Here is a 72,089-nt window from a genome sequence, read left to right as displayed (position 1 = left end):
CTTACAGCTAAATCCTAAAATGAGGACCAAGGCAAGGGTATTGACTCCCATTTTTCTCTTCAACATCATACTAGGAGTCCTAGTAAATGTAATAAGGCAAGAAAAACAAATAAAAAGCTTACAGATTTGAAAAGAAGAAATACAATTTTCTCTATTCACAGAGGATATGATTTTCTAGATGAAAAATCTTAAAGAATCTGCAAGAAAGCTTCTAAGAACTCATAATTGAGTTTAGCAAAGTCACAGGATACAAGGTAAGTATACAAATATCAACTGTATCATTATAGACCAGTAAAATATAATTTGAATCAAAATTGTATAAACAGTACCACCTAGAGCAGCACCAAAAATATGAAATATTTAGGATTAAATCTAAAAAAATGTGATGTATCTCTATGGTAAAAACAATATGCTCTAATGAAAGAAATTGAGAAAATCAAAATAAACAGATAAACTATATTCATGAATCAGAAGACTCAATTTTGTTAAGCTATTAAATGTCTCTAAATAGATTGATAGATTCAACACCAGCATAACCTAAATCACAGCAGGGTTTCTTACATAAATTGTCAAGCCCATTCTCAACGTTGTATGAACAGAGGAAGGAACTGGAATAATCAAAGCGATTAAAAAAAAAAAAAAAGCTGGAGGACTTAATTTCAAGACTTGCTCTAAAGCAACAATAATTTAGATAGTGCTCTAATGGTGAAAGGATAGAAATGTATATCAGTGGAATAGATTAGAGAGTCCAGAGAAATACCCACAAAAAATATGTTCAATTGATTTTTATCCAAGATGCAAAGGCAAATTAATGAAGAAAATATAATCTTTTTAACTAATGGAGCTATTAGAATTGTATATCCATATGCAAAACCAAAAAAAGTCTTTGACCTGTACTACACACTTCATACAAATGTCAACTCAAAATGTATCATAGATCTAAATATAAAAAGTAAAATTGTAAAATTTTTAGAGTAAAGCATAGGAGAATATCTTTGTGACACTGGTTTAAGCAAAGAGATCTTAGATTTGAGAACAAATTAATAATATATGGTCAATAAAAGAAAAAAATGATAAATTGTACTTAAAATTAAATATTACACTCTGCAAAAGACACTTCTCAAAAGAATGAAAAGACAAGTTGCAGATTGGAAGAAAATATATGCTAATCACCTCTCTGACAAAGGACTTATATCTAAAATATATAAAGAACTCTCAAACAACATTAAGAAACTAAAAAAAAAAAAAAAGTGGGCAGAAGATGTAAAAATACCAACGTGTGTTTGGGTGTGTGTGTGTGTGTGTGTGTGTGTGTGTGTATGTATATATATATATATATATATGAAACATGAAAAGATGTACAGCATCATTAGATATCAAAAGAATGCAAACTTAACCTACAACGAAATACCAGGGCACACCTATTAGGACAGCAAAAGCAAAGACATATACAAAACACCCAACAATACAATATCTTGGTGAGTATACCAAGCCCCTGGAATTTTCATAAATTGCTGGTTGGGATGCTAAATCATACTGCTACTTTGGAAACAGTTTGGCAATTCCTTATAAATTTCAGTACATAGGTACCCTCTGATCCAAGATTCTCACTCTTAGGTATTGGCCCAAGTGAAATGATAACCTATATTCGCACAAAAATTTGTGTGTGAACTTTTACAGCAACTTTATTCATAATCACAAAATATTTGGAAATAACTCATATGTCCCTTAACTGAGAAATTATAAACAAACTGCAGTATATCCATAAAATGTCATACTACTAAGCAACAAAAAAGAAGAAACCCAACAATATGGATGAATCTCAAATTTGCTATGCTAAGGGAAAGAAGACAGGGTCAAAAGACTGTAAATGGAATGATTTCAATTATATAACACTCCAAAACAAGCAAAATTATAGTGACAGAGAAAAGATTAGTATTTCCCAGGGATTAAGAGTGGGAGGGGAAGTTGATTGGAAAGGAATAACATGAGGAAATTGTTTTTATTTTGGATGATAAAATTGTATCTTCATTGTGGTAGTGGTTACACAACTCTATTCATTTCTCAAAACTCAAATAATTGTATGGCAAAAAGAGTGATAAAATAAGTAAGTGGACTGATCAATGCAGTTAAAAGTCATGGATCATCTGATCCATGCCATGTACCTACCATGCCCAAAGATAATCAGTCACATGCTATTGACACACCTAAAGCAAAAGGATACAGCAATGTTGTTGAAAGTAGCAGGGTGAACTATCTTTTATATATTGTATTAGGAATATATTACCAAGGAAAGCCAATGCAAATATAATAGTAATATAAGCAAGAGATGTTAAACTAAAAACATTCCCAATGCTAAAGAGCATCACAAGATAAGTATGAAAAATACAACCTGGGATATTAAATTCAATTAATGCAAGAATCAACTTAAAGGTAGAGAAAGAAAAGCACAACTAACCCAAAGGAGAAGTAAGTCAGGAATAATAATGTAAAAGCAGAAAAATGTCAAATATACAATAGAAAGACTCAAAAGCTAAAAATTTGTCCTTCTACTAGATAAATAAATGGGCAATCTGCTGGAAAGTTTTTTGGGTTTTTTTTTTTTGGTTTTTTTTTTTTAAGAAAAAGAGAAATAGAGAGAGGAGGCCCAAGTTAGTTAACCTCCAGAAAAAGTGATGAGAAAAGAGGAGTAGAGGGATATGAAGGGAGAGAGAGAGAACAGAGAAAGAGAAAACACAAAGAAATGAGAAGTTAAAAATGGAATGTTTCAGATACAGCAGAAATTAAAACCATCATTTTACTTGACAATGAAGGAATCTGACTTTATGCCTATAAATTTTAAGACACAAAATATGGATGAATATAACTTGCCAAAATAATTCAAAAACAAAATAAAGTTATATTTGCCCATTTTTTGTCTTGAAATTTATTGGCATAGAGTTGCGACTGTATTAAAGCAACATAGCATGTTGGATAAAAAAGCACATAAAACTACAGTCATACTGCTTATGTTAAAATCTTGGCTTCACTCCTTAATAACTATTTAACACTGGACACTTCACATAAACTTTCTAGTGTCTCCGTATGCTCATTTGTAAAATGGGAATAATAATAGTATCTACTACATAGAGTTCTTGTTGTTGTGAAGGTTTCTGCAAGAAAGAATTAGAAAAGGCAATTTTCTAGTATTATTTAAAATAGCACCAACAATTCAAAGACCCTGGGAATAAAACTTGTGCAACACTTGTACAAAAAAAATTACAAGTTCATTTAAGAACACTAAAAAAATATGAATCAATGAAAAGTTATACAAAAGTTTGATAGACTCTGAATATCAAAAAAATGCCAAATCTTCCCAAGTTAATCTAGAGACAAAATCTCAACATTCTAAAATGAAACTTGACAAGATAATTTTAAAATTCATGTAAGAGTTAAATATCAAGATATTCCTGCACACCAGAAGAAAAACAATGTATAGGCTCTTACTGGATACCCAAACTTATTGTAAAACTATTAATTTAGATAGTGTAAGGATATATGAATAGATCAATGACAGAAGAGAAATTTCAGTCACAGACCCATGCATTAAGGTACAATTGACATTTGACAAAGGATGATTTTGATAAATGATGCTGGGACAATGGTTATACATACTGAAAAAAATTCAATAGGATACCTAACTCATGAGTAACACAAAAAAATTTAGGCACATTAATGAATTAAACATGAATGCCAAAATTGTTTCTCTGGGAAAATTAGGAAATGCTTTCTTAAAGCCATAAAATTTAATCATAAGAGAACTGATTATTTTTAACAACATTAAAATTGGAAAGTTTGTTTATCAAAGGACACTATCAATAAAGTGAAAATCTAGCCTGAAAGTGAAAAGACAATTTCCAGACTTGGAGAAGATTTTGAAATACAAATAATTAACATAGGTTTCATTTCCAGAATATTCAAACAGTTCCTAAAATTTACTAGGAAAAAAAGATATAGCCCAATAGAAATTTAGGTTAAAAATATGAACAGGCATTTCACAAAAAATGAAACACTATTTCCCATAAATATATAAAAAGCTGCTGTTTCATTAGTAACTGTATCCTTGTAAATGAAAAATTAAAGCTATAATGAGGTATGATTTTATGCCCAACTAAACTAGTCTGTGAAAGAATTTAAAAGTTCAACAATTCCAGATGTCAGTAAGGAATTGGAGCACCAGAACTTCTTCTTAATACTGGTAGAAGTGTAAATGGGTATACACTGTTGAGATGTACTATTTTATTATGTATCACATGCTACATATAAAATAGAAAAAAGCACCCACATCCCTCAGGAGATATAATTTTTAAGTAACAGTATAAAAATTAAGATAACAATGACTAGTTCATGGGTTTAGCAAATACTTATTTAGTATCTACTATGTGATAGACATGGATCTACACACTGGGGATTCAACATTCTGGGGTAGAGGAGACACTAAACAATAAAGAACAAATAAGTGGAATATATAGTATGTATGAGATGGTGGGTAATTGCTAGGAAAAATAAAGCAAGGAAAAAGAGAGTGGCTAGGTGTGGTACATAGTTGTTTGTTTTGAAGACAGTTAAATAAACCATTATTTAAAAAGAAATAATGAGAGGGAGGGGATAAAATGAATTCACTGTGTAGGGACAAAGCTATTCATTTTTGTATATGTCACTTTGCTACATACTTTACTACATACATATTTTTCCTAGCAGCTTTTCAGTTGGTTTTCTTGGGAGAATATTAGCTCACCAGAAAATAATATATGTCATAATTATTGTTTAGTAGGTCAAAGTGAGACAAAAACCAGATTTTTGTGAGCTATTACCAAAGAAGCAGGAATCATTCATTTAACAAATGTTTATTGGTTATATGCCAGGTCCCGTGATAAGCACTGGAGACAAAGTGACCAGTGAAAATAGCAGTCTCTGACCTCAAGAAACTTACGATCAACTGGTGGAGTAAGACATTAAATTAACAATCATAACCATAGCAATTGGCTTCACTAGGTAGGAAAGTGAAGTAAGGCTTTCCTATGGAAGGGACACAAAACTGAGGTGAAGACAGAGTAGGCAGATGAAGAGGGTATATCTGACCAAGGAAGACTAAGAGCAAGGAACTGTATGAAAATCCTTTTCACTGAAGGAATGGAGTTCATGGGCAAGCTGGGTTCCATATGATTCACACATGACCTCCATGAGCACAAGAACCTTAACTGATTTCTTACCACTGTATCTCCAGCACCCAGAACAGTGTCTGTTTGCAAACAGGCACTCCATAAATATTTATCAAATAAATGGGGGGGCCACGCAGAACTTTGTGAATAAATATTTTTCCCTATTATTTAAAAAGCAACTGGAAGTGATAGAGGGGTTGTAGGCAGGGAAGTGATATGATCAGAGTTGCTTTTCTCAAAGATTACACTGATGCCATATGGAGAACAAATTAAAGAGGGGCCAAAGTGCACAGATCTTCACTCTTTCAGAGGTGATAATCCAAGTCAAGACTAGAGTCAAGACGGTAGTACTATGGTGGTGAGTGTCTTAGTCTGCCAGGGCTGCTATGACAAATACCACACAATGGGCTGGTTTAAACAACAGAAATTTATCATCTTGTGGTTTTGGAGGCTGGAGCCCAACATCAGGGTACTGGCAGGGCTGGCTTTCTCCCAGAATCTGTAGTGCTCCAGCAATCCCCCTTCACAGGACCATCTCTCACTCTCCTTGTGTCTGCCCCTCTGGTTTCTGCTGAACTTCTGTCTTCTACTTCCAAGTTCAATTTCCTTTGCTTCTAAGGACTCCAGCCATATTGGATTAAGACCCACCCTCATCCAGTTTGGTCACGTCTTAATGAATAATAACATCATCAAAGGTTCTGCTTGCAAATAAGTTAATAGGAATGCAATTTAGGACTTGAACACGTCTATTGTGAGTTGCAGGATTCAATCTACCACCATGGTATAGTGGAGAGAAGTGCACAGATACAAAAGACACTTAGAAGGTAAAACTGCCAGAATTTAGTGATGAATTTGTGCTAATCATCAATCATAAAATCAAGTAATTAACAGAAGAAGGACCTTATTTCAGAAATAGCAAATATCTTATTAGAACAATAAAAGAGAAAGTCAAAGTTAACATACAAAAAAAAAAAGAAAAGAAAAGAAGAAATCAAGGTAGTATAAAATTGCAATTTTAAAGAATGCTGCATAGTCTTACAAGTCTTGCTGAGGCAGAACTCTTTCTAGTATATATTGAACAGGCACCTTCCATCTAGATAGCTAATCAATCACCAGAATTTATGCCACTGTCTTATGGGATAGTGTCTTCCTTTCTACCACACAGCAAATAACCAGAAGATGTTAATTACTCCACTTGGGTGAGCATTCAACATCTGTAGCGTCTTTCACTTGTCCTGACTTGTAGACTCAGTCTAATGCAGTAGATGATCCCTTGAGAATGAAAGAACACTTACTTTTTCAGTCTAGGTGACAAGATTAGCACTCTAAAATCTATGCAAAACCAAGAATCGTCCAATTATAGCATTAGATAATACACATATGATTCACTAGTGGACAAAACAGAAATATTTAGCAAAAGAGTGCAAAGCCCTGATTTTTCATATCTTGCCCCAGCACCAACACATAAATTCTAGTACAAATCTAATAATTGTCACCCAGAGGCTGACAATATAGCTTACTGTGTTAACAAATAAATAGCAGACGTAGTCCACATACTGTAAAATCTCTGCTGCAAAGCAAACAGGGCTATGAAAATACTGAGTAAAATAAAATAGTGCCTAAGGATTTATCTAGACAGAGGCAACTACTTGCACAAATCTGTAAAAAGCCTTAGGAAGTAGAAGTCCAAAGTTACTTCTTTGGGGTCGGGTATCTTGGGTGATTAGAGATAAAATGTTTACACCTGCAGATTTTCTAGCTTAAATCAACTGGGAGCATAAATGCCTTAAAATATCAGAAAACAGATTGTGCTATCTTAATACTTAGATTAAGTCATTATGTACCTGGGAAAGCATGATTGTTACTCTGTATCATACAAATTTCAAAGTGAGTGCCCATTAATAAATGAATAGCTATCTGAGTACAACAACTCAGAGAGCTGTTTTTCAATTGAGAACTATTTAAAAACATTGATAATCCTAATTTATTACAACTAAATCTGTGCTTATTGAAACATGGAACTTTCATCTGTGGAAGTTTTCTTTTTATCTTGAAACAAACATAGTATGTAAGTCTTGTCCCCAACAGTAGGTTTTAATTTTCAAGGACTGAAACCCTATCCTCTACCAGTTTTGTAGTTTTTCTTTGTTGTGTTTTTTTTTTTTTCCTTTTTGCACTTAGTGAATAATCCATAAATTGTTGAGGGTTAATTAGCTTTGGTATAACTGCTTTATTTCTTTTTGTGTTTATTCAGAACATTAATGAATAAAAATGACTAGCCTAGTTAGAAAATAATGCAGAAAACCATGCAACAACAAAGAAAAAGCTTAATTACTTCACACTAATTAAGGGGAAACACCAGTTTGAATGAGTAGAAAATACAAATTATGGAATATAGACTGCTAAAAAAGAGTAAAAGGCTGAAAAATTATCAAAGATGGCACTTTATGGTTAGATAGGTACATGCAAACTAGAGCTACTGAGTTTTATTTTGTTAGCATTTGTATAGCAAACTTTAGTTTCTTTTTTATATGAAGATGATAAACACCTGTTTTAACAGCCCTTGGGCTCTTACTGAAATATTTTGATTCTCTAAGAAACATCAATATGCAGATTTTTCACCTGTACTTAGTTTCTCTTTTAAAGTAAAAAAAATAATTGTCTATCCTGTACCTCTTCCTGTAAAATCCAAGTGAAACACACTTCGATGAAAAAAAAGTTCAATTGTTTTCACTCTATTCTCCTCTGCAACCATGACTCAAAATTTAAGTCATGGTTGGCAGGCAAATTAGGAAATAGCACAGCTCCCCACTGAGAAGGAAATGCTCAAGAATTTCCAATAGCAGTCACAGACAACTTCCCTAGTCTACTGTTTTGGACCCTGCCTTACAAGAACAATAGCTATAGACTCACCCGAATAAGGATGTCTAGAATATACAATCATTCATGGAAGACATTTCATGAAATAATTGGTTTGTGGCATATGCCACTGAGTTATGCAAGAACAGCTTAAAATTGTCCTTGGTTATTATTTACCTGAAACCTTCCTCACCCACCATACATGCAAAGAGTGAATAGGAAGAATTTTGGACCCTTAGATTAAGTGACGCCAAAGATTATAAAACTGATGAGTGGCAAACCTCACTTTAGAACCCTGGAAGGCCACCTGGAGTGTCGGGCTCTCCTCCTCCTCCCAGCTTGTGAGAAGTGATTTGGGGCAGGTCCTTGTGAGCTAGGAACAGCATATCACACTCTGGGTGGTTCTCTTCATTTCACTTTGCTATGACCCCAGGCAGATACCATGATTTGGGGATCATTTCGGTTGAGAAAATGTGTACTTTATAAAATAAAGTTAAGTAAGATGGAGGGATCAGAGAAAAGGAGATAAAAAGGAAGGGATTAGGAAAAGAAAATGAAGAGGCAAAAATAAAACAAAAGTAGGGGGTGAGGATTCTAGAGAAAGTGAAAGGGCAAAAAAGGAAAACAGGCAGTAATGGGTTATACCCAGATAAAAACAGCAACCCTGAATGAAGCCATTTTGGTTTTTAGAACTCCTGAGAGCAGATCGCTATTAATTAGGTCAACTCCTGCTGTTGCCAAAGCTCATACATTTTTTTTTCAGTATCCTGGAAATCCATATTTTATTTGTTTGTTACAGTTTAGTAAATAATTACTTGGACTATATTTGATGGAAGTAAACACAAACTGCCTTTCTATTTGTAATTTCTTCTTTTCCATCCTCTCAAATTATTCTCATCCGTGTCACTTTGTGGTTACTTTTTAGATGAATTCCCATCTTTTCACCTCATCCCATGTTAATTCCCTCAGTCTTAGTAAATGGCACCACCATATACTCAGCCACTCAAACCAGAAACCCAGTACTCATCTTCATCTAATCCTTCTACCTAACACTTAATATCTATTGGTTATATCTTCTTCAGTGTCCTCTTCTCACCATTTCCATGTGCCTCCACCCTAGTACAGTATGTATCACCCTCATCTCTGACCCAGATGACAGCAATAACCTCAAATGCAATTTCGCATATTTTGTTCTTCTTCCTCAGTTCTCACCTGCATTCACACTGATTTTGTTGTTGTTGTTAATGCAAATCTGATTATGGCACTCCCAGGTTTAAATCCATCAACAGCTATGCACTGGCTGGGAATTGAAAGTGCTTAATATGATACACAAGGCCTGGCATGAACTTATCCCTGTCAATTTCTCAATACATCCTACCTTTGTTTTTATCTCTTCCAGCCAAACTGAATTAAACTCTTTGAACTTGTTCTGCACTCTTCTTTCTCAAGCCTTTGTAAATGCAAATGGTAAACACTGCCCACTTCACTTTGCCTCATTAACCCTTCTTACATTTCAAGTGTCAGCTTGTCATTCAGCCAGGCAGGAGTTTCTAAATCATGTTGGTCATTTGTGTAACACTCTTTACTTCTTTTGTTCCTTGTATATATGAAACTATTCAGTAGGTTGGCTTTAAATATTTCATGTATAGTCTCACAGCTAGACTGTAAGCTCCTTTAGAGGCAGGTGCCACATCTCTCTTGTTTAACAAAAGAGCCCAGTAACTGAAGCATGATAGGTTTTCAAAAAATATTTCTCTACAAGCTGAGTTGCAACACCTACAAGGTGTGAGAGAAGTATACTTATGAATGTAATAAAATCAATGGATTCAACACATATGGTTTAGTTTAGAAAAATTTTAAAACAACCCTGAGAGCTTAGTGCTGACAGTACATGGCTCCTCAGTTTTTCTGCTTAGAGCTCGTTCTACTAATGGTAATGAGTTTGATCCCCTTGAGAGGTAATACTGTGGCTCAAATTCAGCTTGGGGAATAAAGGTGAAGTATAAACAGAAAAATAAAAGTTGACATTGGGATTCTCCTTGGCTAGAAATTTAATCTCAACTCTATCCATAGAGATTATGATTATCATGTTAATAATCATAAGGAGGAGCAACTGATAAAATATAATTAGATAACATTAAAAATAGCCATTACACCAAAAGTAAAATAATTAATAGTGGGCCATATACATGTTGAATACTGCTCCAATTGACTACTATCAAAAGACATTTATTAAAGACACAATGACGTGTAACTGCTATATTATCCTGTGGTCAATGCATATTAGACTCAAATTTAAGAGTACATTAACATTAGATCTAAATCACTGTATTGAGGAATGGCCTTCTAAATCATACTGTCCAACAAACCCCACTTTACTTCTGAAAGAAAGCTTGGATAATATTTTTCCCTAATCAGGTAAAAGTATACTATATTAATATTAAAACCATCATGATTCACTGCTTTTAGAAAGACAACAAAGGAAACAGTGTCAAATTTAGTTATGTAATATTTGAATGAACAGTTATAAATTTAAACCAGGTGGAAAATTATTGTTTGGAGATAAGGTTTGATTGTGGATATGGATATTGATATAGATATGTAAGTAAATATGAAATCTTGAATGGTTATCCCAGATGCCAGGTTATTCCTGAATGATCAAACATGAGAAATTCCAATAGAAACCTTCAAATCCAATCTCACTCCTAAAAATCCCACAAATTTTAAAAATCCTACAAATAGTCAGAAATAATCATGAAATAAAATTTCTTGCTTTCAAGCCAAAATAAAAAAAAAAGTCATATTATAGAATTCAATTATAAGCATGAATTAATAATCTAAATTGATGAACTAAAGTATGATTTCATGACCAGGGTCAGCATTTTAACATCAAATAGTCCAACTAAGCATGTGTATAATATATTGGGAAAACAAGGGCAGAAAAAATTAATTTGGTATTTATATGAAATATATTTTTTCATCATAATTGTTAGGCTTCAACACCCCACTCTCAGCAATTGATAGAAGATTTACAAAGACATAGAGGAACTGAACAATAACATCAACCAACAAGAAATAATTGACATTCATACAACACTCCACCCAACAATACCATAATATGCATTATTTTCAACTGCCATGGATTATTCACCAAGATAGACAATCCTGGGATCATAAAACAAACCTCAACAAATTTGAAAGAACTGAGATCATACCAAGTGTGTTCTCAAAAACCATAATGAAATAAAAGTAAATAACAGAAAGATAATTGGGAAATCTTTAAACTTGTGGAAATTAAACAGCACATTTTTAAACAACCCATAGAACAAAGAGGAAGTTTTAAAGAAAATACAAAAATACACAGAACTATATGAAACTCAAAATACAATAATTGAAATTTGTGGGATGCCGCTAAACCAGTGGTGATGACAGAAAAATTTGTATCACTAAGCTTACATTAGAAATGAGGAAAGGTCTCAAATAATTAATGTAAGTTCTTACTTCAAAAATGAAGGAAAAAGGAGAGAGAAATAAATTCAAAGCAAATAGAAGGAAGGAAATAACAAAGAGAATAGAAATCAATGAAATTAACAATAAGAAAATCAAAGCAACAAAAAACTGATTCTCTGAAAAAATCAACAAATTGATAAATACTAGCAAGATTAAAAGATAAAAGATAGAGACAAAGATAAAAAGAGAGAAGACAGAAATAATCAATATCAGAAATGAAAGAGTATTTTCTACAGATTCTCCAGCCATTAAAAGGATAATAAAATAATGCTACAACCAACTTTATGTTCATAAATTCAGCAACTCAGAAGAAATGAATCGAATCCTCAAAAGTCACAATCTGCTGAAACTCAATCAAAATTTAAAAAGATAACCTAATTGGTTCTATAGCCATTGAAGAAATCAGTTACAGGTGTGGTCTGTCCTAAGGCATAATTCCCCTCTAGCTGTGGACCTTTTAAACTTAGAATAAGTTATGTACTGCCAATATACAAAGGAAGGACAGTCATTGAATAAACATTCCCATTGCCATGAGGAGAAACAGTAAGGAAAACAGGGTTTAAGGGACCAAAACAGTTCCTAAAACCCACAGGGCAAACTCCATTAGATTTCAAAGTCTGAAAGTCATTTACAGAATGACATTGCATCCTTGGGGTTTGAGAGAGTGGGAGTCTAACCCTTTCCAAAGGCTTTTGTGGTAGCCCTTTACTCTCCAAATGCTGGGGTGAGTGCTCCAACATATCCACACACTGGGGAGACCACCTTTTTCTCAGCCCCACCCTCCTCAAACATCGGGGTGCCACCTGGACTTTGCCTCTCCAGGGCAAAGGATCTCCCCTCTCTGAACAGTGGGGTGCGGCCAGGCTCTCCCCAATCCTGAGGAAATGTGCTCTACCCTCTCTGGGGCCTGGGGTGGCAGCACTTTTCCTGAGCATCTGGGTAGAAGGCCCAGGCTCGACCTCCAGGGCAAACTCACCCTTTCCATGTGCCTGGGTTGCTCTGGTCTTTTTGCCTGAGATTTCTTGACTCCAGACCTAAATTTCCATGATTTTGTCCTTGAAGAAATTTTTCCTTCAATTTGTTCCTTTTCTGTTCCCTGTAGTCCAGAATAGCAGTGGCTCCATCTATACAGATGTTGCAAAAGTCTCCCTGGCTTGGCATGAAGTACACAAGGGTTGAAACCATCAGACAACAGGACTTTCCACAAATCCTTTCTAGATAAATCCATCTCCAATCCTGGCTTGTACTGAAATGGTGGTCAGGTTCCATGTTTGGTTAAATCCTCATGTGGGGCTATAGCTTCTGGGGTGTCATGTTTTGGAAGCCCAGAATTTTTCAAACCATAGTTTCTGGTTTCTTTAAACCCAAGAATTCAGTTCTGAGTTTATCTCTCTCCTCTCAAGTTTCACTATAAGCTGCAAGGAGAAGCCAGGCAACACTTCTGATATTTAATGTAGAAATCTCTTTAACTAAGCATCCCAGCTTGTCGTTTTCAACTTCTGCCTTTTATCCAACAACAGGACTCAATTTTGTCAAATTCTCTGCCACTTTAAAACAAGGATTGCCTTTCTTCCAGATGGCAATGACATATTTATCATCTGGGCCCAAGGCCTCATCAGAAGTATCTTTAGAGTCTGTATTTCCACAAACAGTCTCTTCAAAGTAGTCTGGGCCTTTTCTATCAAGCTCCTCACAATTCTTCCAGAATCTTTCCCTTATCTATTTAAAAAGCCATTCCAACATATTTGGTATTTGCAAACTCAGCAGCAGCAGCACCCCACTTCTGTTACCAAAATCTGTTATGGTTTGCTAATGCTACCATTTTGCAAAACACCAGAAATTGACTGGCTTTTATAAAGGGGGTTTATTTGGTTACACAGTTACAGTCTTAAGGCCAAAAATGTCCGAGATAAGACATCAACAATCAGGTGCCATCACTGGAGAAAGGCCATTGGCATCCAGAAAAACTCTGTTATCTGGGAAGGCGCATGGCTGGTGTCTGCTTGCTCCCAGGTTGCATTTCAAAATGATGCCCTCCAAAATGTCAGTGTCAGCTTCCAATGGCCATCTTCAAAATGTGTCTCTCAGCTGCAGCTAGCAGTGAGCATCTTCTGTCTGAGCTTTTATAGGGCTCTGGTGAACTAATCAAGGCCCACACTGAATGGGTGGGGGCACACCTCTGTGGAAATTATCTAATCAGAGTTATCACCTACAGTTGGTGGATTACATCTCCATGGAAACAACTTAATCCAAAGTTTCCAAAATAATCAACACTAATACGTCTGCCCCCACAATATTGCATTAAAGAATATGGCTCTTTCTGGGGGACATAATATATACAAACCAGCACAAGTAGGATGAAGATTTCCAAATTTGCTTTTACCATCCCATTGCATAAACCAGTCCCATACCTCCCTTTTTAGTTTTACCCCCCCCCCCAGGTTTGAAGTAATGTTCTCTATCAGAGAAGTAGCTGAGATGGATTTTAATGAGATCATGTCTGCACTCTTCAGTTCCCTAACCCAGAATGGGATTTGGAATAGCACACCTGCAGTAGGACAGGATTTGAAACAAGTACTTCCATGAAATCAGTATTCCAATTCGGTTCCCTGCAGGTTAACCCTTCCATATTCATTCTTACTTTCCTTTTAGTCAAGAATCTGACAATAAACACCTAATAGATAAATCAAAAAGATAATTTCAGATGGTGATTAATGCTTTGAAAAGGAAAAACAAATGAACAGGATTGTCTTACTTTTCCAGGCTTCCATGACAAATACCCACAATGGGTTGGTTTAACAACAAGAGTTTATTGGCTCGCTGGTTCAGAGTCTAGAAGGCTTGCTTCCTCCCAGGGTCAATAACATTCTGGCTGGCCATAAATCCTTAGATTCCTTGTTTTCCTGTATCATGACAATGTCCTTTCATCTATTCTGGATTTCCACCAACTTCCTGCTTCCAGCTCCTCCCCATGAATTTTTCTTTTTTAAGTCCTCCAGTAACAGGCTTAAAGACCATGCTGATTCATTTGGCCACACCTTAACTAAAAATAGCGTCTTCAAAAGGTCTTATGTACCATGGGTTCACACCCACAGGAATGGGATTAAGAACACATTTTTGTTCATAGGTACACATTCAATCCACTATACTGATAATGTTATACAGAGTATAAGGTGGGTCAGGGAAAGCCTTGTATGACATTTAACATTTGAATTTGAACTTGAACGTCAAGGAGCCAATCGCAAGAAAATGGTAAGGGAAGTACTAGTAGGGTAGAAAAAGTAGTGCCCCAGTAGATGATACAACAGGTACAAAAACATAGGGTAGGAACAGGGCATTGACTAGGAAGGTGAGGTGACTAAGATGCAAAATTTAAGGAGGCATTCACTCTCAGTAGCTGATTCTGTACTTACATGACCTTGAGAGTGACTGCCTATTAAATTTTGTGCCATAGATGCTTTGATTGCCTCACCCTAGTCCCAGCCCTGGGTAGGAAAAAGCGTTTGGCTTTGAGAAAAAGAAAGAAAGTCAGTGTGCCTGGAAAAAAAAAATTATTGCTGGAAGGGTAGTCAGGAGTAGATTGTGTGTGGAATAATAGACATAAAAAGGAGTTTGTATTTTATTTTAGGTGTGATGTGAAGTCAATGGAAGATTTTAAACAAAGGGATGTCATGATCGAATTTACATTTTAACAAGTTTAAGGGAGAAACTATGGAAACAGAATGACCAGTTAGAAGGCTATTTCTGTGCTCCAGGGAAGAAATAATGATGTGTAGACAAGGATAGCAGCAATGGAAACAGAAAAAGTACAGATTAAAAATAAATTTTGGAATAACAGAAAAACTACCACTTGGTTGAAATGGTTGCAGGTGGAGACAGGGGTGGAGGACTGTGAGATTGCAAATTGTATTTCTATCTCATGAATTGGGATTCAACCACAGTTCAGTGGGTACTAGAGAAAGAACAGACAGGCACACTAAAACCAGTGCAAATGCATATGTATCTGATTTCCCATAAAGATTTCCTTGTGCCATAAGGAAAATTTCTCTGAGATAGAAAAATATGTGAGGATTAGCTATGTTGTGGGGTTATATACATCTTCAACCACATTGAGTACTGAAAAATTTATTTACAAAGAGGTTGTACCAAACTAAATCTCCCAGAAGCAATGTCTATTAGCTTCCCTAAAGAAAGAATTCCAAACACATGGTCTCCAAACTTCAGCTGGGTCATGCTTACTTATAGCACAGCAAATCTAACCATCACTTTGCACACCCCTTCAATGGTTTCTCAATACTCTTACTGCTGTCCTCAAACTTCCAACCCCCTCACTCATATAGCCTGATTAACTTCTTTCCATCCAGTAGACTGAGATTGGATTTGATTTTTTTTTTCCCACTTAATGGCTCTGGAACCTTGAGCAAATTACTTAACCTGGCCAAGTTTCACTTTTTAAAATGGAAAAAAAAATAGCAATACCTGTTTCTGCTTTTAGGTATTAAGATGAAATGTGACGGTGTATGTTAAGCACTTAGAAAATTTCCTAACACATAGTATGTGCTTAATAAATATTAGCTATTATTTTTTCATAGAGAAAATTGAAGCTATTGGATAAGAATTCCTTTTATTGCTGCCTAGAAAGGATCCAAATCATGCCTATTCACACCTCCTCTTCTTTTGTGTAATTGGAATGTGTTGCTTTTCTAACTCCTTCAGCTGTCCTCTGCATCTCAACCTTCTGTCCTCCTTTGGGATTTTGCTTCATCAGTTATTGTCTCCTTTTGTGCATCTTTAATCTCTCTTAATTAGTGTTTCTCCCAGACAAAAAATATGAACATCTAGTCTATGCTGCCTATTCCCAATTTCTCACCCTCTTTAGCTCTGTCTTCCACTGTAATAATTCTATCCTCAGCTGTATCTAATCTGTTATTTTATATAACTACAATTTTTTTTCAATGTTAAAGATTTTACTTTTATTTCTAGATATTATATTTGGCTATTTTTCAAATGTTTATTTTAACTACATAGTATGTTTTCTTTCTTCATGTTCTTATTCTTTCTTTGATATCTTTAATAATTTAAACATAATTTACAGCTCTGAATAGTTTTATTATTTGATATTCTTATAGATATAGTCCTGATGGTTATTGTGTTTGCTGAATCTTTCTCGTGGTTTATTTCTTTATATTTTTCATACCTTCCAATTATAAGCTCATCTTCAGTGGCATTTTGTCTGTGGGATTCCTATTTGACCTGCCTTTTAGAAGAGAGGTTTACTTTTGGCTTCAGGGGTTAGCAGTAGCCCGGGCATAGGTTATTTTTCAGTTTGGGATATTAAGTATAATAAAGGTTGTATAAATCAGAACCAAAGCCACAGGAAGAAAAAGCTTATGGCTACAAACTCTCAGGAAAGGCTTTTTACTCCCCCCACGAGTACACAGAATAAAATGTGCATTTTTTTCCTTTTACTCTGTGCACATGAGAGAATTTTCCCATTGCACATTTTGTCAGATGCCTTGGACTTTCAGTGGTCTTGGCTTTATGTGAGGGTGTTAGCTCTTTCCAACTCTTTTCAATCTGTGTGGGTCCTCTGCCTTATCTCTCACCCTATGTGTCTCTTAGGACCCAGTGACTAGCAAACCTTGTCAGGAGCAGTTGCTTTTGCTTTGGTTTTAGTTCTTTTTTTCATGCTCTCCTTATTCTTTATCTCATACTCTGTGTGGATTTTATTTATTTTCAGCTATGCAATAAGTGGCTTTTTTTAAAAATGCATTTTATCCAGAATTTCCAAGTGTTTCAGCAGGTTATGTTTTGGTTCATCTGGTCTTTGATATTCAAAATCTGGTGCTCATTAGCAGTACTAGCACCCCCTGGTTGCTTGATAGAAATGCACAATCTCAAGCCCTATGCCAACTACTGAATGGGGACCTGCATTTTAACAAAACCCTCAGGTAATTTAAAGTGCAAGAGTTGCATTGCCCAAATGGACATAATACTCTTTTAAATGGTTAAGTCTGATGGTTTCCTACAGAAAATGCAGTTAGCAGTTTGGCCTCTGTAATATGTTATATCTGAAAGCTTTTCCATGCTCTGTCCCTCTACTGCAATCGTGTTCTCCCTTTCTTCTCCTCCCTCAGCCTCTAAGATATAGCACAAGGATTTCCTCCAGGAGTCCTTCCCATTCCTGAGTTAGGTGCCCTCTGATGTTCTCCTACAGTGTCTGGCACAAGCTTCTGTCCTTAAATATCACAGGTGTGATAAATTCTTTTCCTCCTCATTGCACTATAGACCTCTGCAGTACAGAGCCTCACACATTGTAGGCATTTGATGAATATTTGCTAAATGATTAAATGAATGGCCAAAGGGGTGAACTATTTAGTCAGGAAATACTCAGTAAGATCATGAAAAACTAAATAGAAAATAGCCTCAAATTAGTTCATCCTCTATGGCTAGTAGTAGAATACTTTCTCTGTCTGTCCTTTCCTGTCCCACAGGAGATAGAACTTTGCACATAATATGTGCTTAATTAATATTTAGTACAAAAAAAACTATTTTCAGCTTTTTTTCTTTAATATAAATTTGAAAATACTGGTTTGTATATCAATGGGATGAAATAATGCTGCTTTCTTAAATTTAATTCAAGGTGGAGAAAGATGAAGTGTGGAATCTATACACACTAGGGAAGGAGGACCAGAAGTTTTCTGCTCAAAAACACTCACTTCCTCCCCGTATGTCTCCAAGAAAACTGTCTCGTCTCATTTCACAAGTCTCTCTTCTAGCTACATTTCCTTCGAAATGTTCTTAAAGAGTGCTGGCAAAGATTCCTTTTTTTTTTTCCACTCACAGCGTATTCAAACTCCTTCTAAAACCTTTTAGTACTGTTCACTAATTTGGGTTATTGCTTTGCGTCAGGATATTGATTTTGATTTTGACTTTCACTGAAAGTGAAGTTAGACATTCTTAACTGTGAGCTTTTGTCATCTGTGGAGCCCTCAATTACGTTTTAATGACTATTTTGCAATGAAGTAATATTCCTATTTCCCTCCTCTGGGAAAACAAATTCTGTAAGATTTTTAGAAACCAGCTGCCCTAATGGATTCTTTTCTTCTCATTACCCTTAGCCTGTCACCATATTTGCACTCAACTACTCAGTGTTCTAGCTCCTTGTGCCAATGTAAATAAATAATCCTTCAGAATATGCAACAACTCTAGCTTAATAACTGTACAGCCACCAAATTAGAGAGGTGCTATTTACTAGACATAGCAACTCACTTTTTCTCTTCATTCTATAACTTCCTTAAGGTCTTTGGCAGTTCTGTCTGGAAAAGTGAAAGCTCTTTACCCAAAAGACATGTAGTAATTTTAAACCCCCTTTTAGATGCTCTCCAGCAAGGAGTGGAACGTAGATGGGAAGGCTGGTGGGATTCCTATGCCAGCTGTTAGAAGCAATCTTGTCTGAGAGAAGGGCCTCAAATCCAGCCATAGCACACTGGAAAAGTTGAAGCCATCAGTTTCAGCAAAGCAATCCCACAGAAGGCCAAACTCCCGACTACCCAGGCTTCTCATGAACAATTCTCATCGCTGTTTCTCTGTTAGGGGGTTTCCTTCAGCAGGGGCTGAGATTTATACAGCAGAATGTGCTGTCAACAGCAGCTGGATCTGCCTCTTCAAATTTTCTCTCTCCCACCCCAGGTAGAGCCTCATACCCCAAAGCTGGGAACCTTCTGGAAACCCCTGAGACGCAAGCATTTTTATTTGGATTCAGGTGGCTTTCTTTTCTGTTCTTTTTTCTTCACATATGTGCAGGATATTCCTTCTGGAATGCAGATTAGACTTTCAGCCACTCTGACTACAGTAGGCTAAGATACCAGGCCAACCACACAGGTTTTGGGGGAGGTGTCAGGGGAGGTCAGTGTTGTTGCATGTTTTTCCTTGAAGTGTAAATCATTTTCTGGTTTCTTCTGTGCCTGTTGTTGCCCTGCTGGTGAGGGAACCTCTGCCAAGCACTGAGTTATACATTATATTCTGTTGCATTCAGCCACACTTTTTTTTTTCTTTTTTAATCACACAGTGGAGTGTGTTTGGGGATGTAAGGCTTTGGATTTCTGCATTTGGCTTCTTCTGTTAACTGCTTTCTCTCTTACATCTGTGATAACTAGCCTCTCAAGTGGGAGTCTCCCAGGCAAAGAGAAACCAAAGAATCAGAGAAAAGGCTTTTTGTGATCCAGAGCCAATAGGTGTGTCTTGCAGCAGAGATGCACTTCTTCAGCCGAATATTACCACATTCAGAAACAGATATAAAATCTGTTTCTTTCTTCAAGCGTCCAAAAACAGAGCAAATATCCCAGAAGCCTGACTGCATTTTCACCCAACCCAGCTCCAACAGACTGACCGTCCTTCAGATGGCTGAACACTGCAAGGAGACTATTTCCCACTGCATCTCTCCTAACATCCCTGACGTGGGACAGAGCACTCATCCTCCTGAATAGAGGCTGAGGCAAAACAAAACAAAACAAACAAACAAACAAAAAAGTAGAGATGGTACTTTTTCTGGTGGGTTCTGCTGTGACCAAAATATTACCCACTTCAGGAACTTTGGGAAAGCGAGACAGTTGAGCATAGAGGAATAGGATTTATTGAGAACCAATAATTTCTTCATCAAGTATTTATCAGCCATTTGCTATGTGCTGGGCAGTGTGCTTCATGGTATGTTTCAAAGACCATCTGTGATCATTTTATTTAACCTTCAAAATAACTCTGTGTTCTTGTCTTGGGGCAACGGTGAGTATAGACCCATTTTTACAGAGGAGGAAGCCGAGGCTATTCTGGGACACTTAGTGGCAGGGCTGGAATCTGAAGCCGGGCATGTTTTGGCTTCAGAGACTGTGCTGTTTTGGTTCACCATGATGCTCTTATTGCATCATACAAAATGATGTGGAATAATTAAGTTTTTTATTTCACTGCCTTGGAATGCCAGTTAAATATTAAAATGATGATGGTGACATAATCCAAAGGAAAGCTTGTTAGGCTCATGGGCAGTTAGGTTCAGTAACTGGTTTTGGGTATTGATATTAAAGTAAAAGAAAGAAAATGAAAACATGTATTAATAATGCTTGTTGTGCATCTGCCCTGTGCAGAAAGAGCACTGCAGTAACAGGAAGGACCAAGGAAAAATACCCCTCAGGCATAATAACAAAATAGTCTCATCCAAAAAAGGAAAGCCAAATCAACAGCTTGAAATTTCCAGATACGATAAATATACTATCTCTGAATCTACGTGCACTTAATTATGAAATCTTGATATATAATTATATAGCCTTTAAATGAGGAAAGCATAAAATATCCCTTTAATCCACCAAATAGTTCATGAGAATCAACTTCTTATGAGAGACTATGGTTGGCCCTGGAAATACATAAAGATGCTCTTTCTGCCCCTAAGGAGATTACAACTTGCAAAAGACTTAACAGCAAATTTGCTTTCAGTAGTCTTTAACAAATATGTTCCAATTTGGTCTCAGTTTGTCACAAGCAGAGTGACCCTTGGAAAATCAAGGTGGCGTGGCAGAAAGGATGTCAGAGTCAGCAAATTATGGTTGGACCCTTGCGGTCGCGGTTACTGCTTCTGGGGGGAGTGGCGGCCGGCAGCGGAGCCCTCAGCTCTCGGGGCTGCTTAAAGGGTACCGGCGGCGGGGGCTCTTTCCCGGAGGCGAGGGCGAGGCGGAGGACTTGGCCAGGTCCTCGGCGGGAGGCGTGCAAGGTGTGGAGGGCGGCGATAAGGACAAGACACTCTTCATCCAGTAGGAGTATGCGCCAAAGAGATTTATTCAGGGGTGATTACAGGTTATATAGGCTGGTAAGAAGGGCAGGGCTGGAAAAGAGGTGAAGTAGCCTTAAATGGCAATACTGAAGGGAGAGGGGCTAGGATTGGTTCTGAGAGGACGCAGGAGCCGTTGCAGCGGGCGGGGGTTGTTCTGGCCACGGTGCATGCGCTCTGGCGGTGGCAGGAGTTGCCTTGGCACAGGGGAGTGTGCGGGTAAGATAAGGAAGTGGGGAAAGGGCGGTTGGGAGAAAGGCGGTTCCCTCCGGCAAGCCTTCCCTGCCCGTGACATTTTGGGTGAGGAAAAGGGAGCTGCCCTGACTTCGCTCCTCAGGCTCGGGGGGGGCTGCAGAGGGCACTAACGCCCGTACCTACTACCCTCCCCAGGGGGTGATATCAGGTCCCCTGGCCCAGGCCTGGTAAGTCGAGGTACAAGCTCAGTCACCCGCAGACCCTGTTCTCAGTACTTATTAGCATTCAATAAATGACTGTACTTCTCGCTCGTCTTAAGCCTCTTTATGTCTCTGGATCATACTTTTCTCATTTATAAATTGAGAGGTCTGGTTGACAGCCAAGGTCTCTCGTAGTTCTGGTATTTCTAATTCTTTGAGCCTATATTTGAAAAGTGAGGCTCAGCATAGCAGATGTAGGAGACTGTGTGTCACAGTCAGTCACTTCCATTAAGGCCAGAAAAGGAAGTTAAGACAAATTCTTCTATTGTAGCTGCTATTCTACCAAATACAGAATTCATTTCCTCCTCTCTACCCACTGTACCGCCATGTGGCTGTTAACCAGACCTCAATTTGACAGTTTTAAAATTCCATCTCGTTTCTCACTCACCCTTAGCTCAAGTAGTTAATGAGCAAGAAAATGCCCAGAAAATGGGAAAGAGGATAAAAAGCAAAGTACTCAGATGATAGCAAAGAATGTGACAGCTGAGCACCAACTGCAACTTGTTGACCTCGGGAAGCTGCTTGAACAAATCACGTGGTTTAATATTTTTAACAAGGTTTATTTTTTAAGACTCTTCCCCACCAGAATAGGAAAAAATAAGTAAAATGTGATTGTTTTGCTAAAATAGCTTCAGGGATTTGAAATCAGAAGAAAAATATGAAGCATAAAAAAAAAAAAATCTGGGCATTTTCTAAAAAGACAAGGGACAATGAAGGATTGGAAATCTCTACGTTGTAAGGACTTGCTGGCCTGGATTCAATCTTCTGCTCTCTGTGACAGACCTGGTTACAGCTTCCGGGGTAGCTTCTGTCAGTGACACCCTGCAGCCCAACTTGGCTTGTGTTTTCTCCAGTAGAACCTCCCTTTGGTGCAGCTCGCAGTAGCATCCCAGTCACCTATGGCTCTCTACCTCATGGCACCTACTGGCACCTGTTACAACATCCAACATCTGCTTTTCATTCTACTGTCCTTTGGTCACTGTGATAGTTAGTATTAAATGTCAACCTGGCTGGGTCATCATGTCCAGTTGTTTGATCAGACACTGGCCTACTTGTTGCCAGGAGGAATTTTGTAAGGAGATGAGCACCTACAATTGGCTGACTTTACGTAAAAGAGATTCCCCTCCATAATGTGGGTGGGCCTCAGCCAATCAGTTGGAGGTATTAACACCAAGAAATAAGGGTTCCAGAGAGCAGAAGGATTCTGTCTCAAGAGTAAATCCTCTACTCATTCCTGAGTTTCTAGCATGAGGAATTTGGACTCAAGATTTCAATATCACTCTTACTGGAATTTCCAGGCTCCACCCTGCCCTCCAGAATTCAGACTCGCCTGCCCCCACAATCACATTGGCTAATTCCTTATAATAGATCTCTTTTTATCTATCATCTAGCTAGCTATGTATCTATCCTTATATTCTATTGGTTCTATTTCTCTGGAGAACCATGATTGGCAGAATCATCCACATTCTGCACAGTTCAACTCACCCACCACCTACGTCACCTCTATAGGGTCTGTTCCAGTTTGCAAATGCTGCCATTATGCAGAATACCAGAAATAGTTTGGCTTTTATAAAGGGGGTTTATTGGGTTACAAACTTACTGTCCTAAAGCCATAAAAGTGTCCAAATTAAGGCATCAACCAGAGGATACCTTCACTAAAGAGCAGCTGATGGTGTCCAGAACACCTCTGTCAGCTGGGAAGGCACATTTTTGGCATCTGCTGATCTTTTAGCTTCTCCAGAACAAACTCTGGACTTCATCTCTTAGCTTAGCATCTCCAAGCTTCCTTCTGTCTGCATCTCCTAGCGTCTGCAAGCATCAGCAAGCATCTCAGTCAGCTCCTAGCATCTCTGTCGGTGCCCAGTCATCTCTTAAAGGACTCCAGTGATCTAATTAAGACCCACCCTGAATGGGTGGGGCCACACCTTCATGGAAATATCTAATCAAAATGTTTCACCTACAGTTGGGTGAGTCACATCTCCATGGAAACAACCTAATCTAAATATCCCACAAGATAGGATTAAAGCATGTCTTTTGGGGGGACATAATATATCAAAACTGGCAAAGGGTGTTTCTTTCAAAGACCTTAGAATTTTAGAAAGCCAGCCCTGGAAAAAGTTAGAGATCTGCTTGTTTGGAATATCTCAACCCACCCCTGTCCTCAACACTCTCTCACGCAAGCTCACATAAACACACACAAACACTCAAAATACAGAGATGCTTTATATACAGGGAAACAAGGTTAAGATCCATATAAAGCATTTCTCTCAGAGCACACTGCTGAACAAGTATGTGAGGAAAGAAGACCCAGGTTATTTCCATGACGTGTATCCCCTGAAGACGGCACCTGAAGGAGCTCTCGGGAGACGCAGCTTCATCACTCCATGGAGGTGCACTAGGGAAGACATGGTTCCCGCACTTCAGACTCCTCTCTTCCCCTTCATTTTTTTCTTTTATTTTTTTAGAGAAGTTGCAGGTTTACAGACAATTCATGAAGAAAATACAGACTTCCCATATATTCACCCTCACATACAGTTTCTCCTATTCTTAACACTTTGAATTAGTGTGATAACTTTGTTACAATTGATGAAACAGTATTATTATAACTATACTATTGACTATAATCCATAGTTTACAATGGGGACAATGATTTTTAAGTCTATATTCTAGAAACATATATACAACCTAAAATTTCCCCTTTTAATCAATTTCAAATATAAAATTCAAGTGTGTTAATTACATTCACAATGCTGTACGACCATCATCACCATCCATTACCAAAACTTTTCTGTTACCCCAAACAGAAACTCTATATCAATTAAGCATTAACCCCACAGTCCCTACCAACACTGTGACCCCTGGTAACCTATGTTCTAGATTCTGACTCTGTGAGCTTGCTTATTGTAATAATTCACATCACTGAGATCATACAGCATTTGTCCTTTTATGTCTGGCTTTTTCACTCAATAGGATGACTTCAAGGATCATCCATGTACTTACATGTATTATAACTCCCTTTTGATGGCTGAATAATATTCCACTGTGTTCACATACCACATTTTGTTTAACCATTCCTCAGTTGTTGGACATTTGGGGTGTTAGCATCTTTTGGCAATTGTGAATAACGCCACTATGAACACTGAGGTGCAAATCATCTGTTCAGGTCCCTGCTTTCTATACTTCTGAGTATATGCCTAGAAGTGTGGTTGGTAAGTCATACGGTAATTTTACACTGTCTGAGGAACTGCCAAACTGCTTTCCACAGTGGCTGTACCATTTTACATTCCCACCAGAAATGAGCCAGTGTTCCTATTTCTCCACATCCTCCCAAACATTTGTTATTTTCTTTCTCCCTTCCCTCCTTCCTTCCTTCCTTTCTTTCTTCCCTCCTTCCTTCCTTCTTTCCTTTCTTTCTCTTTCTTTCATAGTAGCCATTCTAGTGGGTGGGAAATGGTATCTTATTGTGGTTTAGAATTGTATTTCCCTAAAGACTAATGAGGTTGAAGATGTTTTCATTTGTTTATTGGCAATTTGTATACCCTCTTTAGAGAAATGTATATTCAAGTCTTCTGCCCATTTTGTAATTGATTGTTTGTCTTTTTGTTCTTGAGTTGCAGAATTTCATTATATATTCTGGATATTAAATAATCATTGAATATGCAGTTTCCAACTACTTTCTTCCATTCTGTAGGTTGTCTTTTCACTTTACATATGAATATCCAGTTTTCCCAGCACTATATTTGGAAGAGAATATTCTTTTCCCTTGGGTGGACTTGGCATGCTTTTCAAAAATTGATTGGCCATAGATGTGAGGGTATATTTCTGAACTCTCTTTGGTTTATATGTTTGTCCTTGTGCCAGAAATATGCTGTTTTAATTACTGTAGCTTTGTATTAATTTTTAAAACCTGGAAGTATGAGTACCCCAACTTTATTCTTCTATTTCAGGATGGCTTCATCTATAAGGGACAACTTCACCTTCCATATAAATTTGATGATTGGCTTTCTGAAAAGAAGTCTGTTGAAATTTTGATTGGAATCACATTGAATTGGTAAATCATTTAGGGTAGAATTTGACACCTTAGTATTTAGTCTTCCATCCATGAAAACAGTATGCCCTTTCATTAATTTTAGTCTTCTTTGATTACTTTTGGCCATGTTTTGATGTTATCCATTTAAGTCCTTTACATCTTTGTCAAACTTATTCCTAGAAATTTGTATCTTTTAGTTGCTATTGTAAATGGAATTATTTTCTTGATTTCCTCTTCAAATTGTTCATTACTAATATATAGAAACACCACTAACTTTTGCATGTTGATCTTGTACCCCACCACTTTGCTGAATACGTTTATTAGCTCTAATAGTTTTGTTGTGGATTTTTCAGGATTTTCTCTATACAGGGTCATGTCATCTGCAAACAGGGAAACTTTATTTCTTCCTTTCAAACTTGGATGCCTTTTAGTTCTCTTTTTTGTGTAATTTCTCTGGATAGAATGTCCAGTAGAATGTTAAATAACAGTGGGGCCAGTGGACTTTCCTGCCTTGTTCCTACTCTTAGATGGGAGGCTTTCAGTCTTTCACCGCTGAGTATGTTAGCTGTGAGTTTTTCATATATTCCATTTATAATGTTGAGAAGTTTCCTTATAATACTAGTGTTCTAATTGCTTTTATCAAGAAGGGAGCTGAGATCAACATGCTGACATAAACAGCTACTGAAAACTCCTGTCCAGACAGTCAATTAAAAAAAGGACAATTCTGAATTGTTTGAAACTCTGGAGGAGGATATAGACTGGAAAAGGACCCCACAGAAGCCAACTGAAGAAAGAAAAATATCAGAAATGGAAATGCCCTCATATAGATAGTGGTGGTGATGCAAAACTATATAATTATACAGGGAACCACTGATTGTTTACTTAGGATGGAATGTATGGTGTGTGAATAAAACCATCTAAAAAATAAACAGAAGAACACAAGTGCTGGAGAAAATGTGGAGAAAGGGATGTACCTAATCACCACTGGTGGGGAAGTAGAATGGTGCAGTCCATCTGGAGAGCAGTGTGGTGCTTCCACAGGAAGCTAAGCATGTGGTTGCCATGTGATTCTGCAACCCTGTTATTGGGTATATACTTGGAAGAACTGAAAAGAGGGACAACAATGGACATTTGCACAGTGGGGGTTATGGTGGAAGTATTCACAATTTGCAGTAGATGGAGGTGGGCTAAGGGTACATTGACTGATGAATGGAATAGTGAACTATGGTGTATACATACAGTGGAATATTGAGCTGCTACAAGAAGGAGTGAAGTTGTGAGGTGAATGGACATTGAGGACAGTATGTTGAGTGAAATAAACCAGAAATGAAAAGAAAAACATTATAATGCCTCACTAATGTGGACTAATTATAATGTGCAAACTCTGAGAATTGAATCTGAAAGTATGGCTTATCAGGGGAAGGCTTATTGTAAAGGTTGCTAGAGAGTAAGCTCTTACAGCAGTTACAGCTATTCCTGAGTTTTAATGGCTGTTTGTAAATTCTGAGATGCTGAGCTCTTTGTATATAACCTGGTCAGTCCCTGGAACTTTAGGTATCTGTGTGACACCTGAGACTCAGAGCCAGAGACCAGCAGCTATGAATGTCAGCATTACCCCATAAAGCAAATGTTAAAGAGTCTGAAAAAGAGATCAGACTTCAATTAGAAATATGAATGGAATGACTTGGTTAGGACTAAAGTAAATCAGACTAAAGGATAAAGGATGATCTTGATGGTGTTTTAAAACTTCAACTTCTATGTGAGACCAAAGGAAGAGATGTTTATTTCGTGCAAAAAATCTGTATTTTTTGTAGCACACTGTATAATTTATTTTGTATGGTCAGTTTATTAAAACACCGTAATTACATGTAACTTTGAATAGGGAGTGAAATCTGGTTGGTTTTTACAGGTTAGTGTGAAGCCCAATGCATCCCAGAGTAATTTGGGCAGAGAATAAAAATGTATCTGCAAAGCCCCCTTGAGAGACTGGGGAAAATGTGGAAATATTAAACTTCCCCACCTGGGGAATTACTGATATTCTCACAAGCATTGGGGACTACCAATCTGGAAGGCTGAGCCCTTGATGTCGGAGCTTGCCCTTATGAAGTTTGTTACTTCAAAGGAGAGGTTACGTCCACTTAAAATTTTGCCTGAGGGTCACCCCAGAGAACCTCTTTTGTTGCTCAGATGTGACCTCTCTCTAAGCCAACTCTGCAGGTAAACTCACTGCCATTCCCTCTATGTGGGACATGACTCCCAGAGGTGTATATCTCCCTGGCAATGAGGTTGGCTGTGGCACTGTGGAATTGAGAAAGCCTTCTTGGACCAAAAGGGGGAAGAGAAATGAAACAAGATAAAGTTTCAGTGGCTGGGAGATTTCAAATAGAGCTGAGAGGTCATTCTGGAGGTTATTATTCTTATGCATTATACAGATATCCCTTTGTAGTTTTTAGTGTATTGGAATAGCTAAAAGGAAATACTTGAAATTGTTGAACTGCAACCCAGTAGCATTTATTCTTGAAGATGGTTGTATAACTACACTAACTTACACTATGTGACCATGTGATTGTGAAAACCTTGTGGCTCCCACTCCCTTTATCTGTGTATGCACAGATGAGTAGAAAAATGAGGACAAAAAGTCAATGAATAATAGGGAGGAATGGGAGTATGGGATGTTTTGGGTGTTCTTTTTACTTAATTTTTATTTGTATTCTTTTTGTGTGTGTGGTAATGAAAATGTTCAAAAATTGATTGTAGTGATGAATGCACAACTATATTGTGATATTGTGAACAATTGATTGTACCCTGTGGATGACTGTATGGTTTGTGAATATATCTCAGAAAAAAGAATTTAAAAAAATAAGGGTCCATGAAAAATGAAAATAAAAGGGGGTGAGCTGAATTTGTCAAATGCCTTTCTGCACCAATTGAGATGATCATGTGTGGCTTTTCCCTTTGTTCTATCTATGCAGTGTATGACATTAATTTATTTTCTTATGTTGAACCACCCTTGCATACCTGGGATAAATCCCATTTGATCATGGTGTGTAATTCTTTTAATGTGCTTTTGGATTCAGTCTGCTAGTATTTTAGTGTGGAGTGTGGTCTGTAATTTTCTTTTCTTGTGGTAACTTTATCTGGCTTTGGTTTTAGGGTGATGTTGATCTCACAGAATGGGTTGTAAAGTGTTCCCTCCTCTCATTTTTGAGAAGACTTTGAACAGGGTTTTTGTTAATTCTTCTTGGAATGTTTAGTAAAACTCCCCAGTAGAACCATCTGGTTCTAGGATTTTCTTTGCTGGAAAGTCTTTGATTAATGATTCAATCTCTTTACATATTATTGGTCTGTTGAGTTCTGTTTCTTCTTGAGTCACTATAGGTAATTTGTGCATTTCTAAGAATTTGTCCATTTGTTTCAGGTTATCTAATTTTTTGATGTATAGTTGTTCATCGTATCTTCTTATAACCTTTTTTATTTCTGTGGGAGTTGGTAGTAAAGTCTTCCCTTTCATTTCTGATTTTAGTTATTTGCATCCTCTCTCTTTTTTCTTTGTTAGTCTAAAGTTTGTGAACGATTTGATCTTTTCAAAAAATCAATTTTTCATTTCAATGATTAAATTGTATTTTTTATTCTCTATTTTGCAGATCCATGCTCTAATTATTGTTATTTCCTTCCTTCTATTTGGTTTGGCATAGTTTGCTCTTGTTTTTCCAGATTCTATTGTTGTGAAGTTAAGTTTTTTATTTCAGATCATTCTTCTTTTTTAATGTAAGCATTTAGAGCTATACATTTCCCTCTTAGCACTCTTTTCTGTAGCCCATAAGTTTTGGTATGTTGTGTTTTCATTTTCATTCACCTCAAGATATTTCTTAATTTCCTTTCTTTGATTTCTTCTCTGAACCATTTGGTTGTTTAAAAGTACATTGTTTTTAATTTCCACATATTTGTAAATTTTCCATTTCTCCTTCTGTTATTGATTTTTAGCTTCATTTCTTTGTGGTCAGAGAATATACATTGCCCAATTTCAATATTTTTGAATTTGTCAAGATTTGTGTCGTGAACCAACATATGGTCTATCCTGAAGAATGATCCATGTGCACTCATGAAGAATGTGCGTTCTGTTTTTGTTGGTTGCAGTGTTCTATATATGTCTAATAGGTCTAGTTGGTTTAGTTTATCATTCAAGTCCTGTACTTCCTTATTGATCTTTTGACTAGATGTTCTATCCATTATTGAGAGTGGTGTGTTAAAATTTCCTACTATTAATGTAGAATCATCAATTTCTCTGTTCAAAACTGTCAGTATTTTGCTTCATTTGTTTTTGGTTAAGTGCATGTATATATTTGGAATTGTTGTATCCCCTTGTTGAATCAACCCCTTTATCAGTATATAATGACAGTCCTTATCTTCCATAACTGTTTTTTACTTAAATTCCATTTTATCTGGTATTAGTATAGTTACTCCAGCTCTCTTTTTGGTACTATATGCATGATATTTTTTTTCCATCCTTTCACTTTCAACCAACTTGTGTCTTTGAATTTAAGGTGAGTCTCTTGAAAACAGCATATAGTTGGGTCATGCTTTATTTTTTTAATCCATTCTGCAATTTCTGCCTTTTGACTGAAGAATTTAAACCATTTACATTTGAAGTCACTACTAATAATACAGGCCTATATTCTGCCATTTTGCTATTTGGTCTTCATAAATCTTACAACTGTTTTGTTCCTCAATTCTTCCATTAATGCTTATCTTCATAATTATTTGGTCTTTAGTATTGTGCTACTTTGATTTCATTCTCATTTCTTTCTTTATATATTCTTCATATATTTTCCTTGGAGTTGCCATGGGCCTTAAGTTTAACAAACTAATCTATAATAGTCATGTTAAATTTGATACCAAGTTAACTTTACAGTATACATATAATCTATTCTTATACCACTCAACCCCCCATTCTTTTGTTGTACTTGTTGCAAATTATATCTTTATACATATGTTTGAAACCATAGATTTATCATTATTTTTTATGCATTTGCATTTTACATTCCACAGAAAGTAAGAAGCAGAGTTACATACCAGAAAATACAATACGGTAGTGCTGGCATTTACAATTACCCAAATGGGTACCTTTACTGGAGGTCTTTAATCTTTTTGCCTCTTTGAACCACTGCCTAGTGCCCATTCCTTTCAGTCTGAAAAATTCCTTTTAGCATTGCTTGTTAGCCAGTTCAAGTGGTGATGAACTCCCTCAGTTTTTGTTTTTCAGAGTATATCTTAATCCCTCCCTTATTTTTAAAGTCTTACCAGATATAAAATTCTTGGTTGGCAATAATTTTCTTTCAGCAAGCTAAGTATTTCAATCCACTGTCTTCTTGCTTCTATGGTCTGGGGTGAGAAACTGGCACTTAATCTAATTGGGACTCACTTGTACATTGTTTCCTCATGCAGCTTTCAGAATTCTCTCTTTATCCTTTGCATTGAATAGTTTGATCAGTATGGGGCAGGGCATGTTTTTCTACATGTTTATCCTATTTGGTATTCTTGGGGCTTCTTTGATGTGCATATTCAATTCTTTTGCTAAGTTTGGGATGTTTTCTGTCATTATTTCTTTGCATATTCCCTCTGTGACTTTTTGTATTTCTTCTCCTTCTTAGATTCCCATAGTGTGTACACTGGCACAATTGGTTGTGTCCCAGAAGTCTCTTAGTCTATTTTAACTTTTTATAATTATTTTTTCTTTCTCCTCATCAGCTTGATTCATTTAAATTATCTTGTCTTCAAATTCTCTGGTTATTTCTTCTTCCAGCTCCAAGCTGCTCTTGAAACTCTCCTGGAAATATTTCATTTCAGTTTTTGTGTTCTTCAACTCCAGTAGTTCTGTTTGGCTTCTTTTTAAAACTTCTATCTCTTTATTGAGAATTATCATACTGTGCATTCATTGTTTTCCTGATATCCTTTAGTTCTTTCTTTGTATTTTCCTTCAGGTCCTTGAACATTTTGAAGATTTTTTTTCATCTTTTTCTGGTATGTCCACAGTCTGGTCTACTTTGTTGGTGGTTTCTGGATTTTAATCCTCTTTATTTGTTAAGCAATTATTTCCTGTTTCTTTGTTGATAGTGTAATCTTTTGCTCGCATACTGCATATTTTAATATTTTAAAATGTAAACTCTGTGATTTATGTCCTGAGCTGTCTGTTTCTTGAGCTTTTGACAAGTTGGTGATAAGACAAAGATCTTATGGATGGCCAGCCCATCTAGCAGAAGGGTCTGCTAGAAGCAAATGCAAAGTTCACATTCCTCCCTGTTTTCTCTGGGCCTTGTCTTGTTCTGGGCTTGTACTTGCTATTGGCTTAGGAGTTCCCCTGCTTATAGGAGTTTGAATGCCCCTTCTACTTCCCAGGAGATAGACCTGTTCCCTCTCTTGGGTGTTCCAACTGTCCTACTTAAAACAGGTAAGCCTTTGGCCCAGGCCGTATGCCTCACTACTTTTTTTGTCTCAAGATGCTTTGCCTACAGGACAAATTCTGAGAGGGGGGGTTACACTGCAGAGGAGTTTCCCAAGTCAGTCTTTCCCAGCTGGAACAAGGCCAAAGACTCTCAAAGGGAGTGACAGCAGTCTCAAACCTGCCCCAGAGAAGGGATAAGGGAAGGTCCAAGAAAGCTGCCAGGAGCTACTTCCATGGCTCCCCAAAGCTGTGCTTTCTTAACCTGCTACCCAATGCAACTCTTCAACTGAGCTCTGCCACTTTGAGGAAGTGAATCTTCCTAAAGCCACCTTTGCTGCATTTCTGGTGCAAGTTGGGGCAATGGCTGCCCTCAGAGGTGGGCCTCCCGTGATCTAAAGTTGCTAATAAAACCTGTGATCAGTGTTAAAACTGTGCCCACACCAGATCTTGAGGAAGTGGATTTTTATGTCCCTTTTTGTCACCAACAAGATACACCATGAGCCAGACCCCACTGCAGCTTGCCATGAGAGTGGGGCATAGGCACTGGTAACCATGCAGAGAGAGAAATTTACTAATATTTACCATAATTTACCAGCCTTTCTGCCCTCTCTTCCCTGGATGCTGTACAGTGTTCTTCTGGACTCCGAGTTTTGAAATAGTTGATTTAGACAGTGCCTGATTATTTAAACGTTGCTTTTGTAAAGGGACAGATTTCTAGAGCCTGCTACTCTGCCATCTTTTCATGATCCTCTCCCCAAACTCCTGGGGTTTGTTTTTGAGGTAATGAAAATGTTCTAAATTGGACAGTGGTAATGCCAGCACACATCTGTGAATATACTGAAAACCAGTGAATTGTTCACTTTAAAATGAGTAAATTGTGTATCTCAATAAAGCTGTTACAAAATAAAAGTGTTTGGACAAAAATACAACATAGTGAATGCTCTGGCACTGACGTTAATATTTGGCACTCACATTAATATTTTAAAGAGGACTTAATCTTTTTATCTCAACCTCACTCATATATTATTCTGTATTGTAATTACCATTTTAAAATCTTATCAATCTTGACTAATTTATAAGGTTACTGTAAAATTCTAAAAGGTGTCTTATGAAATCGCACATTAATCTGTGCTCACTAAAATGGAAACATGAGAGAGAAAACCCCTATCTATTAAAAGGGCAATTTAAAGTTATTTGTTTTAAAATTAAGTTAAAATAGGCAAGCCTTCTAAGTCATAATAATTTTAAATATCAAAAAATAAATCATGTTATTTATTTTATGGATAAACCCATCAATTGTGTTGACCACCACTGAATGTTTTTTTAATTTTAAAATACATAAATCTAAAATTTAGTTTCATTTCTTTTCCATACCATAACTCAAAAGCATTTATTTTAACAAAGACTAATAAGGAAATGCTAGGAAAGGAGAAAATCCAGAGCAAAGATAAAACAAAATAAGGAGGGAGGGAGGAAAGGGAGATTTCTGCAAAATTCATCAACATTAAGAGAGTCTGCAAATATCACAGTACCAGTAACCTTAGACAGTAAACTTGGCTTCAAAACTTTCCCATGGTAAAGCTATTCGAAGGTTTGCTGAATGATGTCAATACAAACATTTCTCAAACTTCCTGGAATATTTACAAGCAATTCACTGGAGATGGAAAAAAATACCTGAAGTCTTAGCCAACAGCATTCTTCTATGAATACTGACTCTCAATTTGCTTTTTATTTTTCTTAATTGGCAGCATATAATTCTAAAGGTTTACAGTCAATGGACAAATGAACTATAAAGTTTAAAAAAAGAAATGCCAAATATAAAGATGATAATTTTTTAGCTCAGTGTGGACATTTTTTTCTTATGTAGAAATAGGTCAGATTTTCTGCAGACATTTCTTTTTAATTAGCTCTAGCATATAGCAAATTTTCAGATTAAATCTTATTGGAGTTTGGTAATGGGTTAGTAAGTAAAGTGTAGTTAAGGTCATTAAAAAAAAGACATCTCCTAAACTGGGAGGAAAAAAGGCAAAAAAAAAAAAAAAAAAAAAAAAGACTGTAATTTTTTTCCTCCAAAACTCAGTTTTTTTTTTTTATTAGCAACATTTTTTTCATTGATTTTTCTTTGTGTGTCCTGTAATTTCATTACCTGGACAGGTCTCAGTGTGAGTACTAAATATGAGCTCTACTAGGCATTCACTACACCTCAAATAAAATCTTATTCTAAGTTATTAGACATTGTCTGATGAAGCTGACCTCTTCTCAAGGGCTTAGGAAACTCAGCCTCCAGGAGATGCTTTTTGGGGAAAGATCGCTCAGGAAAAATGACTATCCTTGACAAGTTATTCTAGGCTGGGTGTCCCTGAGAGTATATGAGGGTGATGTCCCTTTCAGCACAAGGAAAGGGCAGGTCCTGCTGTTAGTTCTGACCCTCTGACAAAATAGTCAGACGCTGTTTGTAAAAGAGCGAAGTAATTAAAAGTATCCCAGGGTTATGGTGAAATAGGGCAAGTAAAATACGCTCCTGGATACCAGCTCTCTTTCAGGACAAGCTCTTTTGTATTTTCTCTCTATTTTGTTTTCTTCTTTATTTCAATTTTTCATGGCACAGTTTCCCCTCTCCTACATTGTTCGTTTCTGCCTGTCAGTTGGAAAAATGATAAGTACCATTATTAATGCTTATCTAACTTAAGGTCTATCCAGATCTACTTACTTTCAACCCCCAAGTCACTCTCAAACTCCTAAAATATATTTGTTCTTTTTAATTTCAGAAAAAAAATTATTAACCATTAAACATAATCTAGGAGGGTACAGAAATAGATGGATTTAGGCAAAACCCTAAATGATGTTTCTAACACAGAAAGAGACCTGGGGCATGCTTCTTGCCACCTCTAAGTTGGCCATCCATCACAGTTAATCTGGTACAGTCAGATTGCATTGGTTTAATTATTAATAGCATTGGTTTAATTGCATTGGTTTAATTGCATTGGTTTAATTATTAATAGCATGTCTTTCCACCCTTAAATGTGGTCTGAATTAAATGACAGACTGTAGAGTCATCGTAACTGTCTCTTTCTTTGGACTATGGGTTAACTGCTCAATAAACAGAGAAAATAGTCCTAATTTTGTTTAGAGAATACACAAAGTCCTTCACTGGGTAGCTGCCACCTTTTCTTCTGTTACTAAATAATCATTGGTGCTCTTTGACTTTGGAAGGGAAATGACCTGTTACCGTTCATATAATCCCTATATTTCTAAGTGGGGCTTTGTGTCAGGTAGAATAGGTTTCAATCTGTTCACTCAATAACTATGTAACTTTGGACAAATGAGTTAACTTCTCTGAGCATAAGTTTCCTTATCTGTAATATGAACATAATAATCACTTCCTTTCTGAATTGTATGGAGGATTAAAAATTGTTATAGTCATATACTTACATTAATCCACATATCCATCCATCCACATATCCATCCATCTATCCATCCATATTTTTTATCCATCTATCCGTTATTTTACCACAATATTTGGAAGTAAAACTCAAAGTGGATTAAAAAATAAGAATGCATTATTTTCTTAAACAAGTGCCCAAATTTAAATACTGTAGAGTTAATTCATTTCCTCCCAGTTGGGTTCATCTTAAGGCTGGTTCCCCTCAGGGTTGCAACCTGGCTGCAGCTGTTCCAAGCACTGCATCCAGACCCAGAATTATCCACAGGCAGAAGAAAGTGCTGCCTGTATCTCATGTCTTTGTTTCTCTGTCTTGTATCTTATGAGGAAGCCTCATGCAGAAGCCCCTCACATTTCCTCTCCCTCCTCCTTGGCATGAATCACATCACATGCCAATGCACTTGTCCATATTGGTAAGGGTAAAGGATCCTCACAGTGTGCAGACCAACAAGGCCCTCCCTGGGTAGAGAAAAATTGGCTGTCTGATTAAATCAGTCATCTGCATGCTAGCAGGAGGGTGTGCAGGTGCCGTAGGTGGATATAGGGTGGGTATCTGGATATCTGAGTTCCAGTCAAAGATGTGACATCCATTTTCTTTGTGAACTTGAGAAAATCACCTTCCCTTTCAGGCTTCCATACCTATGTGTAAATAAGCTGTTGGCTTCCTAATAGTATAAATTCCTGCCTCATTTAATATTCTGCTTGGTTCAGTAAACTCAAAACAGCATAGTCCTAAATTCATATGGACACCCTTCTTATGTTCATGACCCACTTCAGATCCACTGCACAATTTTTAGATAATAATGAACTGACAAGAACACTAGAATAAGAGTAGAAGACAACACTTCAAGCACAAATTCACTGTTTAATAACTTAGTGACAGCAATTCACTAAAAACATTAGGTGTGAACTCTACAAATCTATACATATCCATATGATTGTAAGAATACATTTGGTAAACTGCTGTTATAAAAAATTGCTTTTATGTTTTTTTAATTCAGTGTTCCTTTTAGAGATTAATTTGAATTTCTAGCTTAGTGATGATAGAACACTCAAGACTGTAGTTTGAACTTGATTTCCCCATGTGCTCTTTGTTCCTTCTGGGGAGGAGTCCATATATAACAAGAAAAGTGGGCCTTATACGTAATACCTGTGCCCATCAAGCTTCACTTTTTTCAAAGTATTTTCATATACAGTACCACATTTTAATTCTAGAACTTAAAGATGTTTACATGACTGAGTACATGGTAAAATTAATGAGCAGTAATGACATAGGCTGCCAGGTTCCAGGATCTTTCTACTTCCCCTGTGTTCCTGTACTTCAGTGTGCAAGTTTATACATTGCCTTTATGATGTGACCAGATGGTCACTACATCTTGGACGAGTGTCTGTGGCAAGTGTGAGGGTTTTTTTGTCTTTTTTTCAGCAAAATAAAAGTGAAGGGGAGGCTTCTGGCCGAACAAGATAGTAGCATAAGATGTTACAGGGTGCCGTCTCCCCACAGATCTTTGAGCAACTAGAAAAATTGGCAGAGTCATCTTCCTCAGAACTCCAGAGAACAGTTAAAGGGTTTAGTAACTGGGTGAGGGCTGCATCAAGACAATGCAGCTTTAAAAACTGTGGGAGAAGCTTGTGACACCCTTGCTGGTCCCTCCCTACCCTTCCCCAGTGCAGTGTGCAGCCAGTCTGTGCTCCCATTGTGGGTTTCTGGTCTAGTTCTGAGAAATCAGAGTAACCCCTATGTACATACTGCAGTACCTATCCATGTCGTATATTGAGAGGTAGCCTGAAAGACTGAAACAGGTAATTCATCTCTGACTCATCCTCTCAGAACTTGCCCTGCAAGCATAAGAAGTGTGTGAACAGCTAAGGCAATATAAGAAACAATTGTCAAAGCAATGTCCGGCAAAGGACTACATGCTTTAAGTCATACATAGAGTACCAGGAGGGGAAGAAAGTCTATTTCATAGGGAGTACAGAAAACATTTGAATTCCTGTAAATGGGAGAATTCATAAGGCCACAAGCAAGCACAAACCCAGGATAATAAGCAGGCTCAGAAAAGATGGAGAGGACCCTACACTTTACATTTACCTTGGGCTGATCTTGATAGGAGGACAAATCTCTGAAGGAGAGCATCAGCCAACACAGAGGCAATCTGAAAAAAATGTGAAGGTGTTTTTTGAAGTTGTTTGTTTTTGTGAGCTAACACTAAAGGAAATGTCTGTCATATCACCAGCTGGATACAAATTTAAGGAAGAAATGTCTCAGGGACTAATATCAAAAGTTAATACTTTAAAATAATAAAATGTAAAGTGTGCAACAAAGGATTAAAAGGCAAACAAAGAAACAGGAAATCATGGCCCAACCAAAGGAACAGGATAAAAATCCAGAAACCATCAATGAAGAAGACCAGACTTTGGACATAATGGACAAAGACTAAAACAAAAAAAAAAAAAAATGATCTGCCATGTGCTGAAGGTGTTAAAGGAAAACAGAGGAAAATAACTAAAGAATATTAGGAAAACAATGAATGAATAATATGAGAATCTCAATAAAGAGAAATTTTCAAAAGGAACCAAACAGAAATAATGGAGTTGAAAGCCACAGTAACTGGAATAAAAAATTCCATAAAGGAATTCAACAGCAGATTGGAGCTGACAGAAGAAAGAATCAGTGAAAAAATGCAATTGAAATGATTCAGGCTGAGGAACAGAAACAAAAACAGAATTTTAAAAAGTGAACAGAGCTTGAGAGACCTGTGGGAACCATCATGCATGCCAATATATGCATTATGGAAGTCCCACAAGGAGAAAAAAAAGAGAAGGAAAGAATATTCAAAGAAATAATGGCATAAAACTTTCCAAACTTAACAAAGAACAAGAATATGCACATTCAAGAATCCTAAACCTGAAAAGAACAAGGCCTAGACATGTAGGATTTAAACTGTAGAATGCCCAGGACAAGGAGAGAGTACTGAAAGCTGCAAGAGAAAAGCAACATGTTATGTTCAAGGGAGTCTCAAAAAGGTTAAGTTTTGGTTTTTCATCTTCTCCAACCAAAATGGAATAAATCTAGAAATCAATAAAAGTGGGAGAAATGGGAAATTCCTAACTGTCTGGAAACTAATGTAGTCTTAAACAACCAATGGGTTAAAGAGGAAATCTCAAAGAAAATTGGGAAATATCTTGAGGTTGATGACAATGAAAACACAACATACCAAAAATTATGGGATGCATCAAAGGCAGTGCTGAAAAGGAAATTTAAATGCTCACATTGAAAAAGAAAACTATTTGAAATCAGAGGTCTAACCTCTAGATGGGAAGAACTAGAAAAAATCAAACTAAAACCAAAGTAAGCAGCAGGAAGGAAATAACAACAATTAGAGTGGAGATATATGAAATAGAGAATTAAAAAAAAAAATAGATAAAATCAGCAAAACCAAAAGTAGGGTCTTCTAAAAGGGCATAACATTAACAAACATTTAGCCAGAATCATGAAGAAAAAGAGAGGACACAAATAACTAAAATAAAAAATGAAATAAGGGACATGATTAACAAACACACTGAAATAAAAAGGACTAAAAGAGATTACTATGAACAACTGTATACCAACAAATTACATAACACTGATGAAATGGAAAAAGTCCTAGAAACAAACATACAAACCACCTACACTGATTCAAGGAGAAATAGGTGATCTCAACAAACCAATGACTAGTAAAGAGATTGACTCAGTTGTCAAAAACCTCCAAAAAAAGAAAAGCCCAGTACCAGATAGCTTCACAAGTGAATTAAACCAAACATTCCAAGAAGCATTAATAACAATTATGCTCAAACTCAAAATATTGAAGAGGAAGGAACAGTACCTAATTCATTTTATGAGGCCAACATCACCATAATACCAAAGTAAGATAAAGATCTACAAGTAAAAATTACAGACCAATTTTTCTTATGAGTATAGATGCAAAATTCCTCAACAAAATACTAGCAAATTGAATACAATAGCACATTAAAAAATTATACACCATGATCAAGTGGGATTTACCCTAGGTATGCAAGGGTGGTTCAACATAAGAAAATCAATTAATGCAATGCACCACATTAACAGAATGAAGGAATAAAACCACATGATCATCTCAATTGATGCAGAAAAAGCATTTGACAAAATGCAGCATCCATTCTTGATTAAAAAAATAACAGACAACCAGGAATAGAATGAAATTATCTTAACATATATAAAAAAATCCACAGCTAACATCATACTTAATTGGGAAGGATTGAAAGTTTTCCCTCTAAGATCAGGGAACAAGACAAGGTTCTACTGCCACAACTGATATTCAGCACTGTAGTGGAATTTCTAGCCAGAGCAATTACACAAGAAAAGGAAATAAGAGGCATCCAAATTGGGAAGGAAGAAATAAAACTTTCCTTATGTGCAGATGATGTGATCTAATATAGGGGAAATACTGAAAAACCACACACACACACATACACACACACACACACACAAAAACCTCTTAGAGCTAATAAATGATTTCAGCAAAGGGTAGAGTACAAAATCAACACCCAAAAATTAATAGTCTTTCTATGTAATAGCAATGAATGATTGGAAGAAGAAATCAAGAAACAAATTCCACTAACAATAGCAACTAAAAGAATAAAACATCTAAGAATAAATCTAACCAAGGATGTAAAGGACTTGTATGCAGGAAACTGCAAAGCACTGCCAAAAAATCAAAGACCTAAATAAATGGAAGGACATCCCATGTTCATGGATTGAAAGAATACATATTATTAAAATGTCAATTCTACCCAAAGAGATTTACATATTCACTGCAATCTCAGTCAAAATTTTAACAACCTTCTTTGCAGAAATAGAAAAACCAATTACCTAATTTATGGAAGGCTAACTGGCCCTGAATAGCCATAGTAATCTTGAAAAAGAAGAACAAGGCCAGAGGACTCATAAAATGTATTAAAAAGCCACAGTAATAAAAAGAGCATGGAACTGGAACAAGGACATATATATAGAACAATGGAATCAAATTGCAAGCTCAGAAATGAGGTGTCACATTTATGGCTAACTGATTTTTGACAAGAGGTCAAAGATCACAAAGAATAGTCTCTTCAACAAATGGTGTTGGAAAAATTTAATTTCCATTTGCAAAAGAATGAAGGTGGACTCCTATCTCACACCATATACAAAAATCAACTCAAAGTGTATCAAAGACCTAAATCTGAGAGCCAGAACTATAAGAATCCTAGAGGAAAACATAGGGAGGCATCTCCAGGAGCCTGTGTTAGGCAATTGTTTCTTGGACTTCACACCCAAGGCACAAGCAACTACAAAAATAGATAAATGGGATCTCATCAAAATTAGAAACTCTTGTGCCTTGAAGAACTTTTTCATGAATGTAAAACAACAACCTACACAATGGGAGAAAATATTTGGAAACCCCCTATCCGATAATGGCTTAAATCCAGAATATGTAATGAAATCCTACAACTCAACAACAAAAAGGCAAACAACCCAATTAAAAAAAAAAACAGGCAAAAACGCTTGAATAGCCATTTCTCCAGAGAAGATATATAAATGGCCAAAAGTACATGAGAAGACGCTCAACATCATTAGCTATTAGTGAAATGCAAATCAAAATGACAATGAGATATCATTCCATACCCAATAGAGTGGGCACTATTTAAAAAAAAAAAAAAGAAAATTATTAGTGATGCAAACAGTATGGAAATATAGGCATACTTAATCATTGGTGGAGGCATTGTAAAATGGTGCATCTCCTGTGAAAGAGTGCTTGACATTTCCTCAGAAAGTTAAATATAGAATTATCATGCAACCTGGTGTTCCTATTTCTATATATATATATACCCAATACAATTGAAATCAGGAACTGGAACAGATACTTGCACACCGAAATTCATAGCAGCATTATTCACAATTTCCAAAAGACAGAAACAGCCCAGGTGTCCAGCAACCAATGAATGGATAAACAAAATGTGGTATTTACATACGATGGATGTTACGCAGCCATAAAAGCAATGAAGTTCTGATACATGCAACAACATGGATGAACCTTGAAGACATCATGTGGCATGAAATAAGCCAGATATAAAAGCACAAGTATTGTAGGATCTCACTGATTCGGAATAAGCAAACTCATAGAGTCAGAATCTAGACTATGTTACAAGGGGATGGGGTTGGGGTAGAGTATAGGGAATTAAAGCTTAAAATGTATAGAGTTTCTATTTGGACAATGGAAAAGATTTGATAATGGATGGTGGTGATGGGAGCACAACATTGTGAACATAATTAACAGCACTGAATTATATATTTGAATGTGGTTATAAGGGAAAATTTTAGGTTGTATTTATTATATCAGAATAAAAATAAAAAAAATCCAGGGAACTGCACAGCACAAACAGTGAGCCCTAAGTTAAGCAATGGACTATAGTTAATAGTACAGTTATAAAAATGTGCTTTCATCAATTGTAAAAAATGTACACCAATGCAAGGTGTTAATAATAAGGTAGTACGTGAGAGACATGTATTTTCTTTAAACCCATAACTTCACTAATAAAGAAAAGAAAATAATCTTTGGAGTTTTTCATGATTACAGTGATGTCTGTTAAGAAAAATAGTCCAAATATGGAGATAAGACAAATAGATGGCAGCATGTGTTTTCAGTTATATTGGAGCATTTTTTAACAGACCCACCCAAGCATTGTTTAGCTGTTTAGATAATCCAAACTATTTATCTTTGTTGTACTCACTTTTTATTTGAATAAATGTTTGCAATTTGTAAGCTTAAATATTCACTTAATAAATGGGGTAACTATTTTTTTTAAAATGCCCCTTAGCTACCATCCCCTTTTCTCCCATCCCTTCCAGCCCTAACTGACCACTAATATATTTTATGACTCTATCTGTATTTGCCTATTCTGAACATTTTACGTTAATGGATTTTGTATTATTATTTTGTGTATTTTGTGTCTGACTTCTTTTATTTAGCATAATATGGCAAGTTTCAGTACTTCATTACCTTTTTATGGCCAATAAAAGACTATTTTAATACCCAAAGTCAAGTATTTTTATGCCTCGCTATTAAATGGCTAAAATGAAATTCTGATAAGCACATTTTTTTTTGTTTGTTTGGTATGCAATGGCTCTTCAAAGCATATTGATTTAATATTCTTATCATTCTAATTATCTTGTTAAATATTTTTAATAAAATATTTATGTTATCTTGTTAAATGTTTTTTAACATTTAACAATCTTGTTAAATGTTTTTTAAAATAAAATATAAAAGTCAAGTAAGGTATCTTCTCATATTCTGAAATCATTTAACAGATAAAGTGTTCAGTAAAAATATTCATGACTGTTTAATAGAATCATTGGATTATGAAGGAATGAATAAGGTAAAACCAATTGTCAATATTCTGGAATAAAACTTTATGACTAAAAAAATGCCAAGCATATTTCATGTCCTTACATAAATGTTATTATTTATAAGAGCTTACCATAAAGTGCTCACATATAAGTTCTTAGACCCATGCCTGACAGACAATTCACATATGTTTAATCCACAATCATATAGACTAGATGTCCGTATCTCCCCAGTTTACAGATGGGGCATTTGGTGCTGAGAGCACTGTAGAAGTTTCTCAAGATCACAGACCAGCAAGTGACAGAGCCTAGTTTCAAACCCAGGCTTTCCAGACTGCAGAGCCTAAGCTTTGTTCCTCATGATTTTACCATGAAAATTTTCTAGCATGCAGAAGAATTGAAAGAATTATACAGAGGGCAATAATCACCTACATGGTATAATTACATTATACTATATTTGATTTATCACATATCTACCCATTTATCCATACCTCAATCCAGCGGTCTTAGTGTGCTGTGCCTGCCATTAAAAAGCACCACAAACTGGGTGGCTTAAAAGAGTAGAAATTTTTTTATTATATTTTTTAAATTGTAGAATATAACATGTATTTGGGAGTAATAACTTTCCCAGTGCAATTTAAAAAGTAGAAAGCAAATTTCAAAAAGTATTATAGGTTACGGTTCCACAGTTTCAGTTATTTCCTTATTATAAAATATAACATATGTACAAAAAGGTAATATCTTTCAAAGTATGATTTAACAAGTAGATATAGAGGAAATTTCCAAAGTTGTTAGGAGTTCAAGCACCATAGTTTCAGTTATTTCTTTATTGTGAAATAAAACATGTATACAAAAAGGTATAGCTTTCTAATTACAATTTAACAAGTAGCTATAGAACAAATTTCAAAGGATGCTATGTGTTACAGTTCCACCATTTCAATTCTTTCCTTCTATGTATTCTAATACCCTAGCAAGTAAGAAAAAGAAAATTATATAAAGATTCAGTATTCATAATCTTTTGTTAAAGTCCATCTTGTCTGTTGCTACCCCTTCCTCTAGTTTAATCACTTTCTTGATCTTCAGGGATGTCTAGGCAGTGACCACCTTAATCTGTTCATGTTGAAAAGGGGTGTCAACTTTATGAGCAAAGGGGACACATCTAGTTGATGTTCTTGAAGAGGCTATTGCTTCTGGGTTTCGGGACTTAGCTGGCATAGGAACACTCTGAAGGATTTAAGTTTCTGATGACTAAACTTAGTGAGTGAAACTTTTATAGAGTCCCAGATAGGGATCCGGGTATTCTTTAAGGTTTTTGAGACTACTGTTGACTAGGGCTTATCATATTGTGGTAGGTGAAGCTTACATAGGAGTAACCTCCAGGACAGTCTCTTGACTCTATTTGAATTCTCTTAGCCACTGAAACCTTATTTTGTTGCCTTTCTTTTCCCCCTTTGGGTCAAAAAGATATTCTCAATCCCTTGATGCCAGGGTCAGGCTCATTCCTGGAATCGATGTCCCATGTCACTAGAAGGCTCATTCATCTGGGGAGTCCTGTCCCACATCGAGGGGAGGGTGATGAATTTATTTGCACAGTTAGGCTTAGAGAGAGGAAGTTCACATTTGAGCAACAAAAGAGGTTCTCTGGAGGTGACTGCTAGGCATAACTGTAGGTGGGCTTCACCTCCCCTTTACAACCATAAGTTTCACCCAAGCAAGCCTCAAGATCGAGGACTTGACTCATAAAGTAGGGGGCTCCTAAGTTCACATAGTATAGGTTATGTCCACGATAGTCCATCCATATCTCAGATCATCATCACTTAGCTGTACAATCCTCATCACTCTCCATTTTAAACAATTCTCATGACCCAAAACATCTCATAGCTCTTGTCAGCCCTTAATTATTTGTCCCTAGTATTTGTGTAATACTAGTATGGTATTTCTATTAATACCCTAGCATGCAATATGTAGATTTTTCCCATATACCCTTCTGTTGTCAGCTCTCTGTGCTACTGTCATACCTTAGAAGTAGATCATGCAAGCACCTATCTATATTTGTGGTGGTGATCTGTGGGAAACATGCCTTTAAACAGCCCCTTTCATTCCTGTTTGCCTTCAACACAACTCTGATACTTATTATCCATTAACAAACAATTGTCACCCCTATCCATTACCATACCTCTGAATTTACCATCATTAACATATCTGAACATATTAGATTATCATTCCCCCTCACTAGGTACTGTCTATCACTAGGTCCCCAAAATTCTATATTTTAAGACATTGATTTTACATCATTTAGATAGTTCAGAGAAGTGGTAACATACAATGTCTCTCCTTTTGTGTCTGACTTATTTCACTCAGAGTTATATCTTCAAGTTTCATCCATGTTGCCATATGTTTCAAGACCTTGTTGCTTCTTCCTGCTGCATAGTATTCCATTGTATGTATATACCACATTTTGTTTATCCACTCATCAAAACAGTAGAAATTTATTCTCACAGTTCTAGAGTTTAAAATCAAGCTGTCAGCTAGGCTGTGCTTCCCCTAAAGTTTGTAGGGCTCGGTCAGTGACTTGCTGGCAGTCCATGGTGTTCTTTGTCTTATAACTCAATCTCCACCTCCATCACATGGTTGTCTTTGTCCTCTTTATGTCCATGTCCAAATTTCCTCTCCTTAAAAGGACACCAGTCATACTGGATTAGGACCCACTCTAATCTAGTTTGACCTCATATTAAATAATAACGTCTTCAAGGATCCTGTTTCCAATAGCGTACCATTCATGAAACCATGAACATATTTTTGGGGGTACACAATTCAAACCATAACATCATCCATCAACCTTATATATTTTTAATTCATTTCAAAAGTTGCAGACGTCAGTACACTTCCAAACATTTTATTCTGCATAGCATAATTAGAGTTCAATATTTGTTTGCAGTTCTTTTTTATTTTGAGGTAACATTTACAAGTAATGAAATACATGACTCTTTGTTATACCAACAAATACATACATCTGTGAAACCCAACTCCCTACCAAGATATAGATCATTACCATCTCCCCAAGCCTATGTTCTTGAGCCTATATTATTCTTTCCCTCTAAATGCTAGCTGATGATTTGGCGTTCTAGTTTAAAAAATAGGACAGTTGATATGTCACAAATGTAAACTTTGAAACTGTTCTCATATAAACCTAAAAAGTCAGGGCAGGAATTAAATTTTATTCATGAGAAGGAAACCTTAGAAGATTTCACATGAATGTAGCACAACTTACATAAAAATGAAAAAGTATTGTTAAGGAAGACCTAGATTTGGGGGTTAGGCAGTTCTAGGCATAATTTGTGGCTCACCTGCTTTCTAGTCGCTCAGTCCAAGGCTCACTTTCCTCATCTGTAAAGTGGGAAAATAATAGTACTATGGAAGATTATTTGCAGATATAACAATAATACTCCCCATAGAATGCGATTCCAGTCCCAAGGTGGAGTCTACTTCTCCTTGACTCTGGACTGGCTTCATTGTGACTGGTGACTTGCTTTGACCAGTTGAAAAGTGCAGCAGTGATGGTGTGCCAGTTCTGGAACTAGATCTCAGGATTCCCTTGTGCTTCCACACCTTGAAGCCTGCCCAGCTGCCAGGTGAGCAAGCTTAGGTTGGAATGCTGACCATGGGCCAATACACAGCACCCAGAAAGCCAACACAGCTGGAGCCATTCCAGACCAGCAGCCCCCAACTCACCCGATAGCTGGCTGCAAACTCATGAACGAGCCCAAACAAGAGCAGAATAATCACCCAGTGGATTTCAGCTTAAATTGCCAACCCACAGAGAATCATGAATTAAAAAAAAAAAAATAGTGGCTGTTTCAAAACACTAAGGTTTGAAGTATGCAGCATAGAAAACTGATAGTAGTTCCTCCTTCATGGAAGTGTTGGGAGGATTGAAAAAGATATTACATATAAAATGCCTGGAGCTGTGCCTGCCACATAGGAAATTATCAGTAGATATTGTACATTACTAAGATGTACATTTTCTTAATGACAACTAGGATCCACCCTCCCTGATGCAATATTTTTTCCCTTCCATTCCTCCCTCAGAGCTATTTCGTGGTCCAACTCAAAAATCACATCTTGGGAGAAATCTCCTTAGGATTACCTACCAAATTAACTTTGTCCTTTCATAAGTACTTGTTCATTTCAGTCATACCATACCATAATATATTCATTTTTGTTAGTGCCTATCCCCATACTTAACTGTAAAAATCCAGATTACATCTTACTCACATTTGGAAACCTCAGCAATAGCACAGTACTTAGCACTGAATAGACACTCAGTTAATATTTATTGAATGACACCCCTTTTCAACATGAACAAGTTAGGGTGCTCACTGCCTAGACATCCCTGAAGATAGGGAAAGTGATTAAACTAGAGAAAGGGGTAGCAACAGGCAAGATAGAATTCAACAAAGAATTATGAATAGTGACTCTCCACATAATTTCCTTTTTCTTAGTTGCTAGGGTATTAGAATATCTAGAAGGAAAGAACTGAAACTGTGGAACAGTAAGCCATAACATCCTTTGAAATTTTTTCTATAGCTACTTGTTAAATTGTAATTTGAAAGTTATCACCTTTTTATATGTATGTTATATTTCACAATAAGGAAATAACTGAAACTGTGGAACTGTAACCGATAACATTCTTTGAAATTTGCTCTCTAACTACTTGTTAAAATTGCACTTGGAAAGTTATCACTTTTATGTGTGTAAATTATATTCCACAATAAAAAAATTAAAAAAAAAAGACCCATAATGTTTTGTGCCAGTGGCTCAAAGACCATATTCATCTTCGTGTGCTTATTCCATTCTATGTCAAATCACTTTAATGAGTTCATTTCTATTTATTTTCAAACCAAATACTTCTTCAAAAGAGCAAAATATAAATTCCACATCCATTCTTGGAATCCTGTACTTCTAAAAAAATCGCAATCTAAATATCTTTGATCAGAACCCATCCATACTTAAATTACTTTCAATTATCTTTCTAAGAGATTTATGCCATAATACACAATATTTGTAACCTATGACCTTTATGAAACAATGCTGGGACTGTATTTGTGTGTTGGTAAATGAAGCTAATGCATGTAGAGGCAAGCAATGATTTACTTATGGTTACATCTAGTCCTTTCTTCTCTGGAGAAGGAGTGAACTTGGTCATTTGGTGACTATTTAGTGATATAATAATTAGTCAAAAAGAAATATGGCCTGAATCATTAAAGCCCTGAGACAAAATGTTATAGTTACAAATCAGATGCAACTCACAAATGTTCTGACTTCTCCGTTCAGCCACGGTTATTTGAATTTACTCCCTTTCTTCTTCCATCTACTCTTCTTTGTCACAGGCAATAGAATCACACCATGGAACACAGAAAACAAGAATTAAAGCAGCAATGAAACAGGGAGGAAGGAAGGAAAAAGGCATTTTTTTGTCAATTTTAATTAATGGCTTTTGAAGGTAAGTTTCACAACTTTTATATATAATATGTGCACACTAGCTATATTTCATCACTATTATTCAAAATACTATACATTTGATAAAGCATGGATATATTAGAAATCAGCAAGCTTGGGCAAGGAGCTCAGCTCCAGCTCTCCGGCTGGATTCCCCTGTGGATCTGGGTGAGCCATTACCTTCCTGTGACTCCTTTTCATTACCTTCTCTTTCCTGATTAGAACTCTCCCTCATCCTTCATGACCTGTCTGGGCTATAATATACTCCAAGAAACACAGTACCCAAATGTCCTGGGCTGAAGAGGGCTCTCCTTTTCAAAGTACCCAAAGCACTTTAATTATTTGTCTCTATTAGTAAAGCAGGTTTTGTTTTTTGTTTGTTTTGTCTTTTGTTTTTCACTTTTGTTTCCCTAGCCCCCTATCCAATACCTGCGAGCACAAAAATCATTCAGTAAATGGTGGGAAGGTGAATGAGTGAAGAAATATTTAATATTTCAGGGCATTGTGCTAAGCTTTGTGAGGGAATCCAAAGCATTGCCATCTGCCCACTCAGGAAGGTTAGAGTCTAGATGAGGAGATATGACATGCACATACATAAGTCAGATAACTTCTTGTGTGCCTCTCTTCTCACCATCGTGATGTCTACCTGCTTCATTGTGTAGATCTTGTAGTTTCAATCCAAATGTGATAAGGAGAGAATAGGAACATACTGTAAGAGCTCTAGGAAGCATTTAGACTTAATTGGTCCAAAAACTGCAGGCAAGATCTGCAGTCCACATCTAAATGTACAAATTAATTATTTAGCTGGCCTCACTTTAATTTTAATGTAGGTTATTGATTTGTAAGTTAGTCGATAGTGTCAATTTGGTTAGGTCAGATAGCAATTCTCATGGTCAAACCAGAGACTCTGTTTCCTCTTCAAAACAATAAAAGGGGGATAGAGAAACATTACCTGACAAAGTAAGAAAAAAGAAATACATCTCTCTAAGAAAATTTCTTCTGTATCCTTTTCCATGTGCCCAGAAAGTTCATATTTTGGCACTATACATTGTACAAGAGAAAAAGTCAAGTAGAGGGAAATTAGAAACTTTTAAAATGCTGACCTGGTGAATTAGAGAGAATAGGGTTTCTGATACTTCTTGCCAAGTGGAATACTCAGAACAGAATCAGAGAACAGAATCAGAGAAGGGACCCTCACTTAAGATGAATGACTTTAAGAATCTATCGACAGTTGCCAAGTATCCAACTCTTAGGTTAAAGAGTTGAAAGTATCACTATTCCTCTATTAAATTTGTAATAATCTTTCATGGACAATTATCCATTCAAAAATTACTCTCTTTTACTTTTCTCCCATTTACTTACTCAATTTTTCTGCATATTAGGAGTCTTACACTGATTATGCGCATCTACAATGAGAATACAATATACAGGGAAGTAGCTGCAGAAAAATTTAAACTATTCTTATATGCCTTTATTTCTCCTCTCTTCACCAAAATTTTCATCTGCTATATGACTTAAGCAGTTATGAATGTAGAAAAAAGAAAGGACAAATTTTATGATGCCTCACATAGCTCATTGCACAAAGAATCCTCAAGACTATAATTTGAAAAGAGGACTGAATCCCGAGGAGTTCCCTTTTTTAGAGAAATTCTGACCCTCTAGGGTGTTCATTGATGACTTCTATGACCAACCATCAGACTAAGAACTACAGCCTGGTTGATGGAAGACAGCTCTGGTTAGGTTTCTGCTCAAAATCTTCATGGCTTCCACAGAATCCTTCTCTCAATTTCCTAAGAATTTCTTATTTAAATAATCAGCACTCATCAGACATTAACAACAACAACTTCGTTGTTGTCCACTTGGTTTTAGGCACACACACACATAACCTACGAGTTTTATCATATGCTTTTCAGAAACATAGAAAAATTTCTCCAACATTTCCCATGCAAAGCCATTGTTCAAAGCCTACAGGTGGCTTGGCACTCACCACTCGGTGAAATTCTAGATTCCTCAGCTCACTTCCTTCCCTCGAATGCACTCTTGACCTAGTCCTAGGCAGAAAGCACCTCAAGGCAGAGATTTTGTTCCTCTTTGGCTCAATTTCATCCATTGTGCTTGACGCTAGACATCTCTTCCATTATATAAATATTAAATAATAACAAGACAATGACTGTTCTTTCCTCTGGAGGGAAGGGGCTATTTCCCGCTATTTACTTTCACCTTCCTCTCTTTCCATTTGCACATTTGAATTGCCACCTTTAATTTTTAAAATAGCTATAAAGTATGAATGTGCAAATTAAATCTAATTTTCTACACATTGTTTTAGTGCCTGTAAGAAAAAATTCTGATTTCTATTGCATTCTGGCAAATCACTGTCAATGGTGCTTAGGATACTTAGAAGAAAAAAAAAGCAACATATATATATATATGAAAAAAAGGCACATTAGCAAATGAAATGCAACTTGTTCTAGCACATCCTGTGAGCACTCCATTCATTCTCAAGAGCCCTGCACACAGGCTGTGGCAAGTAGGGAAAAGAAAAATTATGAGGTGTAGTGTTCATTTTAACTTCCAAGAAAGGAAAGCAGGTCCAAATTCAGGGAGGAAAATGAGTGCATTGTGAAATGCCATGTCTTCCTGCCCCTGGCAGATTTATTTATTGGAAATTATATTGCAGGGGAAAAGTCAAAATAAATTAAGTCCCCAGTTATTGTGTCACATGTAACTGCATTGTAGAATACAGCCACAATTTTGCAGTTATGTAAACTAAACTGTCAAACACTTGTTATTTTAAAGCTGGAACCAGGCAGCTCCTCTGACAGCCGTGTGGTCCCAGCTCCCAGCCTGATTCATGGCTGACTCTGAGACACAGGAAGTTCGTGTCTGCTATAATCTAAACACCATGAAAATGGAACATAAGAAGCACTGCAGAAAGGTAAAAATAGGCTAAACCCCATAACCCAGACAAGAACCATGCAACACACTTGGAGGAAGGAGAAGAGAAAAATAAACTCTGTGAACTAGAACACCAGCTTATATACCATTACGGATACCCAGGGCCAGCTCCATAATTTGCAGATCCCTGTGCAAAATGAAAATACATTCTTTTTCAAAAATTATTAAGAATTTTGAGACAGCGATAGCAGGGCATTAAACCAAGTGTGGACCCATCTATGTGTGGACCCTGTGTAACTGCACAGATTGCACACATGAAGCTGGCCCTGGGGTTACCTTTCGAACATCTGAATGGTTAAGCAGCAATGGAATGTCATTGCCTCAGATGGAAGGAAACCACGTCCCTCATCTGTATTTTTTTGTAACGGCATATATAATGTTAGATGGAAATATATAATGATATTCTTTCTGTAAACTATAAAGATTTTTTGTTGCTGTGGATGTACAGCAAATGCTTATGATCAGTGTAATTCTCTCCATATTTTTCTGCTCAGAACACAATAATCTGAATTGTGCATGAATTCAACTGCAATAAAATCTGGAGTCATCGTTTAGCTGCAAGCCTTGATGGTGTTCACTGCTCTGAGAAAAGCCACTTGGGGAAAAGGGCATATCTAAAATATACCTCTATAAATCTGTTTGGTTATTGTTGTTTTTGCATGAGGGAAGGGGTCACCATCCCTACACTAAATAAAGCTAAGCTCCGATTTAATTCCTACTACCAAAAAATGTAAATTTAACTGTCTGTAGTCCTCATTTAAGACAAAACTATGCTTTACTCTTAATATTACTCTGTATAAACAAAATAAAAATGCAAGAATTTGTCTTCAATAAGAAGCAAGAATTTGCAAGAGATTATAGAGGCAGCAGATTTGGGCTGCAAGTCTGAGATCTTTTATATCACCCTTCTTTTTAGCAAAGTGGTAAGTAGTTGGCAAGAGATCCCTAGCCCCTGCCTTGGGGGTCTTTATCCAGCTTTGCTCAGAGCAGAGTGACCGGGGAACCCCTCAGGAAGCTCAAGTGGGACCCTAACATTATCCGCTATAATTTGCCAGCAGCAAAGGTCTTGTCCACTGGCAGTGGTAGTCCATTCTGTTTAAAATGAAGTAATTAAATCTCTCTGCTCTCATAAAAAAATAAAATAAAATAAGAATACAACTGCCTGCTGCTGGTCAGTGGAATTACAATGAATGGAGGTAAATTATAATTTCATGGTGCAAGTGTTAAATTATTGCCCTCCGAGCTATCTTCCAATTCTGCATGAAATCTTACCACATTTTAATAATTCACCTTTTGTTTAGGATGGAAAGAGACTTAGAAGTCCCACATGTGTTATGATTTGGAAGGAGATTTTATGTGCAATTAACCATAACCACACACCATAACCACTTTCAGGTTCCCTAATTGGGCCAGGAGGAAACTATCACTTCTGAAATGATTTGGGGGCTTAAACCTTTGTTAAACTTCTCTCAAACACTTCTAATTATTTTGATAGGCTGTTTATTTTCAACATTTCAATTTAATTTTAAAACCGTACATTTTATTGATGTTCATCTCCATTATTATGGAAAGAATGTAACTGACCAGTATTTTTTATTAACATCTGTCCTGAAAATTGCTATTTATAAATGATCCTATGTAACAGCTTACAAAACTTGTTTTTAATAGAGCTTAAACAGAACCTCACTCTCTGTCAAAACTCAGAGGGTAAAAAATATCAGTAGGGAAATCATTTCTGTGCAACCCATCAATAAAAAGCTGAACATTTAGAAGAAGTCATTTTGAAGCAATAATAAAAGTCTTATACATTCTTTCTAATCACCACTGAAAGTGTCTCAAAATACTCTCAAAAATTCTTCATAATTTTTATGTATCTCCCTCTAACGACAGCAAAATGTTAAATTAACTGTAAATGGAGAAAGTAAAGAAAATTGCTTTAGTTTGTTTTAATCAATATTTTATTTCTTGCAGAACACTATGATTGCTGTGTTCAAAATCAATGATTCAACACATTCCTGGTAGTACAAATGACGCTGCTCTTAGCCATTCTGCATAGCTATTACTGTAAAATGGAATTAAAATAGAGTGCTGTGCCGTCAGACCTGAATAATCTATACATAGTTTATCCCACACCCTAGGGTATCTGAAAAGACTACTCAGGGAATGAATCAGCCTGACATCCTCCATATACTATTGACTTGTTGAATCTCAAATTCTTTAATCTGAATAAAAATAGCATTTTCAAACTGACTCATATTGGAGAAGTCCTGCTACATCCAAAATCAATAATTCCTTAGAGACAGAAGAATGCATATTAACAATAGACCATGGTATGGGAGGCAGAGCTGAATAAATACAAATCAGCCAATAATAAAAATTCAGATAACCATAACTGAATTTATAGAATATTTGTCATTTAGAGTCAGAAGAAACTATGCTAAATATTAAGAGTGGGGGCAGTTGGTAAAACCTAGTTTATCAATTCAGAATAAGATTTTCTCAGCTTTATGCTTACCTTACTGCTTTATTTAGCAGTTTTACATTTTCAAGCAAAGAACATTAATCCATATTTATTTCATATTTTCAAACATTATCTAAAAAGAAGCTTGCATTTTTCATATATATTTATTTTATTTTCATATTTACCATAAGAACGTCTCTGAATTGACTTCATTACCTTTGATTTCAGGTAATTCACACCTGAAAGATAAGAATGGTCATAATCCCAAATCCAGGTTATATCCCATAATCCCTTAGAGCAAATCATCTCTATTTTTCAGCTCACAATAAAAGACGACCTATAGTCTATAAATGCAAACATACATATATACACATAGATATGTACACATACACCCACATATGAGAGTATGTGTGTGTATGTATGTATATATGTGTATACTTATTGTGTGTCTATATATTTAGGCATAGATGCATGCATGTATAGATGTATGAATACATATGTATTCAATGCTTATCAATGCAATAAATTTAAATATCATAGATCCAGCAGAAGATTCAGGAAGACTTTTGATATTCTCTCCTGCCTGTAGTGGATCACTTTCTTTAATCATTTCAAAAGAGATTGCAGACATTAGACACATATTAGTAACTGCCAAAACTGGATGATGTACTTGGAGGTTAATTGTTCTATTCTTTCTACTAGTGTGCATGTTTCAAAATGTTCACAATAAAACATTAAATATAATGATACTGGCCTATGTTGTTGTAGTTTTCTCTCTTGTTTTTACTAATTGCTTCTCCTCATTCAAAAGACACATATCACAATTTCCATTACATATGGATAAACCTAATATATAATATAGTCACAACTTGAGAATTGATGCTTTTGATGGTGTTATTTATTTTAACATCACCAACTAATTCTGCAAATAACATTTTTCTCTGTATTCTGAATCACAGGGTCACTATTCTATACAATAATATAATTTGAGAAGAATGGTATAGTTCAGTTATTTGACCATATTATGTCCAATCTAAGATGCCATCCATTATAGGACATGCCATTATTTTATGTGTCATTATGAAAGAAAAACTCTGTCAAATTATTGAAGATGATCTCTCATCCTTTTATATTTTCCATTTTTTAAAAAGTGTTTATCATATAACACTCTTGAGCATACATAAAAATGAAAATATGAAAAAAATATGTTTGTGAAACATTCCTAAAAATTCATCTTCTAGTCCAACTGATTGAGTTGTTGATGTCTGTATTTTTACCCATAACATAGACCACTGTAGCATCAAGAGTCTTGGTGATGCTCCACAGTTGTCTCCAGGATTGTTTTCCAAACTACTGACATTTGTTCTGCAAGTTTGTGTGTGTTTATCTGTGTGTGTTCCATATGTATATCATTTCCCCCACATACACTTTTTTTAAACTATAAAGTCTACAGAAGAGTTTAAAGAATTATACAATGAAGAACTGCAAACCCCAATATATTGCATTTATTGCATAGTTGTTTTATCTTTCTTTCTACTTTTGGATTTTGATGAACCATTTGAAAATCAGTTTAGACATCATGACTCATTACATGTCAATATTTTAGTGTGCATTTCCTGTAATAAAAAAATTATTTAACATAACCACAATACTATTATCAATTTAAGAAAATTTACATTAAATCAGTAATACATGCAATCCATATTTAAACTTTCTTGGTTGCACCAAAACAGACTTTTGTAGCTTTTTGTTCACCTTATCCAAGATCCAAGCAAGTTGGTTACTATATCTCTGAGCCACTTCTAATGTGTGTGTGTGTTCATATGTGTGTGACATTGACTTTGTTGGAGAGTCCAGGCCAGTTTTCTTGTAGAATGCCTCATATTCTGGATTTTTCTGATTATTTCCTCACAATTAATCCTGGTTCAACATTTTTGGCAAGAGTGTTGCAAAGGTGATATTGGGTATGTCTAATTGCATCATATCAGGAGGCAAATAATGTCAGTTTGTGGAATTTAATTACTTGGCCAATCAGATGACCTCTAGATCTCCATTTTAAAGGTACTAATCCCCTTAAAAACTAATACTATCCATTGAGGTACAATCCAATATCTTTTCAATGTTCCAGCCTCCCAACAATCTATTAATCAATAGTTTCAGCACTCATTAATGCCCTCTGTCTGAATCAATTATATTAGAAGTTTCAACCCATTCTGGCAAGTTTTCATGCTGGTGCTTTCTTGATATTATTAAAAAAAAAAAAAATAGCAACTGAAGATATCCAGCTAAAAATCAGGATTCACAATAATTCCAATACTCCCTTTTGGGTGCATTGACAAAATATTGGGGGCAGTTTCAATTGTCCAGTCTGGCCTTCAGTAATAACAGCCAATTTTTTACTTTCACAGGCAATGAAAACAACAATATGAATTTGCTGAGCAACAGATATGGTAAGATGCCATCAATTGTAAGAGGCATCCTCACTGAAGAAATGGTATAATGTGGAGGGGAGGGGAAGAGTCCATCTTAGATGAATGAAATAGAGTAATTCTGATGTTAGTCCAGTAGCAGCATATGATTTTTGAAAATACCATATGAATTCATAAATTAATGAATTAGATAAATGAGTGAATGAATGACTGTGTGAGTGATGGACTACACACTTAAATGAACACATGAGTGACATGAAAAATCAAATATGTTGTTATTTTGGGAATTCCATCATAATAATGATTTGAGAATTTAACAGATGCTATAGCAAAGGCTCTCCAGGAAGACACCTCCTGACAGGGACCAGCCTACAGGAAGTTTGTTAGGCAGTGCTCTTGGGGTTAACTCCTGTGAGGGTAGGAAAGGACAAGGGACTGGGCAGAACTGGGCTGCACTATAAGGACAATGAAGCCCTCAATAGACCACTCAGGGAACTCTGAAGCTGGAATGGGCTTTCAGAGTCGTTCTGGACTGGAAGGAAGAAGCTGAGTCTCTAGATCCTTGAACTGACCAGTCACTGAATAAAGATGTCTCCAGGAAAGGGACGTGACCTTGGGAGAGGTAACTTTCTTCTGCCAAGATGTCTGACAGCTAAATAGAATGAGGTTCTGGAGATGGGTGTGGGTGGCACATCACCATAGCCACTGGAATATATTTGGATACAACTGTTACAAGCATTTGTGGAGTAAGTAAATTTGAATTGGTTATAAACATGTGTAATATGGATTTACACATACTAGACTGCTTGTAGAAAAGTACTTGATTTAGTCAATTTTAAATGCATTATTTAAAAAAAATAAAACAACTGAAAATAAAAAAATCAAGCTTTAAGCTTTTTCCCAATAATTTTGGTAATCATTATAATATATTAATAATGTTATTTCTATTGTGTATGAACCAACATATGACATAGTCTGATTTTATAGTGTATACATAAGAGAAAAACCTTTATAATTGTTCAGTATGATACACTGAATTACATATGCCCTCAAAAGACATGTTCTTCATCTGCGTTCCTGTGGTAGGAACTTACCTGTAAATAGGCCCTATTGAAGATGTCATTTTTAGTTACAGGTGTAGCCAACTGAATCAGGATGGCTCTTAATCCATAGTACTGGAGGCCTTATAAAGAGAAAAAACTGGAAGCCGGAAGTCAGAGAAGGCCACACAGGAAGAAGCTGGAAGTCAGCAAGAGAGAGATCAACATGTGAATGGGCAGAGGTGCAAGCCAAGGAACCCCAAGACTGCAGCCAGTCAGCATCAGGACGCTACAGGCTTTGGGGAGAAAGCATTGCCATGCCAGTGCCTTGATGTCAGATTTCCACCTTCTGAAACTGTGAGCCAATAAATTCTTGTGGGGTAAGCCAACCCTTTGTATACTATTTGTCATGGCAGACTGGCAAACTAAGACATTCAGCTAGTAATTAATTTCCTTCAAGTCTGGACGCCTGGTATCCAGTCTTCTATCCATTTCTTGGTTGGGTTGATTGTTAAAGCACATCTCTCAGATGGGATGGATTAATAGTAGTTACTAAGAAGTCTTATAAGCTGTGTTAGACATATGTTCAAAAACAAGATAGTGTGTTTCCTGTGAGAATTCACTGCTTTGAATCAGTAAATTCTCACAGAAATTACACAAAACTGCTTCATCTGCTTTTGAGAACACAAAAATATAATTAAATTTAACTTCAGGTGTAGACAGTTTGAAGTTTTATTTGCTCATTCATTTTTTAAAAAATAATTTATTTAATAAATATTTCCTCTGAAGATACTATGAGAACGAGATCAGTCTGGTCAAATAAAGCAATAATGGGGAGGGGGGTGGAGTTAGATTAGTAAAGTGGCACTGGATCTGTAGCAGCACAGAAAGGAGGCATCAAAATCAACGTGATGATTGCATGAAGGCTTCCTTGAAGAGTTAACATCTTAATTAAATCTTGAAAGTAGTTAGCCATGCAAAAAAGAGGGAGCAGTCAAAAGGAAGAGCAAATGCAGCTAAGAGGCACTTATTAAGTATTTACTATGAATTAGACACCCGTTCAGGTATTTACATGTATTAGCATGTTAATAAGCAAAGAAACCCTTTAATCACATCCTTAAATGGCCCTTATTTTATAGATGAGGCTGCTGAAACCCAGGAGAGGCTAAGAAATGAACCAAGGGCACACACTGGTGAGTAGGAGCGCTGGAGTTTGAATCTGTGGGGCGGTACAGAGGAACGAGAGACTGCATTCAGAGCTTGAGTCTGGTGGCACAAGAGTGGATGTGAGAGATCAGGATATGAAATTTGAGAGGCAGATGGGGCCAGATTCAATCATGAAGACTCTTCTTTGTGTCAGACCGATACATTTGAATTTTATCATAAGAGCAGAAGACTGACAAGATTGGATTTGCATTCTAGAATGATTACTCTGACATCAACATGAACAGATTGAGGTGATCAAGAGGCTTTGGCAGCATTTTAGGCTATAAGCAATGAGTTCTAGAAGTAAAGCAGTGGCATGGGTAAGTAGACAAGCGACAGAGTTAAAAAGTAACTAAGTTATGAAATCAACAGTGCATGGCAGCCCCTTAACTAAAGAGTGCAGGTTGAAAGACCCCCTGGTGGCTGGCCTGAGAAATTGGGTGCACAGATGGATTTACCAGAAAACCTAAACAACAGTAGAGTTTGTGAAGAAAATGATCCTTGAAATTTTATATCATGAAAATAAAAGTATTTTGCATGGAAGTTTAATGGTTCTTATTTCTTAAGATCTTTTTACATCAGTTTAAATGTGACCCCTATTTCCTTTGCTCAATCTTTTCCCATGCTTTAGTGTGCTATGGATCTTACATCTTTGTCTTCTTCCAACTTTCTGTTTTGTGGTAGATTGAATTATATATCCGCTAAAAGATATGTTCTTAATCCTTGTTCCTGTGGGTGTGAAGCCATTTATAAATAGGACCTTCTGAAGATTTTATTTTTAGTTAAGGTGTGGCTCAACTGAATCCAGTGGGCTTTAATCCTTTTTACTGGAGTCCCTTATAAGCAGAAGAAATGCAGACACAGACAGATGAGGCCACAGGAAGAAACCAGAAGTTCAGATGAAAGAAGAGAATATTGTCATATGACAGGAGGCAGAGATACAAGCCAAGGGACCCCAAGGACTGCCAGCCGCCCGTACCAGACACTCCAGACTTCAGGAGAAAGAAAGCCTCGACAATATCTTGATACTGGACTTCAAGCCTCCAAAGCATAAGCCAATATATTCTTTTATTATTAGAGAAGTTGTAAGTTTACAGAAAAATTAAGCATAAAATACAGCATTACCACACAATACCATGACCAACACCCTGAATTAGTGTGGATTTTTTGTTACAATTGATGATAGCACATTTGTACAACTCTACTATTAATTAAAGTCCATGGTTTAATTTAGGACTCACTGTTTGTGTTGTGTAGTTCCAAGGACTTTTTTAAATTTTTATTCTGTTACCATATATTCAATCTAACATTTCTCCTTTTAATCGTATTCAGATATATATTTTAGTGCTGTTAATTGTGTTCACAATGTTTTGCTACCATCACCACCATCCATTACCAACATTCCCATCATTGCAAAAAGGAAACCTGTACATTTTAAGCCTTAACTTCCCATTCCCTATCCCTACCTCATCCCCTGGTACCCTATATTCCAGATTCTGACTCTATGAGTTTGCTTAGTCTAGTTGTTTCAAATCAATGAGATCATACAATATTCATCCTATTGTGTCTGGCTTATTTCACTCAACATGATGTCTTCAAGTTTCATCCATGTTTTCATATGTATCATGACTTCGTTCATTTTTATGGCTGAATAATATTCCACTATGTGTATAAACCACATTTTATTTACCATTCATCAGTTAATGGACTCTTGGGTTGCTTCCATCTTTTGGCAATTTTGAATAATGCTGCTATGAAAATTGGTGTGCAAATATCTGTTGGAGTCCCTGCTTTCAATTCTTTTGTTGAGCCATATGGTAATTCTATACTTAGCTTTCTGAGGAACTGCCAGACTGTCTCCAGAGTGGCCACACCATTTTACATTGCCACAAGCAATGAATGAGTATTCCTATTTCTCTACATCCCCTTCAACACTTGAAATTTTCCATTTGTTTAATAGCAGCCATTCTAATAGTGTGAAATGGTAACTCACTGTGGTTTTGGTTTACATTTCCATGAAGGCTAACGATGTTGAGCATCTTTTCATGTGTTTTCTGGCCATTGTATATCTTCTCTGGAGAGAGGTCCATACAAATGTTTTGCCCATTTTTCAATTGGGTTGTTTAATTTTTGTTGTTAAGTTGAAGGATTTCTTTATATTTTCTGTATATTAATCCTTTATCAGATATGTGGTTTTTAAATATTTTCTCCCATTGTGTAGGTTGTCATTTTACTTTAATGATAAAGTCCTTTGAGTCTCAAAAGCTTTTGATTTTGATGAGATTCCATTTATATATTTTTTCTTTCCTTGCTTGTGCTTTGAGTTTAAAGTGTAAGAAACCACTGCTTAACACAAGGTCCTGACAATGTTTCACTATGTTTTTTTCCAGGAGTTTGATAGTTCTAACTCTTATTTAAAGTCTTTGAACCATTTTGAGTTGATTTTTGTATATGGTATGAGATAGGGTGTCCCTTCAATCTTTTCCATATGACTATCCAGTTTTCCCAGCACCATTTGTTGAAGAGACTGTTCTTTCCCAGTTGAGTGATCATTGCCACCTTGTCAAAAATCAGTTGGCCATAAAAGTGCAGGTTGATTTGTGAGTTCTCAATTCTATTCCAGTTGTCTGTGTATCTGTCCTTGTGCAAGTACCATGCTGTTTTGATTACTGTGGCTTTCTAATAAGTTTTAAGATTGAGAAGTGTGTCCTTCAACTTCATTCTTCTTTATCAAGATGGCTTTAGCTATTCAGGGCTCCTTGCCCTTCATATAAATTTAATGATTGGCTTTGCCATTTCTGCAAAGATGGTTGTTGGAATTTTGATTGGTTTAGATTGAATATATAAATTACTTTGGGTAGTATTGACAGCTTAATGATATTTACTTTTCCAACCCATGAACTTGGAATGTTCTTTCATTTATTTTGGTCTTCTTTGATTTTTTTTCCAATGTTTTGTAGTTTTCTGTGTACAAGTCCTGCACATCCTTGGTTAGATTAATTCCTAGATATTTGATTCTGTTAGTTGCTATTGTGAGTGTAATGTTTCTTTATTTCTTCTTCCAATACTTCACTGCTTGTATATGGAAATACTAATAATTTTGGGGTGTTGATTATGTACTCCACCACTTGGCTGAATCCATTTATTATCCCTTGGAGCTTTGTTGTGTGTTTTTCAGGATTTTCTGTACATAGAATCATCTCATCTGCAAACAGGGAAAGTTTTACTTTTTCATTCCAATTTGGATGACTTTTATTTATTCTTCTTGCCTAATCCTCTGGGAAGAACCTCCAGTACAATGTTGAACAACAGTGGTGGCAGTGGGCATCTCTGTCTTGTTCGTGATCTTAGAAGGAAAGCTTTCAGTCTTTACCATTAGTATGATGGTAGCTGTGGGTTTTTCACATATGCCCTTTATCATGTTGAGGAATTTTCCTTCTCTTCCTATATTTCAAAGCATTTTTATCAAGAAAGGATGCTGGATTTTGACAAATGCCTTTTCTATGTCAACTGAGATGATCATGAAAATGGTTTTTCCCCATTTTGTTAATGTAGTGTATTACATTAATTGATTTTCTTATGTTGAATCAACCTTACATACCAGGGATAAATCCCACTTGATCGTAATATATAATTCTTTTAATATGCTCTTGGGTTCAGTTCCTAGCATTTTGTGGAGGATTTTTGCATCTATATTCATTAGAGACATTGGTCTTTTCTTGTGGTGTCTTCATCCAACTTTGGTGTGAGGGTGAGTTTGACCTTGTGTAATGAGTTAGGGGGATTTCCATGCCTTCAGTTTTTTTTGGAAGAGATTGAGCAGAATTGGAGTTAAGTCTTCTTGGAATGTTTGGAAGAATTCCTCTGTAAAGCCATCTGGTCCTGGGATTTTTGTTGGAAGGTTTTTGATTACTGAGTCAATCTCTTTACTATTAATCTGTTTGTTGAGATCCTCTGTTTCTTCTTGAGTTAATGTGGGTGATTTGTGTGTTTCTAAGAATTTGTCCATTTCATCTAGGTTATCTAATTTATTGGCATACAGTTTTTCCTAGTATCCCATTATATTCCTTTTTATTTCAAAAGGGTCAGTAATATGTCCCCCTTTTCATTTCTGATTTTCATTATTTGTATCCTACTTTTTTTTTCTTTGTCAGTCAAGCTAAAGTTTATTGATTTTACTGATCTTTTCAAAGAACCTACTTTTTGTTTTGTCAATTCTCTGTATTGTTTTTTGTTGTGGTGGTGGTGGTGGTTGTTTTGTATGTCATTTGTCTCCACTCTGAACTCTGTTATTTCCTTCCTTCTGCTCACTTTGAATTTAGTTTGCTCTTCTTTTTCTGGTTCTTCCACTTTTGAGGTAAGGTCTCTGACTTGAAGTCTTTCTCCTTTTTAAATGTAAATGTCTAGAGCTCTAAATTTCTCTCTCAGTGCTGCCTTCACTGCATCCCATAAGTTTTGGTATCTTGTATTTTCATTTTAATTCACCTCAAGATGTGTCCTAATTTCACTTCTGATTTCTTCTTTAACCCATTTATTGTTTAAGAGTATGTTGTTTAATTCCCACATATTTGTGAATTTTCCATTTCTCCCTCTGTTATTGATTTCTAGCTTCATTCCATTGTGGTTGAGAATAAACATTGTATGATTTAAATATATTTGAATTTATTGAGACTATTTTGTGACCTATCATATGGTCTATCCTGGAGAATGACCCATATGCAATTGAGAAGAATTTCTATTCTGTTTTCGTTGGGAATAGTGTTCCATATATGTCTCTTTGGACTACTTGGTTTAGTGTATCATTCAAGTCAGTTACTTCCTAACTGATCTTCTGACTAGATGTTCTATCCATTATTGAGAGTGGTGTGTTAAAGTCTCCTACTGTTAATGTAGAAATATCAATTTATCCCTTAAAATCTGTCAGTATTTGCTTCATATATTTTGGGGCTCTGCTGTTAGCTGAATGTATGTTTATAATTGTTACATCTTCCTGTTGAAATGTCCTCTTTAGCAGTATATAATGACTATTTTGTTCTTGACCATTTTGTCCTTCGTAATGGTTTTTTATTTAAAGTCTATTTTATCTGATATTATCATAGCTATAACAGCTCTCTTTTCATTCCTACTTGCATGGTATATTTTTTCCATCCTTTCACCCTCAGCCTACTTGTATCTTTGACAATAAGATGAGTCTTTTTCAGACAGCACATAATTGAGTCATGCTTTTTTATCCATTCTGCCAACCTCACCTTTTGACTAGAGAGTTTAATCCATTTGCATTTAAAGCCATTGCCGTCAACACAGGACTTTCTTCTACCATTCTGCTATTTAGCCTTTGAAAGTCTCATACCATTTTTGTTATTTGCTTCCATTAAAGCCTACTTTTATATTTTTTTGCTTTGTTGTGTTGTACCATATTGAGTGCCTTCTTATTTCTATCTGGGTATATTTTTCATCTATTTTCCTTGTAGTTACCATGGGGTTAAAATTTAACAGCCTAAATATATAATAATCATATTTGGTTTCATACAAACATGACTTCAATAGCATACATATACACTGTTCATATACACCTTCATACTCTTACCTTTTTGTACTTGTCACAAGTTACATCTTTGTGCATTTTATGTCCAAAACCATAGATTTGTCATTACTTTTTATGTATTTGCATTTTAGCACTTGTAGGAAGTGAGAAGGGCAGTTATATTCTGAACAATACAATACAATAATCCTGGCATTTATAATTTCCCAAATAGTTACCTTTACCACAGGCATTTATTTCTTTATGCTGCTTTGAAACACTGTCTAGTGTCCTTTCCTTTCATTCTGAAGAACTTCCTTTAGTATTTCTTGTAGGGTAGGTCTAGTGGTAAAGAAGTCCCTTAGCATTTGTTTATCTGTGAATATCTCACTCTCTCCCTCATTTTTCTCTTTTTTTTTTTTTATGTGCAACTTTACTGAAATGTAATCACATGACATGCAATCATTCAAAGTGTACCGTGGGACTGAGAGTATCTTCTTGACCAAAAGGGGGATGCAAAATGAGACGAAATAGTTTCAGTGGCTGAGAGATTTCAAATGGAGTCGAGAAGTCACTCTGGTGGACATTCTTATGCACTATATAGGTAACACCTCTTAGGTTTCAGTGTATTGGAAAAGCTAGAAGTAAATACCTGAAACTACCAAACTCCCTCATTTTTGATAGAGTCTCACTGGATATAAAATTCCTGGCTGGCAGTTGTTTTCCTTCAGCACTGTAAGTATTTCAATGGCCTTCCTGTCTCCATGGCTTCTGTTGAGAAATCAGAGCTTAATCTTATTGGGACCACCTTGTATGTAACACATTGCTTTTTCACTTGCAGCTTTCAGAATTCTCTCCCTGTCCTTTGCATTTGATAATTAATACATGATGTGGTATATGTTTCTTCATGTTTATCATCTTCTCTGAGTTTCTTGGATGTGCATATTCATATCTTTCATTAGGTTTGGGAAGTTCTCTTTTGTTATTTCTTTGACTATTACTTCTGCCCCTTTCCCTCTTTCTTCTCCCTCTGGGACACCCTTAATGCATATATTGTTGTGCTTGAAGGAGTCCCATAGCTGTTTTAGGCTATTTTCATTTTTCATTGCAATTTTATTGAGATATAGCGACACACCATACAATCAATCCAAGGTACACAATCAGTGGCTCACAGTTACATCACATAATTATGCATTAATTACCACAGTCAATCTTAGAACATTTTCATTTCTCAAAAAAATAAATCTCATATCCCTTATCCCCTTCCCCCCATCATTGACCCCCAAGCAATGACGTGGTACATTTCTTACTGTTGATGAAAGAATATTAAGATACTACTGTTAACCAAAGTCCATAGTTTGGAATAGGTGCATTTTTCCCATATTCCACTCTTATAAACTCCTGTAGTTGTTTCATAAATTTGTTCTAGTACATGGAAAAAATTTTTTTTATTTAAACCTTTAATCATAGTCATTGTCCACCACAAGATTTACTGTGTTATACAGCCTCATGTTTCAACCTCTGGCTTTCCTTCTGGTGACATACATGACTCTAAACTTCCCCTATCAACCATACTCATACACAATTCAGCAGTGTTAATTATGCTCACAATAATATGGTAACATCAACTCTATCCATTTCCATACATTTAAATTCAACCTAGTTAAAAATTCTGTACATATTAAGCAATCACTTCCCATTCTCTATCCTCATTCTATCTCTTGGTAACCTATATTCTAGATTCTATGTCTATAAGTTTACATATTGTAATTAATTCATATTAATGAGCTCATACAATATTTTTCCTCTTATGTCTGGCATTTTATTCAACATAATGTCCTCAAGATTCATCCATATTTTCAGTTTTAATATTTCTTTTCTCTTTCTGCTCCCCAGCCTGACTCATTTCAGTGTCTTATCTTCAGGCTCACTGATTGTTTTTTCTGCTATCTTCAATCTTCTCTTGAACCTCCTCCTGGGCATTATTCATTTCAGTTATTGTGGTCTTCAACTCCAAAAGTTCTGTATGGTCCCTTTTTAAAATTTCTGTCTCTTTACTAAGTTTCTTATATTGCTCATTCGTTGTTTTACTGATACCCTTTAGTTCTTTCTCTGTACTTTCCTCCATTTTCTTGAGCATTTAAGATCACTTTTTAAAAGCTTTGTTCAATATGTCCACATTCTCATCTTCTTTTTTGTTGTTGTTTTCTGTATCTTCATCCTCTTCCTTTGGATGGACCATAATTTTCTGTTTCTTTATTTCGCTTGTACTTTTTCGTTGCACACTATACATTTTAATATTTTAAAATGTTCACTCTTGGATTTACTCCCTAGGACATCTGTTTCTTGGTTTTGTAACCAGCTAAGACAGAGATTTTCTTGTGCTTCAGCACTCCTATCAGGAAGGTCTGCCCAAGGCAAATGCAGTGTGCAGGGCTTTCCCTGTCTTTCTGGGCCTTTGTCTTGTCCTGGGCTTTTGCTTGTTAGTCATTTTGGAGTTCCCTGGTTTCTAGGAGTTTGGTTGTCCCCTCTGATTCCCAGGACACCAACCTCCCTCTCCTGGGAGGTCCTTTGGTCTCCCTAGACTTTATGCCTCCATAGTTTTGTTTGTTTGTTTGTTTGTTTACATTCCTTTTGTTTCTTTGGTCTGGAGAGCAAATTCTGGGAAGGGGATAAAGAAAGGCACCCAAGTCTTTTCCGATGGCTCCCCAAATCTGTGCTTTCCTGGCCTGCTCAGCAAATGCAAACCTTCAGCTAACTCTCCCCTACAGCCCTGAGGAAGTGCTGTGCCCTTAATTCTCTACAGCTTCTGCCCTGCCCAGGGAGGGTTGCAACAATGCCAGCTGCCACCTTGTCCAGGGCAGGGTCAGAATAATGGCTGCTACTGCCTTTGTCCCAGATGGGCTGAAACAATAGCTGCCTTTAGAGCCTGGACCCAGCAATCCAAATTTGCTAATCCAAAGCTGTGATCAGTGATCAGTGATCAGCCATGCCCACCCCCATTCTTGGAGAAGAGGATTTTTATGTCCCTTTCTGTCACCAGTGAGCTGGCCAGGGACTGGGCCCTGTGGCAGCCTGTCACAAGAGTGGGGGGTGGCTGCTAGTAGCCACTGTACAGAGAGAGCAATTCATAATTCCTTACTGTAATTTATTAGTCTCTTCCTCTTGCTTTTCCCTGGATGTTGTACGGTATTCTTCTGAACTCTGGGGTTTCAAAATGGTTGTTTGAAATTGTCTCTTCCTGTTTAATGGTTGTTTTGGCTGAAGAACAGCGTTCTGGAGCTCCCTACTCTGCCATCTTCCTCAGAAGTCTCCCAATGCATTCTTGTTCTTTGAACCAACTGTTTTAGTTTCTACATGGCTTAAAACAATATCATGAAATGGTTGAGCTTAAGCAATGGGAATTTATTCACTTATGGTTAGAGACTGAGAAAATGTCCAAAGAATGTCATCATCATGAAGGCAATGCTTTCTTCCTGATGAGCAGCTGCCAGTGATGCTTGGCTCCTCTGCCACATGGCAGGGCCAATGGAGGCATCTGTGGGTCTCTCCTTTCTCTTCTAGATTTTGCTGATTTCAGTTTCTTGCTTCCATGGTGTGCACTCTCTCTCGCTCTCTCAATCTCTCTCTCTCTCTCTCTCTCTCTCTCTCTCTCTCTCTCTCTCTCTCTCTCTCTCTCTGTATACTGATTCCATTTATAAAGGACTTTAGTAATAGGATTAAGACCCATGCTTAATGAAGTGAGTCACACCTTAACTGAAGCAATCTCATCAAAAAGTCTTATTGACAATGGGTTTACACCCATGGGAATGGATGAGATACAGGAACATGTTATCCTGGGGTACTGTTTTCAACCACTATACCAATTGTAGTTTTCACAGCATCCTGACAAACTAAGACAATTTTTCCCCATAATATTTCTTAGTACCATGGAATATTGTGGTTAGAAGATGCTTTTCTGACAAAACATCACTCCTTGGGTATTAGTTATCTTTACAAAAGAATAAATTGTCCTAAAACTAGTGTCTTATAACAATCATGGACAGGGAGGCAGCTTTGCTAAGTGGGATGGTTTTGGGTCTTTCATGAGGTTACAGTCAAAATATGCCCAGGACTATAGTCATTTGCAGGCTTAACTTGGACTGGAGGATCCTCTTCCTAGATGAATCACTCACATGGCTGCTGGCAAAATACCTCAGTTCCTTGCCACATGACTCTCTCCCTGGGACTGCCTGACATGGTGTCCTCATACATCGCAGCTGACATCCCCTAGTGTAAATGATCCAAGGGACAGAGCACAGGGAAGGCTGCAATGCCTTTTATAACACACTCTTTAAAGTCACACACTGTCACCTTCACCACCCTCTGTTCCTTAGAAGTGAGTCACTAAGTCTAGTCCACATACAAGGGAGGAATGAACCTAGAATGAACCTTAGAATTTGTGGGCATATTATAATACTGCCACACCTTCTAAACAATTGTTGTCATTCTATGTATTCATTAAGGCCAAATATTAGTAATTTAATTATTAAATGAATCTCATCACAGTGGAAACTTCAACCTCCTGTGGATGTCATAAACTCAAATATTTTGCAATTTACTGGTACCCATTTATAAAGGAGGTATTCTGGAACTGCCATAGATTTTGGAATCAGACTGAATAGGTTCAACTGCCAGCTTTGTGAGTTGCATCTCTGAAATGATTCAAAAATCTGCCTCACAGAATTTTGTAAAAATTAAACTACATTTAAAATGCACAGCATGTGTTATTCAGTTAGTGTCAAAATCTTTCTTTCCCCTTCTCCTTTCAGTTGCTTTTTTGTTTTGTTTTATTTTTTATAATTTTGTTGAAGGGGAAAAATAATCTTTAAAATAGCCCCCTGTAATGGTTAGGTTCATGTGTCAACTAGGCCAGGTGATAGTACCCAGCTGTCTGGTCAAGCAAGCACTGGCCTAACAATTGCTGCGAGGACATTTGTGGCTGGTTAATAAACCAACAGGCTGGTGTATTGAATTATCAGTCAGTTGGCTGCAGCTGTGACTGATGACTCACCAAAGGGCATGTCTTCCACAATGAGAGAATGCAATTGGCTGGATTTAATACGGTTAATCAATTAAAGACTTATAAGCGAGACAGATAGAGGACCTTCACTTCTTCTTCGGCTGCCCAGTGAAGCATTTCCTAAGGAGTTCGTCGAAGTTGCCGGTTTGTTTCCTGAGGAGTTCATCAAACACATTCGTCGAAGATCCCAGTTCATTTCCTGAGGAGTTCATCAAAGTTGCCGGTTCGTTTCCTGAGGAGTTCATCAGACATTTTCCTTGTAGTTGACAGTTTGCTGACTGCCCTACAGAATTTGGACTCGTGCATACCCACAGTTGCGTGAGTCATTTTTATAAATTTTATAGTCATAGATAACTCTCATTGATTCTGTTTCCCTAGAGAACCCTAACTAATACACCCCCTTTGAGTGGTTAAATACTTTAATAATTTATGTCCATATCATGGTATACTGTATAGAATACCAATGTATACCTACTGACAAGGAAAGAGAGCCATGTTATATTAACTGAGCAAAAGCAGGTCAGAAAATATTTCATTTAGTATTACTTCATTTTCATAAATATATTTTATTTATATTCACATATATATGTGTATGTGTATTACATGTGTGTATAGGGTTCCTTATGCTGCTATAACATATGATCACAAACTTGGTGGCCTAAAACAACATAAACTTATTATCTTACAGTTCTGGAGGTCAGAAATCCAAAATGGGTCTCACTGGGCTAAAATCAAGTTGTTGGCAGGCCGCCTTCCTTCTGGCGTCTCTATGGGAGAATCTGGTTCCTTCCTTTTGCCAGCTTTCAGAGGCTTCCTGCATTCCTTCCTCCATCTTCAAAACCAGCAGTGCAGCATTGTCAAATCTGTCTCTGATTCTAGCTTCCACCCATCTCTTCCATTTATAAGGATCCTTGTGGTTTCACAGGTTCTACCCAAATAATCCAGGCTAATCTCTTTGTCTCAAGGTCAGCTCATTAGCAACCTTGATTCCATCTGCATCTTTAACTTCCCGTTGCCATATAACATAACATATCTATAGACTCTAGGGTTTAATACATGGACATCTTAGGGAGCCAATATTCTGTCTACCGCAATGTGGTATATATTATGTAATACACCAAAATACTATCAACGGTTTCCTGAGTAGTAGAATTTAGTTTAATATTAATTATTTTCTTTTTCTAACCTGAATTTTCTATTTTTTTCTGTAATAAATGTGAATTAATTTAACAGAATAAAAGAGAAAATATTACCATTACCTTTAAAAAAATTAAGAAAATCATTCCCCTTGGCTAATTTTTGTACCATTGCAACCAGACTGTGATTATTCCATGTCTATTTACATATTTGACCTGAATATTATTTTATAAGGCACAAACTATATTTATGAGAGCCTCCAAGGTCTAAAATGTATTCCAGTAGACCAAGGATGGCATTATCATAACATTTCCTTGAGTATTTTTTCTGCCATCACTTCATAAAACATGCAATCATACTAGTTGATATGATTAGCAAAGTCTTAGATTCAGACTAAACAGGCTTAAATATGGGTTTCATCACTTAGTAACTGAGTGATATTAGGTAATTTGTCTTAGTCACATGATGAGCACTTAGTGTTAGCTACTGGAAGAGTTTTACCTTTAAACCTCAATATTAACTGATTGAATAAAGGATCCAGCTTAAATTTCCTAACCACATATTTCCTAAGATACTTCAAAAAGGATTCTCTTCATTAATGTGGTTCCCAGCTAGAAAACCCCTCTTTACTTCAACCTTAAGCATTCAATTTCATGCCTCACAGGTCCTCAATAAAGGTAGTTTCTTTTATTAGCTCCATCATCCTTTTCTCCTACATTATAGAAAACTGGAAGTACTTTTTCCCCCTAATTGTGGCAGCATGAGAGGTATAATCAGTGTAGCAGGATTCACATAAATGAAGCACTGTACCCCAACCCCAGGAACACTGCTTCGTGAAGTAACAGTTACCTCTAGATTCTCAGCAAAAACATCCTCTAGACTATACAAAATTAGGTAAACTAAAACTTTGGGGAAGTAAGGTTTTTCAGAAGACTAGTGCCTGAATTCACATACATTATATGCAAAGATTCCCTCTTTCCATGGCGTATTGAACTCAAACTCCGGAAAAGCCTGGCTATGAGAAGCAACGTGTATCCCCAACATAGGGTTTTTAAATTTCATTTTCCCAATTGTATTGTGCAACCCTAAATTTTTCTACAAACATCAGTGATGGACGGACCTTATTAGATAAATGACGCTATTTGTACTCCAAGCTGGTTTCTACTGAGAGAGAAATGTATGATTTTTCTTTCCTCCAACAGCCTTGGTTTAACTGCCTTATCTAACATATTTTTGAGAGAGTTTAAATGAGTAAGCCAAAACGGGAATTAAAAAATTTCTGTCCACTGACACTTGAGACTCTAGGACCAAGGACAAAAAGTATTTTAGATACTGAAAACCCAGGCGCTATTAAATGAAAATGTCTCTGACTATCCCACATAGACCTAATCTGCTTCTATTAACTATTTTCACTAACAATTTAAGACACAAAGGCAATTTATGTCCTCAGTTAAAATATAATTGATTAGGTTTCCATCTCTGCATGACCTTTTTTTTTTATACCAGATATGCATCTTACTTTTCTGGAGCACTCAAAATAGCTTAATAATTCGCTACAAACTGAGTTGCCAAAGCTGAGCCAGAATTTTGATGTTTCCATTAATAAAAGATATATGCCTGCAGGAGG

The sequence above is a fragment of the Choloepus didactylus genome, chromosome 5 (assembly GCF_015220235.1).
Source record: "Choloepus didactylus isolate mChoDid1 chromosome 5, mChoDid1.pri, whole genome shotgun sequence".
Taxonomy (NCBI): Eukaryota; Metazoa; Chordata; class Mammalia; order Pilosa; family Megalonychidae; genus Choloepus; species Choloepus didactylus.
Note: the sequence above shows the minus strand (reverse complement) of the source record.